Source organism: Danio rerio, chromosome 13 (assembly GCF_049306965.1).
Source record: "Danio rerio strain Tuebingen ecotype United States chromosome 13, GRCz12tu, whole genome shotgun sequence".
Taxonomy (NCBI): domain Eukaryota; kingdom Metazoa; phylum Chordata; class Actinopteri; order Cypriniformes; family Danionidae; genus Danio; species Danio rerio.
In genome coordinates, this window is record NC_133188.1 from 22,714,654 (window position 1) to 22,786,742 (window position 72,089).

A 72,089-nucleotide genomic window follows, 5' to 3' on the forward strand; every position below is an offset into this window, starting at 1 on the left:
TATTACCAGTCTAAAATGATCCACCGCGCAGCTCATTAAACATTACACCTTCCTCTCTGTGTGTCTAATGCTGCGTAATCATTAACATCAGTGGTTTGAGGTGGAACATTCACAGTGACCCTATAGAAAGCGTTTGGACACTTCATTTCACACTTAAACATGTCAGGATGTCACTGAATTAAATAATAAAATAAAAATAAAACTGTAAATCATATATAATGTATTTAACTCATTTTATTTTACTTCTGGAAAAATACAGTAAAAAGGTGTGTGCATTTTGTATCTTATTGTCTAATAATAAATATAAATGAATATAAAATATTAATAATAAAATAACAAATATAAATATTTGGGGAAAACATGGCACCTTTTTGGCACCTTATTTTGACAAGATGTCACTTGTAAACAAACAAACTGTAAATTATATATATTTAACTTATTTTATTATTTAGTTCTGGAAAAAAATATCACGGTAAAAAAAAAGTGTGTGTGTTTTGAATTTTATGGTCTAAAAATAAATGTAAATATTTTGGAAAACATGGCACCTTTTTGGCTTATTTTATGTGAATAATTCTCTAATATATAACAAAATAACATTTTACTCAAGGATACTATCATAAATTCATCTTTTAACTTTTAATAAACTCTTATTTTTTCCCATAGCTTTATTTCCATAACCAAACTAATAAGTAGTAAGAAAAGACAATGAAAAGTATTTTTTAATAGATTTTTATTTCTTAATTTTCTGCCTGTGGAAACAAAAATAATGCTTCTATGTAAAATATTTTCCTTTACAAATCAAATGTAGAAATAACAATAAAATAAAAACAATTGATGAATGGCTTAACAAATTATGATATAACTTACAAGTTTAGCATTTTTTTTTTTTTTTTTTTGATGATGATGATGATGATAAATTGAATAATTGGTGTGAAAATCTAACTTTTTACTGACAGTTCAGGCTCTGATGAACTTTAATGTACCATAACAGATTTCACCCAAAGCAAAGGTCAGCATGTGGAATCATTAAGCAAAAATGGAAACAGATCTCACTTATAAAGCAAGACCCACAAATGACTGACTTTCCATCACTATAGCTGTTGTTCACAGCTACACATTTACAGGTGCTGCATGTTATACTTTATCTAGACAAGACTTAACCTTTCCTTAACCTATTTTAAAACTCAGCAACATTTTACAAATTAAAATGGTATTTGTTTATTTTATTTAATTGTAATGGACTGTGTTTTTTAAACCAGGACACTCCAATAACTATACTCTCAAAAAAATATTTTTTACTTGTTCAAACTACTTATTTAAAATGAGCTGAAACAACACAATTCTTGAGATTTCATTGGGACATATTTTTTTATGATCATTTAAAATAAATTTGTTAGAAGTGTTAAGTTAACTTAATCGATTTGTGTTGGGACAACATGAATGAATTGTGTGGAACCCTGCATTTTTTTAAAGTGTACCATTCTTCATTATTTGATTGATTACATTAAGAACTGCAAACATTGTTGAATCACTTTGTTAAATGTTAAATTCAAATGTACAAATGAGAGGTTATTTCATTAAACATGCTGCTTTGCATTCATTTCTAGCCCAAATTAATCTAAATAAGGGGATTATTGGGTATTTACTTAATAACTTTATAATTCAGAAATTACTGTGAACAGCCAGGTCAATGAATGAATAAAACTAGAAAGTTTGGTTTATGTAAGAGCTTCTGAAGTGGAGATTAATGAAAAATGTACTGTAACTGAAACCTCCAGACACTAATCGATTACATGCAACAAAAGAAATAAATGATTTTTAGATGTTTAATTTACGTCACACCGTATCCTAACTACAGGCACCATTACACAATGAAAGCTATCTTTTCCATGTTAAAAGAAGCTTTTGCCCTAACCATCTGTGACAGCGATGCTCAAACAACAGCATGTACTAATAAGACAATGATCTCCTCAGGTACAAATAATGGCTCTATTTAGTGTTACCAATGTGAGATTCAATACTATTTAGTATTTAGTGCCATACTACTCAAAGCAGCAGTGGATTACTTTCTTAATAAATAAAATACAGTAAGTAGCAGACGGTTTTGAAATTAAAAGCCAGAACTGACTCAGTGAAACCAATAAAATCTGTCAATCAGTAGCTGAGCTGCTGCAACTGAGCTCTTTGGAACGTTACACAAAATGCATCAGTAGTTGCCTCACACTGGTAACACAATGTGAATGGCTCCCTTTGTTCATTTAAATTTAAATAAAAGCAGAAACTATTTTTTTCATATTCACATGTTAAAGAGAAAGCAACAGCGTGACTAAACACTGTTATCTCTTGTATAGGGGTGCTAACATAATTTAAAGTCACAGTACCCTTTTTCATTAAGAGGTCATATGTTACACGGCTCTGGAGGAATTTTATTTGGAGGAAAAAATGACCAAAAGGTAACGTGATGATTGAAATTGATTGGAGGGGAAAGAAATAAATATCTTTCAAATGCCCACACATAACAGAAAAATGAACAATGATTATGCAACAATAATAGTTTATCTGCATTAGTGGCATGGCAGAAATATATATTTTGGACAGGCCTCGTCAAAAGTGAGCGTCCACTTTCACCAATAAAAAATATAGCACTTAAATGATTTCATTTTAAACAATCAATTAAATCACACATAGCGTTTTTATATCAGAAGTGGATGATGATATAAATATACTACATTTTGATGGTAAAATTTAACCATTTAAATGATGACTGTTATTTGTTTTAAGTATTCAAACATTAAGTAATGAATGCATTAGCAACAAGTTCAATAAAAAACGAATATGAAAACACAGCATATTAAAATATAAGGCACATAAAGGGCTATTATATTAGCAAAATGCTGCTTTTTCATATATTCATTCACTTTCTTTTCAGCTTAGTTCTTTTATTAATCTGGGGACACCACAGCAGAATGACCTGCCAACTTATTCAGCATATGTTTTACACAGCAGATGCCCTTTCAGCTGCTTTAGCCTACCCAATTCACCTGTACCGCATGTAGTAGGTGGAAGGTGGAGGTGGCTTTATGTTTTGTTCATATTTGCTAAAATCTAATACAATGGAGCATCTGGGATAAGATCATTCTGATAAGAGAAATAGTTTCATTTTAGACACATTTGTCGACTTGCCACAGCCATGGCTCTAATATTACATTTTTGACTGTAGGCCTACATACAAAACTTTTCACAGAGCTCAGTTAAATGTTCTTTGATATAAACTGTTAAAGTCAAAACGAATGGTAAAATACAGGTTGTAATTCAATTGAATATAGTTTAAATAAATAAATACAACACAACACGCTGTAACTGTTCTTCAGGTGGTCCAGCTGCATACAATTACAAAACAAGCTGGAGACGTCTGAGCTTTGAACTGAGAAGAGTCATTATTTGTCGTTATAGGTTTTATATGTAGTAATTAGATTAAATACCTTTAACATTTCATTGGGGTGCAATGGCTGTGACATATTTAAACATTTCTGTCATGCAGCATCCGAATCTTGTGTCATGTTTTGGTATGACATAATATCAGACTGAAGAAACTGAAAAGCTATAATCTCCAAATTCTGGAGTGTTTTGCCTACAGTCTCACTTAATGGTCTCCCATACATCTCTAAATCATACAAACAAAATGTTACAAAAGAACTAAACCAAATAACCCTCTTCGTTTTAACCACCCTCTATAAATACTGAAGTACAGACAGCAATTGTCTATAGCCCATTGTCTCCAGCTTCCTAAAACAGGCAGTGTCTTATTGAAGAAACTACTGGAAATCCTTGCTATGAGAAGTGTCCCATGTTTCAATAGGAAATCTAGTTAATCTACATCTCATTGCGTTTGCAAAAGGCTCTATTTTGATACAAATGTTGCATATCTGTGTGAAGGATTCTGGGCTGATCTTGTGAATGAAGAGCAAAGATACTGTTCTTCAGAAGGAGGAGATTGTAAACAGCTTGAGTGGCACTTGTATATGCAGTGTTTTTCACAGACGCACACATGCACACACACACTCCTGCTACTCAAAAACAAATGAGGTGAGAAGTTTAACAAGCTACCTTGCAGCTAAAGAGGCCGTTTATTTGTTTGGGTGGCATGAGAATTTCCTTCTCATTACTGGCCCTGAAAGCAGCGGCGTCTGTGTGGTTTGCAGTGTAATGCAAATACAAATCTAATATGGAGAGGTAATTGCTAAAGATCTAATGAATTTTAATTTAGGTCCCGTGACGGGACGGGACATGTCAGATGCTAGAGAGTATTTAATTGGTCAAGATTTGATGAGAAAATGTAATATGAGGTGATGAAAAAAATGTTGATTGATTTAGGCGGAAGTGACAAACTGCAAGGTTTACATGTCTACAGTATATTTGTTTTATATCTTTTAAATGCGGATTTTGTCAATGACTTTGTTTACATTTATATTCGTACTGTATGTACAATAATTCGATTTTAATAGGAATAAAACAATACTCTGATTAAGAGTCTACCATGTAAACAGCAATTTTTGATTACCTGATTACGATTAAGGTCATAATTGAGAAATAGAAACAGAAATCGGATTAAGACATGTGGAGTATGTCGATTTTAGTCGCATGGTTGAAATGCAGCACAAACATGTTAACACTGAAATTAAACTATTACCTTCGTGTAGGATTTTCGCCACATTTTGCGACTGGACAGTCTGTACAAACATGGCTGTTTGACACTATTCTCTGCACCTACCAAGTCAGTGAAGGACCACAGACACCTGCATTGCAAAATGAGGAAGGTTTTTTAAACCATACGGTGTGCGATATGAAATTGCATTAAAACAACACACTTCCAGCAGTTCATACTCACATCCAATATCTTGATTGTCGCTTCAGCATGCATGAAAGGTTCCTGAATGAAAGTGAAAGTGCCAAACTGCAGTGAAACATCAACGGATTTAAAATGAAACTTCTTTAATTACTTGAAACTCCGGAGGAAATGTCGATAGAGCGGTGATGCAATGTCATTAACCGAATAATGTGCTACAACATGTAAAACAGGATCATAAAAGGATCATTCAAAAGGCAACTCATTCAAACACCTCAGTCATATAACTGTCTTATTCAAATTAAGGTAAATAAATCAATTACTGATGTCCATGCGAGCACTATTTTGGTGCTCACTAGCTAATAAACATCCTTAAACCTAACAGACTGAAACTAGCACCTATATCTATATATTAATTAATTTTCACGGAACCTTTAAATACCTAACAGATGTGCATACCAACAACTCACTGTAGTGTAGTGTATTGAAATAAAGGTACACACTAAATCCTTTTGTGGCAAAGAGCAGTATATTAAATAATAGTTGGGTTTATCAGCTTGTACTGTTTTGTGAAAATATGTTTTATGCTTTTCTATTTATATGTAAGGCATACATGACAGGTCATTGAATAACAATGAAAAAAAAAGGTGGTTATATGTTCACAGCATGAATAACAAAGTTAGCAAATCTCAAGACATTCATGAGGTTTTATTTTTTTAAACATTCTTGTGTGCAGTACCGATTTCCGTACATTTTATATAAGTGACTTCAACATTAGTAGCATGGGTTGGTTAAGGTAAGAGGTAGGTTTCAGAGTTATTGGTTAGTTTAGGTTAGGGACAAGCTGAAAGGACTAGTTCATCCAAAAATTAAAGTTTGGTTATTAATTACTCGCCCTCATGTTGTTTTAAACCCCCAAGACATCATTCATCTCAGAAACACAAAGATATTTTAGATGGAATGTAAGAGCTCCCTCATCCTCCATAGATAGCAATGGTCCTGAAACGGTCCCGAAACATTTCACAAGACTTCAGTGGTTCAACACTAATCATAATGTGCGAAGCTCCAAGATCACTTTAACGCACCAACAAAAAAAAATGTAAATATATAAATCTCGGTTGTCATAGAGCATGTTTAAATGGCAGCAGGGCATACCTCTATTACATCAGCTCAACAGCTCAGCAGTTCAAAAGCTTAACTCGGTTTGAAACAACACGGCCATGAGAAATTAACTGAATTTTAATTTTTGGTTGAACTAACCCTTTAATTATATGAGTTGATCCAGGTTAGGGTCAGGTAAGATAGTATAATTGTGTTAGTGTACAGATTAAGTGGTACAGTATATGTGCTGGCTCAGGTTTGAGACAGGTTTAGTGGTAAAGTTTGGGTTATAACTGATCAGCAATGAAGGCTGTAGTGTTATTTTACATTACATTTGATTATTCGATAACTGTCCCTGAATATCTTTGACTCGTTTATTTATGCTTGCATTTTGTTTGATTTACTCCACTATAAAATTATTCCAATCCTAAATTAAAGATTGCACTCCAAGTTGATCTATTCAAGTCATCTGCTGTAATTGTATTCATTTTGCAATATATAAAACAGCAAAATAAGACATAGCAATGGCAGATTTTCCAATATCGTGCAGCCCTACGCCTAACCATCACACAGCACAAATTCCAACATATTTGTTTAGTTAACTTGTCAGTCATCCTGAGCAGTCGCTGAACATTTAAAGATGCCAGAGTTCCTAGACATTGAGCCATTTGTCTTAAGTCAGGCTACTTGAGACAAGATTAAAATGGTTTTATGGTTAGGCTGGTTCAGTTTAAGGACAGGTTTAGGTTGGTTTGATGGTTGTTTAAACAGGTCGACTGTATTAGTAATTAATAACATGCAGGTATTTTTCAAATTAATGTAAAAAAAAAAACATTATGCACATGTATTGCATAAAAATATTCATTTAAATGTACACTACTTGACAAAAGTTTTATCATCAATTCCAGTTGTAAGAGCAACAAATAATAACTTGACTTCTAGTTGATCATTTGAAAAAGTGGCAGAAAGTAGATTTTTCCAATGAATCATCTGTTGAAGTGCACGGCAATCATCACAAATACTGCAGAAGACCTATTGGAACACGCATGGGCTCAAGATTCTAACATAAATCAATCAAGTTCGGTGAAGGAAAAATCATGATTTGGGGGTTACATTCAATATGAGGGTGTGCGAGAGATCTGCAGAGTGGATAGCAACATCAACAGCCTGAGGTATCAAGACATTTGTGGTGTCCATTACTTTAAAACCCACAGGAAAAGGTGAATTCTTTAGCAGGATAGTGCTCCTTCTCATACTTCAGCCTCCACATCAAAGTTTCTGAAGTGTTGCTCATGGCTTGGCCAGCCCAGTCACCAGACATAAACTATATTGAGCATGTCTGAAGTAAGATGAAGGAGGCATTAAAGATGAATCCAAAGAATCTTGATGAACTCTGGGAGTCCTGTAAGAATGCTTTCTTTGCCATTCCAGATGACTTCATTAATAAGTTATTTGAGTCATTGCAGAGATGTATGGATGCAGTCCTCTAAGCTCATGGGAATCATACACAATATACATTATATTAACTTTATATTCTATACTGGACATTATTTCTGTAAAGTGACAAGACTTTTGTCTGAGAAAAATCAGATCAGACCTTACTGTCCAAATGAAATAATTAAAAATCAAGCCATGATCATATTTCAGTTTGGTAAAATAGGCGAAATCTAGAGGCGTTTGCCTTTCATATAAGCCACTTCTGATACCAAATGATCAACTAAGTCAAGTTATTATTTGTTATTCCTAAAACTTGGATTAGATTCAAATTGATTACACATTTTTGACAAAATACCATAATTAATTAATAAAAAATAGGGATACCAACGGAAGCTCAAGTTACTCTCTTAAAAGTGTCCGATAGTCACTAATAGCAAAACTGTATGTTTTAACTGCTTCAAGAGCTTTGCTACTGAGAAATATCAGAGATTTTCAGTTTCAAAACTTTATGTATAAAGTTTTGTCTGAATAGCTCAAGTCTGTCTTTCTCAACAGTGTTTGACAGAAGTCACTAATAGCAAAACGGTAAGTTTAACAACTTCAAGATTTTAAGCTACAAAACAAAGTGACAGGGCAGGGCAATGTTTACATGCATTTCAGTGTTTGTATGCAATCAACACCCTACTAGAACTACTATTACCCCAGTGTTTATCAGCCAATCAGAATCAAGCTTATTCAGCAGCCAAATAATATAACAAAGCAATAAAGGAAACACGCCATGAAGTACAGGAGATTTATTGAAATGGGTGGTACCGTCATTTTCACCCTTTTATATGGTAGTCACATAGACAATACACTCAGCTCTCGCTTCTACACTCATTCATGCTGCATGCCAAGAATGCAAAGACAGACGTGTTGCTTCTGGATGATTCATCAATAACTACATCTACGCAAAAATGTGTAACCACCCTACAGAAACGTGTCTCACTGAGAAAAGTCCTCATCTTAACAATGATCCTTAAAACACCGTAAGCAAATTCCAAGGGTAAAATTCTAAATTCTAAGTAGTGTTATTTACACACCATTAGAAATTCAAGTTCATTTTTAGAGGAAACTTATTACTTTAAAAGGAAGGAATGTATGATACAAAATACTGAAAGCACTAAGATTAATGTATACAAAACTAAACAGAAAATAAATTTTCATTCAAAAAAAATTACTTTTGCTGCTTGTTCAAACTACTTATTTAAAATGAGTTGAAACAGCACAATTAAAAACTTAACTGTTTCATGTTCAAGTTTGTAAAAACGATGAAGTTAACAATTGTTTTGTGTTAGCAAAACATGAAGGAATTACGTGGAACCCAGCATTTTGTACAGTGATTCAATGGTCCAAACGTATTTTATGTTCAATATGATTACAGCACTAAGATTAATGTATACAAAATCAAAAAGAAAATAAATGCTGATACTGTTGCTTCCATGCGTTTTAACTTCTCTATTGTCCAGCTAATATGCTTTATTCAGAAAATGTAATCCATTATTTTTATTTTTCAGATCTTTTTTCATGGTTCAATGAAAGTATGTAAATTCATCTAAACCATCTGTTAGAAAATGCTAAGAAAACAGCAGCATATGAATTACTGTAACACATTACGCATTGAAGAACTATAAACATAGCTAAACAACAACAACAAAAAAAAAAATGAACAGCCACGAGAGGAAAGAAGTAGAAAAAAATAGAAAAGGAAAAAGGTAGGCTAAACATTTACAGTAAACTATTAAACCAATGGATATTACAAAAATACACATAAAAGCTAAATCATATTCATTAAAAACATCAGATGATTATTTGGCTTCTTGATGAATAACCACGACGAAACCATAAACAACGTGCTGACCATTGTTCATATAAATGAAAAGAAAATATCGCGTCAGCTGTGTATTCTGTGATATAATTAGTGCTCGATAAGATCTACACAGGGTGCTCAACACTGTGTTTGTGATTACAGACATTACTGATTGGTCAAAATACATTCAAAGTACCACACGGAATTGCTCTCTAGGGAGATGCATAGCAGTTCCAGTTCAATGAGACAAAACAGAAAGGAGGAAAGTGCTTGGCTGAGTACGATAAAAACACAGCAATACATACTTACAGTTAGTAGTTTTAAATAATATTTGATCAAAAGCTCTTTTGTGTGTGTGTGTGTGTGGGGTGGGGGGGTGGGGGGCATGTAATGAATGCATAGCAGTGCAGATATGAAACAATGAACAGAGAAATAAAACATACTCAAATGGTAAGAGTAAACTGCACTACAGTTAATGTTACTCTGAACTGATTCTTTTTGGCCAGCTACATATAATGCAGAACATTATTTAATATCATGTGTAAGTCAATTGTACAACATGTTTGTAAGATTTTTACAGTAAATAAATCATTTAACACATATGCCTGTATTAAAATGGTACAAAATCTAGCAAGTAAACAGCACTATATGGAAAAACGTAACATTCCAACTTGCACAAAACCAAGTAAAGGTCATATTTCAAAGACTGACATGAAATAAGAGCCATAACGACAGCACTGTGTAACACTGCTCGTGGCACTGAATGATTTTGACGTGAGTTGTCAATTACACACATGTAAACCTCTCCAAATACATACTAAAAGGTAGGTAAATAAACCTTTAAACAAACAAAACATGAATAATTTACATCTAGATTAGAACACAACACTTTCTCATTGTGACCCAATATTAGAGAAGACGTGACTTCCTTTCCTGTAAACTAACCAGCACAGTGTTTCTTTTTACCATGTCATTCAGGAAAAACTACACTTGGAAAGATTTCAGCTGATCTACAGTATATACACTCAAATTATACATTATGTTGTTTTATAAATAAAAAAAAAAATTATGGGTAATTATTGTCTAAAGAACTGCCTGGTATAAAGTTTCATTAAGAGCTAACATATTATACCCTTTAAAGTATAAACTACATCTCCATTACAATCATTCTAGTTTTCTCAAATGCACATTTTTTCAGTGTCTGGTGTGCAAATGCACCGATGTTGTTCAAAAAACACACACACTCCAGTGTAACATTGTTATGTTCGAAAAATAAACATTGAAAAAAAAACGGTTACGATGAAAAATAAATGCTCAGATTACCATAAATGATAGCCAATGTACTTTTCTGAAAAGATATGTACCGTAGGTAACAGGAAATGAGACAAATCCCAGTAATCCCTGTAAGAAGTGTATAAATATTCAAGAGTACTGGCTTGAAATCTAAAATTAATTAATTGAGTCAAAAAAAATCTTCTTTTTTTATTCTAAAAATGCCTGAAAACACATAATAGTTTAGCACAATTGCAAAACATACAGTATATATGAATATATATATATATATATATACACTGTATGTAAACTGATGCTGTGAATTATTTGTTTTAATAAATCTTTTTGTGCAGCTGATGAAAAAGGTTTTAAGTATCTTTGATTGACTTGGTTGGTTTAAAACTTGCATTTTAAAATACAAACATCTTCCCAAGTTTGTAACAGGAATGGTTAATAAATTTGTTGTAAACAAAATAAAAGTATTTCTTTTGGAAATTCTAAGAGATTCATTCTGGTTTTCCAGCAAAAAACAAGTTCACTGTTCATTAAACAAAGTCATAGAAGCGTTGGTCAATTTTGGCAGGTATAAACTATAACGCAAACTGTAAACAATCATTGTTTTTTCTATGTGATTCTGGTGTAGTAAACATGATAAACATAGTAATAAATCCGACTGTCTGAACGTTTCTATAAACGTTTTGAACTAAATGACTACAAAGACCAATTAAATTAACGTATTCACTTTCATTTTAAATTTACTGGCTCCGTTAAAATAAGAAATTGAGTTTCATAACTTGCTGAAAGTAGATTTGCAATACTTCTGTGTTTGACATATTGATTAAATAGCTACATTTTAATAAAATGGTCAAAACTAGGGAAATATATGGATGCCATATCAGTATCTGTAAATAAATGCTTATTTGTAATGTTACTGTTATTGGCCCGTTAGAATGATGTCACAGTGTGGTAGTTTTCCATTGTGTGTGTGTTTTTAACACATTTCCTTGCAGTTTCCTTATTTGCTGTAGATAAGGTTTAAAATAAAATATGTTTGCCCACTGTCTGCCATTTGTTTCTGTAATCAGACAGATTATTTTTATCGGCCTATTTATATATCACTTATCGGCTTCCAAACATAGTGATATCGGATATCAGTAATCAAAATTTCCCCAGTCAAAACAATCAGTCTACAATCTTTGACTGTTCTGTGATAAACGGAATATATTCATAAGCAGAACTTTCCAATTCAACATTCAGATTAAAGTCTTTGGAAACTGGATGCTCATTTCTACACTTCTGCGACACGTTTCTTTTGTTTCTGGGACTTAAAAGTGAACCGTGTCATTCATATATGCCATATGCTCACTGCAATTAAGCTCAAAATAAATATTTAGTAGTGTATTCCGTATCAGCGTATTATTATTTGTTAGATATATACGAGTACCATAAGCTTTCAGTACCAGCATCCTGTAACCAACCAATCAATATGGCACCAAACACAAGTCTCCATCACTTGTTTACACTTATTATTAGAATTACCCTGTCAAACCCAAGAGTGGTCTTCCAGTAAATCAACACCCCCGCTGCTAAAACATCCAGTAAACATGCGTTTCTATGTCCGGTGGTGCCACTAATTTATGTTTCCATTTTTGCATATGACAAATGTGTACCTCAACTGATCGGGAGCAGCTTTTGCAGCGTGAGTTCAGTCACAGCAAATTCAAGGCCTCATATAGATAGTCCACCCCAGTGATAAATGTAAAACACAGTAGTACCAAGACTTTTAAGTGCTGAATTCTGTTATACTGACTGAATTCAAAGTAAAAGTCAACTTAAACACAGTTATTTTCGGTAAAAACACAAGAACGCTGCTCTTAGCTAGGAATGACTGCTCGTGAATATTAAAAAAAATATTCACTCATCATGTATTAATTGACAGCTCAAAGGAATCTTAAAAACAGAAATCTAAATAAAGTCATGGAAAAAATCTAAATAGGGGGGTTTGGCATCTCCACATTTAGTGCCTGGCTTCTGTCACAATGTTCTTGCAAACCTAGAGTAACTTTATCACATGAAATTTGTCTATGTGTGAACAAATAGACCTGTGTTCAATCCCAGGTGACACTCCAGGGTCCTTTATCAAGCAATATATATATTTTGCCAGAAATCTTAAGCTACAATATTCTTCAGTGATTCTTTACTTTTTCGAGATCTTTCCAGCTTTTCTCTTGGGCTCATAGGGTGTTCTCAGGATGCTGGGCGTCTCTTCCATTACCCTGACCAGCAGGTTATCAATGTAGTCCTCCAACTCCCGAATATGAGCATCTTTCTTCTTTACAACATCCTTCTGCTTAATGAGCTCTTGCACAACTTCCTCAAAGGAGAGATTGCTGTAGGCCGCTACACTCGTCTGCAGATGTTCAAGGTCCTATTTATGAAGAAAAACACATGGCATTACATTGTTATTGCATAAAAAAACCTCCTGAAACCACTATTTAATCGCTTGTAGCATGCTGGGAAATTAAACTTCTATTCCAATTAATCACATGCTTCTTTTGGCATTCAACATTTTATGTCCAAACTTCAACTTGCCAATAAGTTCATCTGAAGGCTTTGTGTTAGATTGTAAGTGGACACAAGCAGTAGCTGAACTGATCTAGGACAGCAAAGAGGATCTAAAATATATTGACTTTTTGACCAGATTCACTTCCAGGAAATTTTATTGTTTGCAATATACCATAAAAACTTTCCTCACGATAAAAAGTTATATAACATAACATAACATAATATAATATAATATAATATAATATAATATAATATAATATAATATAATATAATATAATATAATATAATATAGAACCTATAATTGGTTATTACGGTGTGTGATAGTTTTGTGAGCATTGAGTCTGTTTACATTTATATATATATATATATATATATATATATATATATATATATATATAGTATTGATTTTTTTGGTATAGATTTTTGTAAATGTAGTTGGCTTTTCATATTGTTTTTCTTTTCCTAGTTAACTGGCTAATTGGGATAGCTTTTGGTTTCAGGTTTGTTTACAGTCTACAGAAAAAAAACATTCATAGGATGATTTTATTAAAATAATTTCGATTTTTGGATGAAACAGTGTTTGCGATTTACTATACTGTCTACACAATAAAACTAGACTATATAAAAGTTACTTTGCACAGTTTTGATATCACATCTCTGCAAAAATGTCAGAAAATGTATTAAAAACAGTGGTGTAACAGATCAAGATTATTCAAAGTACCCATACTAGTTTCAGTGACTGTTTTCTGGAAATAGCATACATTAGAATAGTGTGATTGACCAATCAGAATCAAGTGTTCATGAGAGCTGCATAAAAATGATGTCTAATGCATCAGCAGTATGATAATTAGATAATATTATTTTAAGTTTCAGTGTGCATGAGCAACTTTAGAAAGAAACAGTTATGAAATAAACATGCCATTTTCAGATATATTCGGATTAATGTAGACACATAAAATAAACATGTTATGAAATGTTTCCATCAATAGAGAGCTTATTGCAAAAACGAGCTTTTATTAACGGTGCTGCTCTAAACGTTCAAGCTTCGCTTCTATTAAGCAGCTCAATAATGTGTTGACACAAGAAGTGTATGTGTCTGACTTCAGCATGATATTGAGGGAACAGCAATTTAGAAACATTTGCTCATCTGCCAACAAGTGTTTGACAAATTCACACTTTCTGCTGTCAAGGTGAAAACATGCACTAAATGCGGTCAGCAGATAAAATCTCTTGAAGAGCTTCTCCACTTCATTTGTGGAAAATATTAATCATTGTCTTTCAGTCAAGTCTAATTACAGACAGTAAGTTAATTACAAGAAAACCGCCACCTAAAATCAACATCAACACAACAGAACACAGACCTGGATTTCATCTCATTATTGGACAACTCAAGAAAATAATCCGCGGAAAATCTATCTTGAAAGCTATCTATGATTTTAATAAAACTGTATTAAATTAATTACATTTAAAAAGTTGCATGATTAAATTAAAAAATGATGTTCAGCTTTTAAATAGGATATTTAAACTTAAAAAACACTGATGTTATTACATATAAATCGTAATTCTGTTTAAATACTAGAGATATTTTAATATCTGTTTTAATAGAGATTCAGTATACATTTATTAATAATGATTTAAACATATATAGTCGTTATTCATTACTTGTTGCTTGTTAGCATTTTAGGAGTGCTCGCTAAATGTTTTTGGTGGTCAAATAATTATTGTAAGATTTTTTTTCACAACATTTGGTTATTTATAAACACTTTTAAAAAAACTAAAAATATATGTAAATTCCCACATTTTTCAACCTCTGCTATCAAGACATTTTACAGCCTTAAATTTATGACATCTGAATATTTGTAAGTCCTATGTGATTCATCAAATAAAAAAGCCATACAAATGATCTCTGTTTATATGTATAACAATAAATGAAAGATTAATAATAACCTGCACATGTTGGGTAATAATCCTTTGCAGAAACAAGCCCAAACACTTTTAACCTGCAGCCTCAGCGTCTGAACTGCTTCTGGGTTTGAACTTGATCCACCATATCGGACAGCTGTTTATACATGTGACACTTTGATTATGATTATCCTCCTTAGATTACGGTAATGAAAACAAAACATTCCTTCTCTTTTTCCCCGAGGAAACAGCAGAGCAAATTTGACTCCATAAAACTGTCATTCTAGGAGCTAAAGTGAAAATACGGTGGCCCTGAGAAGTATTTAGACGCATAAATCACATTTAAAATATGCGAACGTCATCGCATTAGATAGCAAAATAGAAAGCAGAATTTATTTGCAAGAAAAAGTTACGCTTTTCAAGAAAAACATTCGCCGATTGACTCTATTGTTACGAAAAAGAAATAGTGTTCAAAATTAATGCCAAAAACGGATGCTTTATGATGGTGGAATACTTTCCTAATGCAATAATCTAGTCAACTGACTTCATAAATCCACTAAAAATCCTCATCATTTCATAACAGCTTCATAATTTGTTTGCTGACGCCACTTGCATGCAATAAAATTCGTATTTTTAGGTGTCGAGCTAAGTGTCAATAGACAATGCAAGCCAAACAACACTCTCTGGCAAACGCAGAGCAGTGAGCGGCGAATCAAAGGAAGGTTTAGAGAAAGAGATGCTGCATGAATTGCGAAAACCCACCAGGGCACAAGCAAGCGGGGGCAGGAAAAGAGCCCAGGAAATGACCATGAACTGGCAAGCAGCTGATGAGCAGATTTAGGCAATCAGGAGTGTGGGAGAGATAAGACTTCCACTTGGCATTCTTCAGTTGTCTCATTATGGGCACTAATGAGGGCCTTTGCGTTGAAAATCTGAAACTCCAAGTCCTTTGAAATGCCTCGGCCGGCTGGCTCTCCCCGCCGCCCCCCATCCTTTAATTAAGGCCTCAGAGTGCCAGAGACACTATTTCACGGATGTGGTGTTAACATAACCTCAAAAATGGGTGAGGAAAGCCATTTTCAGCAGTGCGTCTCCAGTTTCAACATCACTTCTCACACGGCAGGCAAGCAAACGTTACGTTACCGGACGCGATGACGATCGCAATCAGCATAATTATGACAAAGCGAGAGAGGGCAGCTTTCCACATTTAATGCTGACCGCGCTTTGACCTACGCTGTAAAATTAGACCAGTGACAAACTGAGGATTATTAATGATTAGATTTCCAATTATTGAGTGAGAGAGAACATGCCGTCCGAGATGGCTCGCTAACGAAATGGAAGCGCACTAATAGCATCACACTGCTTCAAATTACATGCAGATCAAAGACGATGACCACCCATTTCAGCTGTTAATTAGATAAATGGCCCTCCATGCAGAGCGACCACCAGTGATACTCAGTCAGAGATCAGCATCATCCTCTTGCATGTGTAATAGGGCTGCAGTAAATGACCAATTAAAACTTCGGCCAAGTTTGGAAAACTTATGAGAAATGTGGTCAAACTGCATCTGGACAGACTGGACGATGACAATGTGAAAATGCACCCTTGTTTAGCAATAATTAAAAATGGAAACTAATGTGCTTGTTTTTATGTGGTCGCATGTTGTACAGTGTGTGACAATATGACAATATGGTCTCGATGATACAAAAAAAAGGATTATTACACAAATTTACAAAAGAACTTTTAAATATGTATGCTAAAACCAGTCCTTTTCCACTCAAATGAACCATGGTGTTACCTTCCACCTGTGTTTTGTGTATATGCATTTGTTTCCTCACTCTCATATCTTTGTATCCCTTTGTAACCCACACATAAGGCTGGTTTATACTTCTGTGTCGAGTGATCGGTGTGACCCATGGTGCTCGCCTTGCACATATGCATTGATAATTCTGCGTTCTGTTTGTGTTGCTCTGTAATAACACTTTCAAAACGCAAGCTGCCAGTAGTTTAAGTTATGTTCCTCTGAAACGAGTTTCTTCGCAAGTGTTTTGTTTTGTCTGAATGCTCCCTTCGTGTACAAGTAGCTAAAATTTGCTCATTCAGAGGTGGGAACTGGCGGATGTGCAACAACTTTCGTCATAAAGGTAAACTCAAAACAACAGTTCTCATCTGGAGCTCCTTCACAGAACTCCACTGATCAATGGACTCGACACTTGTAAACACTCGGTTCGTGGCTCTTAGCATCGCCCACACTCGTCACAGCTACTAAACAAACCAATCACAGAACTTGCAACTTGCACTATGCGTTGTTGTGAGGTGTATTTACATTTTTAGAGAGGTGCCACAACGAGGGCTATGTGACCGCGCAAAGGCTGCTCCGGACCATACGCATGTGCTTGACAAGTATAAATCAGTCTAATTTGTGTTTATTGGTTGAACTCCCCATCAACCACAGTTATGACGCCATAAGCTCTGCCTGTCCCATGCCTAATAGATTGAATGGCCTTCAAATTCATTGTACGGTGTGTGATCTGCCTCGTCATACATTATGCTCCACATAGTCTTTGGTTGTTTGTAAATTACTTTGTGTGTCTGGTGTAACTTATGTTTACTTGTTGAACTGTGATTCTGAGTAAGATTTGTTCTTTGGCTGCTGAGTGACACTAAATTGTACAAAGATTTTCTGTTGGTTTCTTGTTTTTTTTTGTTTTTTTTTCTATTAGCATACTGTAGTTTCTGTTTTGTTAGATTAAGCTTTTGAGTATTTTGACTTTGACTTTTTTTAGTATAATTAGTTTGGTTCGAGTGTTGTATAGAATGAAAATCTCAATTTTATTTTGCCATTTAGGAGTTGGATTTAAGAATTGTTTTGGTTTGTAAATTTCTTTAGGTTTGGTCAACATGTTACTTTTTTTTGTTTGTTTAACATTATTGTAAATATAATTTTGCTAATTATCATCATTGCTAAGTTTCCCATTCTAATAATTGGTGTAAAGAAACTAATCCTCGTATATTGCCTCATCATTAATCCATCCCACACCTAATTCTTTGTCTTACTTAAATGTTATAGCCTCATTTCATTTTAATATCAAAATCTAAAACATGATTTTAATTAAAAGTTAAATAAATAAAATCAAGGTTAGTGTGGATAATCATTGTAGGTGCACTGACAACAATTTTTATTACAAAAAAAATTAATTATGGTTAGTGTATGCAATGACTATCATGGCTGAAGAATAATAGTCATGTGTTTTGCTTTTATTTTTTTAGAAAACTAAACACATATTGCAAAGGTAAATGTACACCACGGCTATTCAATTGGCCGCCAGCAAGCCAAAATTGGACGCAATTTGTTCCGGTCCTCCAAATAGTGTGACCATCAAAAACAAATTTAGTTCAGTGGAAAATCAGCCGCTATAGTTATGAAGTGACGTGCGTCTGTTCAATACAGCACAAGCTGCAGTTGAAGGCTGCACAGCGCGGGAGTAACCTGATATTAAGCAAGTTGCGTGAGCAGGCGAAAACGTTTGGATACTTAACCGTAAAGGCTTCTCAACGCAGTGTTTCTGTTGCACAGAACGAAACTGCACAATACACATGCACACTTGATTAACTGTACCAGCTTTTACATTTACATATCGTGCCTTTTCTGCTCGCAAGTTTGTTATTTCCAATGTAAGAATATATGCCAATATACAGGCACACCCAGTAAAAAAAACGTCTTATGTTGTAGCAGCTAGAGTTGTGCGGGGCTTTCAGTGCAATGTAAACAAAAGATATAGATGAATTATTACTAATTATTAAAATGATTATGTATGTATGAAGGCAGATGATAACAACAGTTCATTTAAATACCTCATATAAAGCTTAAATTTACAGTAGACGTGATAACCCTGAAACCATGATTATTCTTCAGACTATACAATCATACAACCAAAATCTATTGTTTCCCTTCGGGGGGAACTTCAGCACTATAAGTGGATTTGATTTGTAAAATCCACGCATTGGGAGGATTCGGATCAGAAGCCGCTTGTCTGGAGAGTATTGAACGGGCCAATGAATGAAATTAATTGGCAGCGTAAGCTTGCGCAGGTGTGCGACATCTGCAATTATCTCAGCATATAAGCACACCTGAAGCCAGCAGACGCCATCCTTTTCGCTTCAGATCCTTTCTGAGTGAGTCGATGAGGGTTCCTCTTGCTGATCAGCACTTCAGAGCGAACGAGTGTGTCTCCCGGTCCAGAGTGGGTCTTCGCGGTGGCAGACGGTCGAGCTGGGTTACTCCCTTGCCTGCGGTTCTTTGGGTCCGGTCCTCCAGAGCGGTGCGTATAGTTGCAACTTTCCTAAAAGAGCAACACAGTCGTGCAGCACGTCCTTTTCAGGATGGCGCTCCGACTGTGCGTTTCTGGATGCGGGGGTTTCCTGGCTCCGGATGATGGACACGATCACTGCATTGCATGTTTGGGGGTCCAGCATGTTAATGCGGTGCTCGCGGGCGGTTCATGTCGTCATTGCGATGCCATGACCGTTGCACAGCTAAGATCGCGGCTAACTTTCGCAAGAGAGCGAGCCACCCCAGTTGCCTCCTGTTCTAAAAAAGCAGCGGGCGCTCGGGCAGATCTGAGGGTTTCAGCGGGAGATAATCCGCCGCCCACGGGCTCGCGGACCTCTCGCTCCTCACGGCGCTCCATCCAAGCTTCGGGTGGTGAGAGTGATCCGTCTAACCAGATGGTAGCTCTCACACTCGCTGACACCGGAGATCAGATGTCGTCCGCGGCATCGGAGGGTGGGCTTTCACTGTCCGACGAAGATCCGGACCCGCTCGCCCCCTCCGGGCAGGTGAGCGCTGTCAAATCGGATCCTGAAGCGGACATGTTAGCCGTGCTTTCCCGGGCTGCTTCGGCCGTGGGGTTGGAGATGGTTTATCCCCCAGCTCCGCGGCCGGACCGACTAGATGGGTGCTACGTAGAGGACCAGAAGGCGAAGCCTTCGAAGCCTCTCGTCCCCTTCTTCCCGGAAGTGCACAGTAGGCTCATGCAGTCTTGGAGGGCACCTTTCTCTGCCCGTGCTGCGTGTGCCTCCGCCCTCACCGCCCTTGACGGCGGAGCTGCCAGGGGGTATGAGGCGATCCCGTCAGTGGAGCGCGCTATCGCGGTCAATCTTTGTCCGTGCGGCGCCTCTACGTGGCGGGGTTTGCCCCGCCTCCCGTCCAAAGCCTGTAGGTTGTCTGCCTCCCTCGGAGCCAGAGCTTATAAGGCTGCGGGCCAGGCTGCTTCTGCTTTGCACGCGATGGCCACCTACCAGCGCTACCAAGCGCAGGCGCTGGCCGAGCTGCACGAGGGCGGGTCCAACCCAAGCTTATTACATGAGCTGCGCACCGCGACCGACTATGCTCTTCGGACTACTAAGTCCGCCGCGTGTGCGCTGGGGAGGACGATGTCCACACTTGTGGTTCAGGAACGCCACCTCTGGCTAAACCTGGCCGATATGCGCGACGTTGACAAAGTTCGCTTTCTTGACTCGCCCATATCCCAGGCTGGCCTGTTCGGCGACACCGTCGGTGAATTTACCCAGGAATTCAAGGCGGTGAAAGAGCAGTCGGATGCGATGGGCAATGTCATCTATCGGCGTGGCCGTAAGCCCGCTCCGCCCGCCGAGCCATCCACCTCCGCTGTTCCTCGCCGAGGGCGCCCGCCAATGAGTGCTGCCCCGCCCCCGCCTGCGCCTCCGGCCAAGCGGGCGCGGCGTTCACCTCGAAAGCAGGCAGCCCCTCCTGCCCAGGGCGCCGTTAAGTCCGGTAAACGGACCGCGAAGCGTCCCTGAGACAGGCCATCCGGAGAAGAGGAAACTTGCTCTTTCCCCGCTGGAGGGCGGGGCCCCGATAACAACGGTACTTTTCAGTGCCACCAAAACATCAGTAAAAGAGCACTTTTTCCCTTCCCCGGATGTGACTGCACGAGTTCTGCCAGTCCGGGACGCGCTGCCTTCCGGCTCGCAGACTCTACGTGCTTCGCCAATGGCTCACGAGCGCTGGGGGGACGGTCTCCCTTCCCTCAGCCCTCCAGCCCCCTCTCCGGAGTCAGGGTGCGGAGCCAGAGCGAATCGCTCTCCTCCAGCTCTTCCGCGGGACCCTCGTGCTTCCCGGATCAGCACACCCACTCCGCGCTGCCCCACCGCTGGTACGTCAGCGATTGTAGCGATGACTCCATTAGCGAGGGCTCTGCCTGCCTGGTTAGCGCGGGCCAGCCCCTCGCGGTGGCTCATACGCACAATCAGACTCGGTTACGCGATTCAGTTCGCGAAACGGCCCCGCAAGTTTACAGGCGTGTATTTCTATAGGGTCAACCCACTGTCCGCCCTTGTCTTGCGAGAGGAGATTGCTGCCCTCCTGGCGAAGGGTGCAATCGAGCCGGTTCCTCCAGCCGAGATGGAGAGTGGGTTTTACAGCCCATACTTCATCGTACCCAAAAAGAGCGGTGGGTCACGGCCAATCCTAGATCTGCGCGTTTTGAACCGCTGTCTGCACAGGCTGCCGTTCAGAATGCTCACGCAGAGGCGCATTCTCCAATGCGTTCGTCCTCGGGATTGGTTTGCAGCCATAGACCTGAAGGACGCGTATTTCCATGTCTCCATTCTTCCACGCCACCGCCAATTTCTGCGGTTTGCGTTCGAGGGTCGAGCGTGGCAGTACAAGGTCCTCCCCTTCGGGCTCTCTCTGTCTCCGCGGGTCTTCACCAAACTCGCGGAGGGTGCCCTAGCGCCCCTTCGGCTCGCGGGCATTCGCATACTCAATTATCTCGACGACTGGCTGATTTTAGCCCACTCGCGGGAGCAATTGATTATGCACAGGGACAAGGTGCTTCGGCATCTCCGCCTACTGGGGCTTCAGGTCAACCGAGAAAAGAGCAAACTCGCCCCCGTGCAGAGGATTTCTTTTCTCGGGATGGAGCTGGACTCGATCACCATGGTAGCGCACCTCTCCGAGGAACGCGCTCGCCTGTTGCTGAACTGTCTGAGGGAGCTCGACAGCAAACTAGTGGTCCCACTGAAGTTCTTTCAGAGGCTCCTGGGGCATATGGCATCCGCAGCCGCCGTCACGCCGCTCGGGTTGCTCCATATGAGACCACTTCAGCACTGGCTTCACGATCGGGTCCCCAGACGCGCATGGCACGTGGGCACACACCGGGTCTCGGTTACTGCGCTGTGTCGCCGCGCCCTCAGCCCTTGGAACGACCCCTCGTTCCTACAGGCCGGTGTGCCTCTAGGACAGGCGTCCAGCCATGTTGTTGTTTCAACAGACGCTTCCAACACGGGTTGGGGGGCCGTGTGTCGCGGGCATGCGGCTGCGGGCCTCTGGAAGGGTGCCCAGCTGCATTGGCATATCAATCGCCTAGAGCTGTTGGCAGTGTTCCTCGCTCTCCACCGCTTTTTACCGGTGCTGGAGCGGCAACACGTGCTGGTCAGGACGGACAGTATGGCGGCGGCGGCGTATATCAACCGCATGGGGGGTATGCGCTCTCGCCGCATGTCTCAGCTCGCCCGCCGTCTGCTCCTCTGGAGTCACCCGCGGCTGAAATCGCTGCGCGCCATTCACGTCCCAGGCACGCTCAATCGTGCAGCCGATGCGCTCTCACGACAGCTGTTACGTCCTGGAGAATGGAGACTCCACTCCGAGTCTGTTCAGCTGATATGGGCGCGATTCGGGGAGGCCCAGATCGATCTGTTTGCTTCCCCCGAGAACGCTCACTGCCAGTTGTTTTTTTCCCTGACCGAGGGCTCTCTCGGCACGGATGCACTGGCCCACAGCTGGCCTCGGGGCATGCGCAAGTATGCGTTTCCCCCAGTGAGCCTGCTCGCGCAGTTTCTGTGCAAGGTCAGGGAGGACGAGGAACAGGTTCTGCTAGTTGCGCCCCTTTGGCCCAACCGGACCTGGATATCAGAGCTCTCACTCCTCGCGACGGCCCTCCCCTGGCGGATCCCTTTGAGAGAGGACCTACTCTCTCAGGGACAGGGCACCATCTGGCACTCTCGCCCCGATCTTTGGAACCTCCACGTGTGGTCCCTAGACGCGAGGAAGACTTAGGTAACCTACCGACTGCGGTGGTTAATACCATCACTCAGGCTAGAGCCCCCTCCACGAGGCGCGCCTACGCCCTGAAGTGGAGTCTATTCACTGAATGGTGCGTCTCTCGCAGAGAAGACCCCCGAAATTGCCAGATTAGTGTTGTGCTCTCTTTCCTTCAAGAGAAGTTGGACAGCAGGCTGTCGCCCTCCACTCTCAAGGTTTACGTGGCCGCCATCTCCGCTTATCATAGCGCGGTAGCTGGCGGCACCATGGGAAAGCATAACCTGGTCATCCAGTTCCTTAGGGGTGCTAGGCGAATTAATCCATCTCGCCCCCCTCTCAGGCCCTCTTGGGATCTCGCCCTCGTTCTCAAGAGTCTGCGATCCGATCCCTTTGAGCCACTCGAATCAGTATCTCTAAGATTTCTGTCCCTGAAGACAGCTCTGCTGGTTGCGTTGGCCTCCATCAAGAGGGTCGGGGACCTGGAGGCATTTTCGGTCAGTGACTCGTGCCTGGAATTCGGGCCGGATTACTCTCACGTTATCCTGAGACCCCGCCCCGGTTATGTGCCCAAGGTTCCTACCACCCCCTTTAGAGATCAGGTAGTGAACCTGCAAGCGCTGCCCCCGGAGGAGGCAGACCCAGCCCTTTCTTTACTTTGTCCAGTTCGCGCTCTGCGTATTTATGTGGACCGTACTCAGAATTTTAGATCATCTGAGCAGCTCTTTGTCTGTTATGGCGGTCGGCAGCAGGGAAGTGCCGTATCGAAACAAAGATTATCCCACTGGATTGTGGATGCCATTTCACTCGCTTATTCGAGTCGAGGTCAGCCGTGTCCCCCGGGAGTTCGTGCACACTCCACTCGGAGCGTTGCATCCTCTTGGGCGCGTGCACGCGGCGCCTCTCTAACAGACATCTGTAGAGCTGCGGGCTGGGCGACACCCAACACATTTGCAAGGTTTTACAATCTGCGAGTGGAGCCGGTTTCCTCAAGGGTATTAGGTAACCCTTTGGTTATTGAGGAGACAACTCGGTAGGGTGTTGAAACACGCTTGCTGCGCCATTCTCCCTAACACGGAGGTACGTGCGCCTTTTTTATCTGTCAGTAAAGTTCCCCGTCAGGTGAGCCCTGCAGATTCCTCCGTGGCCCCCAGCACTGACTCAGCGGAGGAGTCACTTGCTGGCCCACTACGTTGTAGGTCTGCCCGCTGGTCAGCCCGCGTTTTGGGTATAGGTGCCTGCTATGCGTGATCCCCACTAGGCGATCCCATATGCTTATTCCGCAACGGTTAAGTCCCCCCCCTGGGCGGACCCGTGTCTTCCCTCTTCGCTAACCACTCTTTTGCTATGCGTACTCCCCCTTTTTAGGGCTAGTCCATATGTAAATTCTGCCATCTATCCCCCCCTTGGGTAACGGATGGCCTCCGCAGCGTCCTCCCTATCGGGATTGCACGCTTCCCAACGTACTGTCGTATTTCCTAGAATTATCTAGATGCTCACGACTCCCAAAAAATATATCTAATCCGTAAAACTTCTGTTGAAGTAGGATAAATTAGGGCCAGGGACACGTTGGAGGACCGCGCCCCCCATGATGTGGGTGCGTCACGCTTGCTTGACTATCTCCTCATCGGGGGTGTTGGTAAGGTGCAGTCATTATGGCGCTTTCAATGGGCTCCCAATGCGTGGATTTTACAAATCAAATCCACTTATAGTGCTGAAGTTCCCCCCGAAGGGAAACGTTCGAGGTTACTAAAGTAACCCTTCGTTCCCCGAGGAGGGGAACGGAAGCACTATACTCCGTCGCCATAATGACTGTCCCTTAGCTGTTTGAAAGTCTCTTCAGCTTAAAAGGATGGCGTCTGCTGGCTTCAGGTGTGCTTATATGCTGAGATAATTGCAGATGTCGCACACCTGCGCAAGCTTACGCTGCCAATTAATTTCATTCATTGGCCCGTTCAATACTCTCCAGACAAGCGGCTTCTGATCCGAATCCTCCCAATGCGTGGATTTTACAAATCAAATCCACTTATAGTGCTTCCGTTCCCCTCCTCGGGGAACGAAGGGTTACTTTAGTAACCTCGAACGTTATGCAATTCAAAACATAACATATGAATGAGCTTAATTTGGCTTCTTCTACATTCGGACAATACACTGCTTTTGTTGAGCTTTGAAATACAACATTTAAACGTTTGTATAAAAAATATATATAATAATAATAATAATAATAATAATAAAAAAACTATTTTACAATGCACTGATATTGTGTAGTTTCAAAATACAATATATCAACATTTTAATGTAGACAAATCCAACGTTGGTGTCTTAAGGAGCAAAAATACAACATATGGGCTCTTATATTCTGTTGTGTCATCCCTCATATTGCAAGTTATATCTCTCCAGCCCCCTTTATTTGGGATGCTTTTTATGAACTGGCCCCCATCACAAGCGAATTGAATAGCCCTGATGTACGTACCATAGGTCTGGTTTACACCTGGATGTGTTTTGGTCAAATTAAATGAAAGTAACAGTTCCAAAAGTGTTTTTGACTAATTCTGAAAATGTTTGAAAGTGAAAAAGCTCAAACTGTTTTAGACTTTAAGTTTTATTAATGTTATCATCGCTTCAACAAATGTCAAATCTTCAAACCAGAAGTAAACTGAGCATGAATATGGTATGCAACATAGATTCTAAACCTTTGCACAATATGTTTTGATTGAACTTACATGTTCTCTTGCATTTTTCATGACCTGTTTCTTTTCAGGAGAGGCTTTGAATCTCTGTGTAAGGTCCTCATTACTGGTGGGGTTTTTCATGTTGTCACTGCTAGAGAAAGAGAGAGAAAGAAAAGACAAAACTGTCAAAAAGGTTGCCTTTAATAAAGACATCAAATACCCTTTTATTTTACATGTAAAGTGACAGAACCTTCACAGGAACTGCTGCTTGCACGCAACAGTTCAATGTAATATTTGGTGTTGACCTTTAGTGATGTGAAAAACAGAGGGTCAGGAAATGGTTTGACGCCTCCTTGCATGCAAAGAGCAAGTCGACTCTTTATTTCCTAACAGTTGGTCACTGACCACAACAAAGACATTACAGCCAGTTACGGGTTCTCAGTAGGGGTGGGCGGTATGACCAAAATCTCAAATCGCATTATGAGCAATTTTAAACCACAACAACAGTGTGTATACATGCATGTATGGATATATCTTTCTTGATATATACATTTAAAAGCATGTGGTTGCTATGAATATTTTTTTAATTCTTAAGAAAACGTCTCTCACCAGGTCTGATTTATTTTATCCAAAACATGAAATTTTATTACAATTTAAAATTAATATTTATTTAATTAAAATTTAATGTAATTTATTAATGCGATTCAAAGCAAAATTTTCTGCATAATTACTCAAGTCTTTGCTCAAGAATAATTTCTTATTATCAGTTAAAAACATTGTTAAAGCTTAATATTTTTTTAAACGGGAATACATTTGTTTATAGGATTCTCTGATGAATAATAAACTGCATTAAATCCTATTTAATTTAAAATAAAATTAGAACTTTAATAAACATTTAATTTAAGCATATTACATGCATTTTTTTAAAAATATGAAACATTATAATAGTCATTTTACTATAGTAATGTTAACAAGCACCAAATCTTAAAACATATCAACTATATAATGCAGAAATACATACAAACTGAACAGTGCCATCCACATGGAAAATACCTGTCTGCAACACTTTACAGATTAGACCATAATCTGCATTTTTTTTTTTTTTAATCATAACAGGAAATTAGGAAATTCAACTGCCTGACACATTTCTTCCACCCATACCACAACCATCAAACAGCACTGCCACTGCGACAGGAAAACATGCTTACATGGATGTACTGTTATGAGTGGTCTGATCATTTAATGATAAACTGGATGGATGAAACCTATTAAGGACGCTAGTTGTCAAAAGTGAGTCTATGAAACAAACAGACAACATTAAACTGGTATGTTAAATGTCTTTTTAGCTAACCTGTGACCCCTACAAGACCTGTGATCTAAGATGAGAAAGTAATCGGAGAGGAAGAGCGGCCAGATAGGCTCCGGGCAGATAAATTGTTAATTGAACGGTCTATCACTCATTCAGATCTCATTACTGTGACTTGGTCAGGCCCCTGTAGCCTGGATTGGGCCTAATGACATCGATAAGGTCTTCCTAATGACAGACTTTCTCTGATAAACTTTAAGCTCTTAACTGTCCTCACCTAGGACAGAGCAGCGGTTGGGAATGACAAGCAGCAGATGTACTGTAACTCAAGATGCAGTTCTAAGCAATTATTTTATTAGAATATTATTTATATATGATATGTAAGGGATAATGTATATCCAGACAGTTCTTCTCACTGAATAAGGCCCAGCAGATGTAATGTTGTATAATGTTAAGGTTGTATTAGTTTTAAGGGCTTTATTACGCAAGAAATGTTTTCCTGCTTAACAAGCAGACACAAAACTTGTAGAAAGAAATATTGTTCTAAACAAATGGCTTCACTGATCTACTTACTATTATTATTAATTTGTGAAATATATGCGCGTATGAGCCAGGTGTAAAGGGCACCTATGGTAAAAATCTACTTTTTAAACTGTTTGGATATACATGTGTGTAAGTATAGTGTATATCCTGTCATATTGGGGTGAAATTAACACACTCAGTCAAATTCAAATTTAACAACATAAAAACGGTGGACCAATTGGAGCGGTTTTCAGATCGACTGCAACTTTACGTAGGAGTGCAGTCCCCCCGCACACCATTATTGATTGACAGCTGCGCGCATTAACATGTCTCCGTAGTAATGCATAAAATCATATCGACAAGACAGGACGAGTGCAAAGCAACCGGGAAAAAAAGGTCTGTTCAGTTTGCTAGGATCATCAATCATCATCAGACGTGATCAAGAGTGAGTTTTACAAGTTTAACATGTTTAAAACGTGTGCACGTGTGTAATGAAGTACAGCAATTCACTTCATCAGCACAGCCTCGTGTCTCTCTCACTGTCTGTGTGTGTGTGTGTGTGTGTGTGTGTGTTTGCGCTATGTATGTGTGTGTGTGTGTCTACGCTATGTATGTGTGTGTGTGTGTCTGCGCTACTTGTCTGTGTGTGTGTGTGTCTGGCTGCGTGTCTACGCTATGTATGTGCGTGTGTGTCTTGCTAAGTGTCTGTGCTATTTGTGTGTGTGTGTGTCTTCGCTGTGTGTGCGTGAACTCATTGTTGCAACTCCACAAAAAATGCATCAAATACTTGGTAAATTGGTAAATTGGTAAAGTTCTTACTGTAGTATTTCTCACAAACGTTACATGAGATCTGCTTTCTGAGGCAGCTGAGGGCATGTTGAGGCATGTTGCTGACAGGCACGTGGGAACGGTGGGCGGGGATGACTTGCCTTAAAGGCCCAGTGCAAAAAAAAAGCAACAACCTTTTCCCAGCTATAATACAGACACTTCAAACAGCTATAATAAATACTCTGATGGGTGCTTTGAGCTGAAACTTCACAGACACATTCTGGGGACACAAAAGACTTATAATTAATATGAAAAAAGGGGTAACCTATGTGCCCTTTAATACCTGGGAATATTAGGGTTAGAGTCAAAATTAATTGTTTTTCGATGCACAACGACGAAGACGTGATAATAATCATAACATAAGTTATTATGTACTGACGTGTTTAATCACATAAGCATTATATGGTGGTAGCTTATTATCTTGAGGGAGAAGACCGCAAGTAATTAAAATGCTCCAACTACATAAAAAGCAGATAACTGTGCACAATCCACTGCTTGTGAGTTTGCTGGACAGTCTTTTGCTGTCAGGGAAGAACATCAGAACCCAGCTATGAAAAAAATGAAAGCTGTAGTTCTCTCTCTTTTACTCTGTGGCCCTGTTATATAAGACTAATTTGACCTCAATCAAGTGTAGTAAAAGCCCAATTAATCCAGCTAAAAACAAACTTAAAATGGATAAAAGCAGATCAAAATAATAAAAGAAAAACCTGGATCTGTAGTGTGAGAGGAAGGGGTTGGTTTCGCTAGTGGATTCACTGGTAAAAGGGTTTGGCGAACGCAGGTCTCCAGAGCTTCCTATTCGTGCTCCAGTTTTCTTTCCGTCTTTCTTCCCAGTCACTCTGCCCAAAAGACCGACCTTCTCCTTCTTCTCTTTCTTGTCTGCACCCCACAGCGTCCCCTGATCTCCCTCAAAGGGATTGCGGTTACGTGGAAGAGTGGCGAATTTCTGGGGCATGTTGTCTCCGATGTCGGAAAAGGGGTCGCATTGAACGTCGCTGGCTGGGCACCCATATCCATCACTCTGAGAGTGACGGTGAGATGAAGCACCCCCTAAAGATGACAAAGACACGTCATTTTTAGATATATTTAAATAGGGTTGGCATATTTTTGTAGCACAAAACCCAAAAACAACTTGGGTTGGGATTCTTGGGTTTTATGCTGGAAATCAAGTCTGTGGTTAACACAAACTCATATTACTCATACCTACAAGTACATTTTACTCATACATAATCTACTATGTTTAATAGATCAAATATATTTATGCAGTTGAAGTCAGAATTATTTGCCCCCCTTCGAATTATTTTTTATATTTCCCAAACAGTGTTTAACAGAGCAAGGACATTTTCACAGTATGTCTGATAATATTTTTTTCTTCTGGAGAAAGTCTTATTTGTTTTATTTCGGCTAGAACAAAAGCAGTTTTTATTTTTTTTTTAACTCATTCAAGGACAATATTATTAGCCCCTTTAAGCTATATATTTTTTTCGACAGAACAAACCATCACAATAACTTGGCTAGTTCCCCTAACCTGCCTAGTTAACCTAATTAAGCTAGTTAACCCTTTAAATGTCACTTTAAGCTGGATAGAAGTGTCTTGAAAAATATCTAGTAAAATATTATTTACTGTTACCATGGTAAAGAGAAAATAAATATATTATTAGAGACAGGTTATTAAAACTGTTATGTTTAGAAATGTGTTGAAAAAAATCTTCTCTCTGTTAAACAGAAAATGGGGGAAAATATAAACATGAGGGCTAATAATTCTGACATCAACTGTTATTATATATAAGTGCTGTCAATCGATAAAAAAAATTAACTAACTAATCACAATTTTTTTTTTTTTTTAATCGCGATTAATCACATTTAAAAGACAGGAACTTGTAATTTTGGCTATTCAAATGTAAAATTAAACGGAAGACAAAAACCATTTAAATTCAAAATATAATTGTTTATTAGAATTTTTGTTTTCCTTGTAACACAGATTTCTTCATGTAAACAACATACCCACAATAAACCATCAAGATCCTGGCTTGACAGCCATATTTATTACAGAAATAAAAACACAGGCATGTTAAAGCCATTTGAATTTCAAAACATTTAATACCAATAAAGAAAAAAAAAATATTTCCAAGTTGGATTCTAAGTGGACTGCAAAAAAATGCCAAAATACAGGCATTGCAAATATGGAAAATTTTTATAAAAATAAAGAATTGAATACAAACAATTGTACTCATTGCAAAAGTGTACTGCTGTAAGTTGAGAACATTAATTAATAAGTAGAAACAATTTTACTTAGTCCTCTTTTACATTCAGCCAGTTGCTAAAACAGTCCAGTTTGTTGACATTATTGGGGGACAATGTGGACCTTTTCTTTTGAATGATGTGAGCTGAGAGTGCAACGCAATCTCATGGCAATTCATAACTTTTTGATTTAGTGACTACGGACAACGACGTGTAGGCAGTTTTATGCAGGTTTGTTGCTAAGAAAAACGTGCACACACACACGCACACGCACACGCGCACACGCACACACACACACACACACACACACACACACACACACACATATATATATATATATATATATATATATATATATATATATATATATATATATACATATATATATATATATATATACATATATATATATATATATATATATATATATATATATATATATATATATACAYATATATATATATATATATATATATATATATATATATATATATATATATATATATATATATATATATATATATATATATAAAATCAAAATTAATCAAATAAGTGAAAAATAATCATGAAAAAAATACAATAAAATAAAATAAAATAAATATAAAAACTGCACACTGTTCTAACATAATTTCACGTCCTCACCTTTCTCCTCAATGGAGTTCATGGAGTCGAGTTTGTTCCTGAAGTGAGTTCCTATCAGATCAGACATGGAGTGAGCAGCAGAGAGTTTCTGCGTGCCCGTGAGCAGCGAGCGTTTTGGCTTGGGTTCAGTGGGGGCCTGTGGGTGCGAATGCGGGTGCTGGTCTGCCAGAGAATCAGTCTCACTCTGCCCTGAGCGTGGAAGGATGGCGGAAGATGTGTCTGAAAAGGCACCGTCGTGTTTGCGACCCTTCATCTTCTCCTTCAGCTTGGAGAATGGCGATCGGGGCTTGTCTCGCATAGACAAATCAAACATGCTGGCGGTCATGTTGTTCCGCATGAACTGGATGCTAACTTGAATCTTCCCTCTGTCTTTTCTCTTCTTACCAGGCCGTGAGTCTAGAGTGTACCAGCTGATGAGAAAGGGACAGAAGAATATGATTTAACATGTGAAAAACAAATAAAAGAATGGTATAGATCAAGGTTGCACAGTTTACCGGTACTATGGTAGTATCGTGATACTATGGCTCCAAAATACTGTCGGTGCCACTGTAGTTTGTAAATAATAGTATCGCCATAAACGGTCTATCTACAATACATAATGTTGCATGTGGAAATGTTACTAAAATGCACACACATTTGTCCAACAATAGACCATGTTTTTAATAGTCTGTGCCACAATCTCTTAAAAAGAGCGACTCACAAAATGAAATTTTCAATTACTTAAAATTCTTACCTGATAAGACTGAAAAAACAAAAACAAAAAAATAAATACAGGAAACATAAAAAAATTACCACTTCATAAAGCATAATTTGGTTGGAAAAAGGTTCTTTTTGTAACAAAATTGATTTGGTATAATTTGTATGTTTATTTTAATGTATTGTTTAGTAGGTTTGGTCAGTTATCTACAAAATACACTAAAAGAACGAATACATTTTAGGTGAAGTGACATGCAAATGCTTGTTCAATAATAAGGAAATCATTAATTCAATTTAAAGTGAGCCTGTTATAACTAAATATATACTGACAATTTTCTAATTTGAGTTATGAATTACAGTATCGCAATACAACTTAGTATCACGATACTTCAGCTGGTATGGTATCGTAAAATGAATTAATGGTTTCACGACAACCCTAGTACAGATCAGAGTATATAAAATAATGCTTCACCTATTTTAATAGAATTTAAATATTTTACATTTAAATTATTAAAATTCTATTTATATTGTTATTATATGTTATAATCCATATGTCAAAATGACAAAGTAGTGTTGGAAACTATGACAAAATCTGAATCACTATGTTTTATTGGCTTATTCTATTTAGAGGCTATTTTACTGTCAAGAGCACAAAAATGATACAAATTTACCATCAAAATGTTTATGTTAAAATTTATAAATAATTTATATTCAAATCATGTATTTCAACTTTTTCAAATGTTGTCAAATAAAAATGATAAAAACAATAATGACAATAATGTTAATGTTCATAATAATAATAAAAAATAATAACGTCTTAAGCATATGGTTTAGATTTAAAAAGTGTGATAATTCTTCAAAATGCAATATACATTATGACATTTTATTCACAATTTCTTCAAAGTAGACCATTATTACTTTTGGAAAAATAAAATTGTTTTATTTTATTATATTATATATTTGATATAAATACTTTATATGCACAATAAGCATTTATCAGCTTTTAAAATTCAGTCAATTTTCCAGTTAATGCAAACTCTACATAACTCTAGAACTTAAAAAACTTGATTAGTGTATACCTGTTACATCTATCTATCTATATCTATATCTATCTATCTATCTATCTATCTATCTATCTATCTATCTATCTATCTGTCTATCTGTCTATCTGTCTATCTGTCTGTCTCTCTGTCTGTCTGTCTGTCTGTCTGTCTGTCTGTCTGTCTGTCTGTCTGTCTGTCTGTCTGTCTGTCTGTCTGTCTGTCTGTCTGTCTATCTATCTATCTATCTATCTATCTATCTATCTATCTATCTTTCTGTCTGTCTGTCTGTCTGTCTGTCTGTCTGTCTGTCTGTCTGTCTGTCTGTCTGTCTGTCTGCCTGTCTGCCTGCCTGTCTGTCTGTCTGTCTGTCTGTCTATCTATCTATCTATCTATCTACCCTTTTTTGATAACTTGAGTAAAACCCTCTTGAAAAAGTTTGGGAAATCAAAGTGTACTTCAATCAAGAGCACAGCCGCTCTGGTTCATCTTGGGGTGTGGTTTGGCGAGCACGCCTGGCCTCTTAGGTGTTATTAAAAACAGCCAGGCAAGCACCAGCAATTTGCAGATGTTCCAGTGTACTTTCACAGCTTGATAAAAAACAAACAGAAGAAAACCGCACACTCTTTCAATTCCCCTTTTCTGCGAAACCCCCCTAGTGGGAAGACTCTCTTTCAGGCTTTGCTCTGTATGTATAATTCATACAAAAACGACATGGGGGCAATGTGTTTGTCTGGCCAGAAACCCAATTTCACTTCACACAAATCCAGAGCATAGTCCATTTAGTCCATTTGAAAGCATTCCCCCTTCCTGAGAACGCATATTATAGTAGGGATAAACATAATTCCCTGGTAACTGCAAAGGTTTGGGCCACATAAAGAATGTGAAGTAATACGCCTCCATCTAGGCCTTTCCCCGGCTCCTGTTTATTTAACCTCTTGCTCTTTTTTTCAGCTGGAAGTAATGTGATTCATGCTGTAACTGTGTGAAAAGGAGGTGGCATTTGCACAAATCTGCCCTTTGTTCATTGATGCTCATACCGGTATTTGGAGATTATGAAATGGACAATATTTCAGCACAGCCGCATGAATCTCTGGAGTGGCTGAATATTGATGCTCCTGCGATTTAAGACACGCGGAGCAGGATCATTCATTTAATAATGATCACCACAAACTGTTAAGGTATAGGTACAGTACTTGACAGAGACTTAAACTCAATAGAGAGCCAGGATCTTCAATGAGCAGATGCCATATTTAATCTTGCACAGTCCAGAAATTAAATAAAAGGAAATGAAATAGTGCATCCGATTTTTTAAAGATTTTTGCTTCTAACTAATGCATATAAATATATAATAATAAAAAAAAATAAATTACACAAAATTTTCAACAAGAAGATAATGTGGAGTGCTAAATAATAATGAGTGTACAAAGTCCTGATGCGAGATTTGATTATAATATAAAACTACACCAAATAAACTTACTTACTCCCAGGGCTGTTTATATCGAAGTTGATATTTAGCCGCACCCTGTTGGCATTTCATCTAATTCGTACGGGGTGGGTCCTAAGCCCAGTGTTCAAGCCCCAACCTGAAGGACCAGGACATACACACATACACTACGGATAATTTTAGCGCACCCAATTCACCTATAGTGCATGTTTTTTGGGGAAACTAGAGCACCCTGAGGAAACTTAGTGATTATGGGGAGAACATGCAGACTCCACACAAAAATGCACAATACATATAAAAAATATTATATTGCATTTGTGGACAGTATAAACAATGTAAGAAAAACAAAATGTAAAAACAAAACATCTACTATAGTCTAATATTTAGGGGTGTGATGAAACGCTTACTCCACGAGACGAGACACGATGTTGGCTTTACGATAAGAGACAAAATTAAATTTTTACAAAATTTTTAACAACTCTTCAATGATGAAATATATAAATGAAAAATAGTCTTTTATTGAACTGAAAAAAAAAAATCACAAATTGCAAAACTATTTAGGTGCTTTTTAAAATCAACTTGTTATAAATGTTATTTTATTTCTATTTTAATGAATCCTATACAAAAAGGACATGTAAACACTAGTCTATGTAAATGGAAAAAAAGTCTTTAATATATAATTTCTGATATTAGCAAAATATTTGCTAATATATGAATGGAAACTAATTTTTATTCAACTGAAAAACAAAAAAACAAAATGCAAAACAATGCAGGTGTTTTTTTTAAATTGCATTCTTTAAAGGATGTCTATGTTTTAAAGGACATGCAAACAATGTTTAGCTATAAACTCTACTGAATGGCTTATCTCCTGTACAGTTTCACATGAGAAATTGAACTCCTTTCCACAAATTGAACTTAAAAACAACTGTAATTTGAAGTAAGGACTGATAGCAAAGAGTTGTTTTTATGTATTTGATTCCATACGCCGAATGAAAAAGACAAAAAAAAAAGAAAAAAAAAAGAACAGCATAAACATGTTTCTCCAGCAATGTGTAGGTGTGTGTGTGTGTGTGTGTGTGTGTGTGTGTTAATAGTTTGATTCAGGTGTTTAAATGTCTGTACTCTGTACTTCAGTAATGCGACTAAAATAGGAATACTCCACGTCTTATTTCCATTTGTGTTTACGAGGATCATGACTTTAAGCATATCTGAAGTGCTATTTCATTGCATGGATATGAACCCTAATGTGTATGGCTGCAGTTGTAGCCTCTGTTGGACGTGGCAGCCGCTGAACTCCTGTGACAAAAGCAGTTACGACAGCCTGGGTTGCCAGGTGTGTCCAAAGAACCTGATTTATGGTTCAAATCCAATCCTGCTTCCAATCTTCAATGCTAATTTAACCCTCACGCTCCATCATATCAGCACAACTCACGAGACAACTTTTCACCGATTTAATCTCACGAGATCTCGACATTTGAGATTTTGTCACATCCCTGCTAATAATTTTTTTCCCACCCTGTACTCTATAATGGTGTGAAGTCTAAATACACTTGTAGGGTTTCATTTCTTTAAGTATTTTGTGGAGTTTGTTTTGATGTATTGTAGAATTTTAATACTGGCAGCACAGCACTAAAATCCTTAAAACTAGATTCTTAGACATAAAGGTGCCATAAAAGAACTGTTTTAGTTTTCTTAAAGAAGCTTTTAGTGAACAGTTCCTAAAAGAAACATTTTGTTCTTCATTTGCTGATTATTTAAATGGTCTAAAAACCTTTTTCCTCTTAAAAAATGTCACAGAACCATTAGTGCTAAAAAAACAATGCTTGTTTTTAATAGTGCATTCCAATAAATCCTGATTCATTTTTAAAAATGAAAAACATTTCCTGAGTCTTTCCTTGACCTCATCACTGATTATAAAGACACTGTGTATGCTCATGAACCAGCCATGCAGAAATGCAGCTCAACACTTCCGACCGAAACACAGTTCCTCCATGCAAACACTACTGTAAACACTGCTTCAGTATCGGTACACGGTTCCCTCTGGGGTCTTCACAGGCTGCCATCTTGCTGAGTGCTCTTCTTCCATCATGGCACAGCTAGTGAATGGTGATTATGTTTCTTTCCAAGACCATCCACACACTGGGGAGCTTGTAGATCCGAGGCAAGAGGGTTTACCTGGTCTCAGGCCCAGTGAGGGAGCTCTGATCTGGGCATGTGGAGAGCCAGCCAGACCCTGTTCTTCACATGGGAGTCAAGGCCAAGATAAATCTTCCACTGCCTGGAACCACAATACTCCCACTCTGCGAGGGCCGCTGGGAACCAGCGTACAATCAACAAACACAGGTGTGCGATAATTAGGGCCTGTCGACTCCAATGTCGAAACGGACTCTTGTACCCTTGCGTCAGTTGCAGGAAACCCTTGCATGAACAGAGTCAAGAGGGACTGCTAACCCTGAGAGTCCTTGCAGAGGATGCAAGAAGCATGGTACAGTGATTTGTGTGATGAGTGTCAACGGCAAAGTCAGCATACAGCACATAACTTCCCCTCAAGGGTGTGAAATCACAGGATTACTGACCAAATAATACCTTGCATTGACTGTGAAACATAGACAATGATTAGGAAATGAGAGGTGTACGGATGCATTAATTTTACAGTAAAGCGGTCATCAAATGCATCTTCACTTTTTTGTTTCTTAAGGTTGTTTTATTATAGCACCAAAAAACATCTAGTGTTTGTTTCCCTTGTTATTATTCACTCTCTCCCGAAAACATTTAATTTAAATGGCTGTTACATGTGCTGGAAACAGAAGTAAATTGAAAAACTTCACTGCACTTCATCCACACCATCTTTTCCAGCTCGACGTTTGCTGTGATCCATACAGAGCCATGTGTGAGTTGGGTGAGGCAGAAAAAAAACAGAGAGCACAACCCCAATAACTTCAATAATGTGTTTTGGGGTACCAATTGTTTTTGTTGGTTAAATTTGTGTAAAAGAACTATTTTTTTAGACAAGTATGATTTTTCACTTATTACCTAAGATGCTGCATCTTATTCAACTGCCAATGATAAAACCTTTGCTTTAGCTTGCAACACCAAATACTAAATAAAAACTTGAACATACAGATATTTTAATAAATGTTATTTTAATATCTCCACAATGTTAAGTCTGTTATAATATGTTAATTAGTGATATGGATCAATGTATTGCGCATTATGAGAAAGGTAATTGAACAATTGCATTAACATTTACATGTTCCCAAATACCCTAATATCTGTTTATTGAATGATGATTATGATCTAAACCTAAACACTTCCCAACGCAGGATATTTCATACTGCACTAACTGCAGCCAAGAAAGTTATATTTAAAATATGGCATGAACCCTCATTCCCAGCGGATAAAATGTGGCTTATTGAACTAAAAAAATATTGCACTGTTAGAACGTTCCACTGCAAGAATTAACAGAGCTAAACCCCATACAAACAAAGCATGGTCCGATTTTATTGAGAAAATTTTTAGTTAATTAAATAGTTAACTAGTTAATTCTCACCCCAGAGCTTTTCTTTTTCTGTGTATTGTTATTCATTTATTATTTTATTGTCTTTATTTTACTATTATTATTTTTTGTAATTTCTTTATGTATTTTCATTTAATGCAAACCCTGGCTTGTATAAAGTTGTTGCTAGCTATGTATGCTGGCTTTGTTCTGCAATAAATAAATAATCATAAAAAAGAACATTTACATGAACTTACATGATTAACTGAACAATTAAGACAACAAATAAATCTTGGATTTTTTTTATAACGATCATTTAAAAAACAGTGTTTCTACCTGGATTAGGTCTGTTATATAGTCCCTCAGGTTTTCGCAAGTCCTATGGTTCTCAAGTTCAAAAAAAAAAAAAAAAAATCACTAAAGACCGTGTTTTGACACCTATTATGCTGTGCTTCTATTTTAGGTGTGACTTTTTAACATTCTGTAAGGAGTCTACAGATAAAAAATAGCCATTCTTGGCTAATTGTGGCACATTTTACAGTAATGTTTATTAATGTGCATTGACCCTGTAAACAAATAAACTAAACTAAAATTTGACCATTAAAGCGCACATTAAGATGACTTTAGATGTGTGTGCTCTGCTCATCTCTGACGCCAAGTGCACAGTTTGCGAATGAGACCAAATGCTGACAGCATGTACACACACACAGCAGCATGCAGTCTCATTTGCGCTTTTAAAAACATGAATTCCAATGTTCATCAATGAACAATGCGCATCTCGTGCTGCAAAATTACATTACAGTACATGCTTTTAGTCATTTTTTATGTGAAACTGAGCTTTGCAGAGCAACAAATGTGTACAACTGGAAAAGGGCAGTATTTGATGCAATAATCGTTTATCTCCATTATTGGTTTTTCATAATCGTTAGTAGCCAAAATCAAAATCGAAACCGAATTTTCGATTAATCACTCAGCCCTAATGTATTGTTCTTTAAACTACTGTATAAAAAATCTAAATCTAAATTGTGATTGCGCTTGTGCACAGACGATACAGTGTAACACCTCTTTTGCTTTTATGATTTTACTTGAATATATCATATTTAATAAACTCATATAAGGATTTTTTTCTGTTCACAATACTTGTATTAGAGGCTCATTCAATACATTCATGCTACCTCACATAGTTAATGCTTTTGTTCCACTAAGATGAGTTCTGTTAGACACCGGCACTGCCTTTTCTACTTCAACCAGCCATACAAGTTTCTGTCCTAATACTCTAATAAAACACTGCTAGTCTGTACATGCATGCCAAAAAAGAGAAATATTAAATATTAAGACTTATGAAACACCCTATATACATAGGTTTTGACAGCCTACTGTATATCACATCTAACAAAACAAGGAAGTCAGTCACATGGATTAAAAAACCCAACAGTTAGTCATCAGGCCCTAAATAGCAAAGAGGAAAGTAATAGCATGCATGATAATCGTCATCCTCACTAGACCAGTTCATCCACCATGGGACTGTGACTCAAACTGAAGTTAAATGGAGCCTTTATCTCACACAAGAATAAAAGCAACCTGCATAAGACTGTTATAGTAATGCACAGCAATAGCATGTTCATAACTTAAAACTCAATGACAACAATGAGAGTCAAAAACAAAGATCAGAGATTACGTCAGAGGACTAGGTAAAACATTATCTGAATGTTAAAAGAAAACTGCATCACTGAGTGTTACAAGAGCTAAAAATAGCAAAGTCACTTCAAAGCCATTTATTCTGCTATTACTGGAGTATTATTGACTGACCTGGCTTCAATGTGCTGACACGCATTACCTACTAAGGTCTCTGTAGATATCAGAGTGAGACTTTGAGGTCTGTTCTCATAAAGGTAATCAGCAAAATCTAACAAGAGAGATACAGACAATCCAAAACTATCAGTAAGAACTGTGATTTTACAACAATTTTATGAATTGTGTAGATAAAGTAATAACTGCTATCACAGGGCTGGCCGATTAATCATAATGAAATTGCATATGCAATTTAGATTGTCATGTACATTCAAGTGGCAACCTCCCCCTGTCCCTCGTGAAGCAAATACGGAAGTAACAGAAACTGCAATTCATCGAAATCCTGCTAGTTTATTCCACTATTGTGGAGCCACAAAAGAGCAGATTTCTATTGAGCCCAATGTTAAAATGGCCAAATTTACAGCAGAAAAAAAAGGTGTTTACAGCCTGGTACAAAGAAAGATTTTGGTTCATATAGCTAATATCACCCTTCATGACAACTGTGAGGGGGTAATTTTTTTAAAGCTCATTCTTTTTGTTCATATTAAATTATATTAAGTGAAGTCTGCAAAATTAAGGGCGGGGCCACTTGAGTGACAACTAGGTCTCGCTGGTCACCTTAGCTGATTCCAGCTGATTAGCATCTGAACTCGTCATATACATCATATTTTTGTTTTGTTTTGTTTTATGTAGCTTTACACAGTCATTTGCATTTTGGAATTATTTCTTACAATTATCAGATGATATGGCATGCTGTGTGCACTAAATTGTGCTCACAAAGCCTCCATTATATACTTGTATACCATCTCTATAAATGTATTTGCTTTATTTAAGATGGTCCGCTCATGCTCCGCCTCGTTGCCATTGTTTGGTATCCCCTGGTCGGTGCGATGACGCACAAACAAAAAGGCAATGGTTGGCCACGCCTACTTGTAGCTTCTTTTGCTTTCTTCAAAAACCTATGGTTGACGTCACGAATACTATGTTCATATCTTTTACAGCTTATGTGTACATCTTCTCCATGGTTGTGTGATCAGTAGCAAATATAAAAAAAACTCATAAACCCAGGAAATCCACATAGCATTGCACTGTTAATAGAAAACTAAACTGCTTTGAATCAGTCTAATACTGATTTTAGTCTTTGATGCTGCCTTATAAACCACACGACTACGGAATCATCTCACAGAAGGATTTATTTCAAACACTCGACTGATGATCGCTGTTATGTAGCAGGTTTGGAGTAAAAACATAAATTATTACGGTATTATTAGTATTTATAACACAAAAGCAGACGTCATTTTCACAGAACGATTATAATGATGTCAGTGTCATTATCATCCACCTAAATTGATTTTAGCTTTGAATGTTATTATACGCTGTCAGTGTTATACGGCTCTGTATTAAATGCTGCTCCATCTAAAAGCATGTGCTGGAGGTTTAAATCTAAATTTGCATGAAAATGACCTTCGATTAATCGCCCTGCCCTATAATACCATAAAAACGTCACTTACTTCACTGTTACCATGAAATGTACCAAAAACCAACACAGACATGGAGTATCATATTCCTCTTTTAAGCTATACTTCTGCTTATTTAAAGGTATGTTACAGTTGGGTGTTTCTACAAGACTTTTGTCTGTAGACTATTAAAGGAAATGGATATAATGAAAAATTAAACTACTTACTCAGTTTTTCGCCGCTCCTTGTTGTCGAATATCTCATTTAAGTTAATGAGTTTTTGGCCCAGAAATTTGTCCAGTCCCACTAAGGACCTGTGCATGACTGTGAGGCAGAGCTCATAAACCTCTGGATTGCTCTCCATTAGCAGCCCTGGAAGCTCAAATGAAGCCTCTTCCCTCCACGCTGGGTTCAGGGTCTTCTCTGCCACCGATGTGGAGTATTTTTCTTTGCCCAGCTGGATGATTGTGTAGGCATCATTGGTTCCATTCTTGCCCTTTGGTTGCAGGTCTGTGGCTTGGAGAACAGTGGCTTGGACATGGGTTGGAAACCACTTTTGCGACTGTTCGCCCAATGACATGATGAATTCAAGTGTAAAATTATGGACTTTGGTGTGAAGTGATGAAGTGTAGAACTTTAGTTTGGCCTTTCCATTTTTCCTTTAGCTTCCAATCAACAAGAAATGAGCGACTGAGAGGTAATACAAACGAAAGTTGTTCAAGGGCAAGTGAAGAGCATATTTAGCATTACAGTCACATCTATTAATGGAGCAGGTAATGATTTTGTTACACTCCGCAAACACTCCACATTCACCCCGCTTCAACTTAGGTCACCTATAAACAAAGACAAAAGACAGAAAACAGTGTGAAAAAAACAATAGTGCATTTGACTTATATTTTTCAATATAATGTTAATTCATGATAAAATAAATATTACTTTATTTATATTTCTACAACTATATTGTACAATTAGTATTGGATTCATGTTAAGTAAACCATTTACAATGTAGAGATTGCATTAAGGTAAAACAGAAAGAGAGAGACAAAAAAACACCAAAATAAATCAACAGAAAATAAATAAAAGTACAATGATATTATATTGAATTAAGATAGAATTTATGTCAATAACAATGATAATCTCTGGGGGTTTTTTTACTCTATATCGACCTAAGAGCCAATCACACAGCAGAAATGTGCAACAATAGAGCTCAGGCAATAAACAATATCATATCTAATCATGATAAAATGTATGTCAATAACAATAATAAGCTCTGGAAATTTTTACTCAATATTGATCAATGCAAAGAGCCAGTCACACAGCTAGGCATGGGATGATAATCATTTTCAAGGTATACTGCGGTTTGAAAAAGTCAAGGTTTTAAAACTGGCAACATTTTTTGTATTACCATTCTTAGGTATGTGTAAGATTTTTACTTTACATTTTTTGTTTTGTTTTTTAGGACAACAGTTTCTCCAGCAGTTAAAAATGTCCATTAAATTTTGCTGTTTTAAATTGTAAAGAAATCTGTGTTTTTGAAACTAATGAAGACAGCAGAAGTCAATGATTCATTTAAATTATTTACCCTGACAGTTTACTGCTCTGAAACATTTTTAAAACAAAAGTATATATTGTGTTCAAAAGGAGAAAAAAGTTCTAGTTTTTTTTTTTTTTTTTTTTTTTTTTTTTACCCAGACAGTTAAAAAGAATAAATTTTAGAGCAGTGAGCACAACACCATGATACCCTGATATATCCAAGGTTATCATACCATCAGAATCTTATACCGGCTCATGCCTACAGCACACATATGCAACAACAGGAATCTGTAATTGTGTTGATATTAGGGAAATGCAACCTCACTCAGTATTGTTTATCGAGCTTGATTAACTTTCCCACTAGCAGTATTAGCTCTTAAACTGTTGCTTATTTTAATGATGTATATTTTTACAATTTCAATTAAGTAAAACATTTATTTAAAAAAAAAAAAAATCTGTAATTGTTCATTTTTAGAAAATGCAATAAGTATCTTTGTTTGTGTACTCTATGTCAACGACAGTTCTTCAAAATATTATATTTCACATTGTATATCATAAGTATATTATACAACATTGGAATCTCCAAAAAAAATTGCATAATGTGTCAACTGTTTTTGTTAATTAATAATACTTTAAAATATAATTTAATGAAGCGTCTAATCTTTGTGGCTTCAGTCATTGTTGGGATACTCTTTAAAACAGGAAGCATTAACAACTTATATCAAAATATATATCGTTATTAGTCAATATGAAAAATATTTGAGATTGCAATATTGACATATCGCTCAGCCCTATACAACGAGAATCTAAAGTGTGCTCATGTTGGAGATGTATTGAATTTTCAGTAGCTGAAAATATGTAATTTCATTTAATGCATTTTAGGAATGTTGGGCTGAAATTGCTTAGGGCCCCCAAATTAATAAAACCCCTGACAAGTAAACAAATAAATAAAACACAAGAATAACATAAGAAAAAGCAGAGTACTTCTAACAAACAAGTGAGACATAATAGGCAACACAACATACGTAAATCTGAGACTATATAGCAATTAATAAATCAAATAAAATTTATTTCCCCACAGTGTGCACATAAATTTGTAAAAATCAAATAGACTTAAATTATGTTGCCACATACAGTATACACACAGAAGTATATACTAGTAAAACATATATAGCATATAGTAAAAATATTAAGTAAAAAATACATAATTTCAGAAAAATAACGCTAAATGTGTGACAGCCATCTGTAAACAACTATTAGTAACGTAGCTTAGTAGTGCAAGTTTTTTTAGTGTCTGTAATATAACATTTAAAGAACTGGCAAATTATAACAGCTACATAATTTATTTACTTTTATGTCACTTTTATACTAAGGATTTTTTTTTTACCACCACATGAAGATGATGATCATCATCATCATCATCTTCTTCATGGTTCCCTCCATGCGGTCTCCTCTTATTTAATTGATCGGATATGATAGAAAAGCACCAGTGATGCTCGGCTAGCTGCATTGCCCAGTCTCAGTGGTGCTGTCAAACACCCATTCAGCACAATGCTCTGATATTTACCTGTGAAGCATCTTTCTCGAGCACAGCGAGCGACACCACAGCACGTGTGAAGAGCGCTACAGTGAAACCCTTTCAGTTCTCCACATCTGCGGTAAATGTAAATTAATAACTTACTCTAATCGACACTAATTCATCTTAAACAAATGTGTGGTATTCCACATCAGCCCTGCTCTCGACTTCCTGCTTCCTCATTTCCGCCGATGCGGTCATGGGTCGAAGTGTAGACTCCTCCTCTGTTGCCATGGATTTGATCAGCGCTGTTCCCGGGATTCCGGTGACTGGGCTGAGGAGCATTATTTTCAGCAGTGCGCTTTTGCTTTTGCTTTCAACCAGGTCAAGAATTTAAAAAAGGACAAATGTTGTAATGCATTGTATAATATTGCCAGTCAAATGTTTAGGAAAATTGAAAATACTAAAATGGTCCTTTATATTTTTATTAATATGTATATATATATATATATATATATATATATATATATATATATATATATATATATATATATATATATATATATATATATATATATATATATATATATATATATATATATTATTATTATTATTATTATTATTTTATGTTTTGAGCTCTCTTCTGCTCACCAAGTCTGCATTTAGGCTACTCCAAAATATAACAAAACGAAAACACTGAAGTATCATTATGTTGGAACATTTTCTTTTAAATGTTCCATTTTATGTTTTTCATGGTACTTTTATAAATACAATGTTTAAAATAACAGTGATAATTTCATATACAATATTTTGAAACATTACAGTATATAGGTTTAATGGCAATTTTGATTTATTTAATGTGCCCTTGATTATTAAAATATTTTGAGAAATTATAATAATGTGACATTGGGGTGTTGATATTCATCTCTGAATCACATGAATTAATTACATTTATTCTAAAATGACAATTTATCTTAATTAAAAAAAAAATTTCATTCATTCAATAATTTTCCTTCGGCTTGGTCCCTTTATTCATCAGGGGTCACCACAGCGAAATGAACCGCTGACTTATCCAGCATATGTTTTAAACAGCGGATGCCCTGCAACCCAGTACTGAGAAACACCCATACACACTCAGATACACTAATACACTACAGCCAATTTAGTTTATTCAATCCACCTATAGCGTGTGGCTTTAGACTGTGGGGGAAACTGGAGCAGCAGGAGGAATCTCACACGAACATGGGGAGAACATGCAAACTCCACACAAAATCGACAACTGGACAGCCGGGACTCGAACCAGCGACCTTCTTGTCATGAGGTGACAGTGCTAAACACTGAGCCACCGTGTCACCCCAGGAAAGAAAAAAAAGAAAAAAAAAATACAATATTACAATTAATTTATTGTGTTTTTGATCAACTAACTGCAGACTTTAATTATTTTCCAAATTACTTTAGTAACAACTAAATGGCAAAATATGGATGAAATTTTCCATCATTATAATGTTAAAACTACTTAAAACGGGGGAGCTCAAACTTTTTCCTTATAAAGGGATGAAAAGCCAAACTTGATTGAGGATAGTGGGCCGAAGGTCAATATTAGTTGCTTTAGGTAACTTCCTAATTTATTTTATAATATTTTAAAATAACTAGAAAACTTTGCTCTTTATTAACTATAACTAATACCGCATGTTTTACATTTTATAATGAACTTATTAAAGTAAAAACAAAATCAATCTTGTGTATAACAGAATGGAGTTACACTAGTTTTTGCCTTGATTTGCTCACCGATGTCTTCTGCATATTCCTCTATTTATCAAGTGAAATTAATTACATAATAAAAAATCTAATACATGTACAACAAATAATCAAAACATTTTTTGGTAGCTCAGAAATAAAACAAACAAACAAGAAAATGGTACTGTCAAATTAAAAATTACCATCTCATTTAAAGGCATTCACCCCAAACCTCTTCATCAGTCTCACTCTCTTCTCAGATGGGACGATGGGCCAAATCAAAAGTTACAATGCACCATATTCGGCTTGCGGGCCCTACTTTGGGCATCTCTGACTTAAAATAACTCTTTTAATGTCATGAAATGATTTTATGCCTAAAAAGATTTTTTGATGTACTCTTAAGTAAATCTAAATGAAGTTGTAGTGGACACTGTCTGTAAACCGAAAGATAATCATTTTTTTATCTAACTTACAGAGAACATTTATGTTGCATTTGATTAAGCTTGAAAACCGGATTTCCAGTTATTAGCATTATCAAAGATTAGAAAAAAAATCAAATGATAAGAATTACCTCTGAATATTTCTTCTGTCCCATCCTCAGCCTATCTGAGATTCATACAATGTCTACTCTTGTAGACAGTAAAGTCAATACATGTCTGTTGGGGTCTCTTAACAAAACTAAACAGACCAAACATGTTAACATAATGCCTGCCAATGTTCTTGAGTGGAGACATTGAAGTACTGATAAGGGATACATTTAAATACAGACGTGTGTGTGTGTGTGTGTGTGTGTGTGTGTGTGTGTGTGTGTGTGTGTGTGTGTGTGTGTGTGTGTGTGTGTGTGTGTGTGTGTGTGTCACCCACTTGACAGGTAGAACCTAACCAAACACACCTGCTCTTTCATTTTATTCATTTTCTGTCTCCTTATCCCCATCATCCTGCCATAACCGCAGAGTGTTGTGTACATACCAGAGTCAGAGGCATGAGTCTGGCACATTCGTCACACATAGATTATAACTCTTATCTGCAGTGTATCTCAGGATGAAAATGGGCCTGGTGTGGTGAAATATTAGGTCATATAAAATGCATTTAAGACAGCTTAAACTGAGGAGAGGCCCTTGCCTGTGCCATTTCCAGTTAAGCCTCATTGCAAACACCAGGAAGCAGCTGAGGAATCAGAGCGGAAGATTGTCTCGTCTTGCATGCAATACTTGAAGGTGCTTTCACAGTCAAAAGGAGCCATGTTTATTGTCCATGTGTATAGCCGTTTCTTGTTTGTATCACTCATTTGATTATTTTATACATCACTGAGAGAATATCTGTGTATTTCCTGTGGAGATGTTTTCAGTCACTCTTTATTTATTAACCCTTAAAAGAGAAATGCTAATTCATCAAGGAACTAAAGAAGAGATTCCTGTGGCTTTTTTAAAAGTTGTTTACTACTGTATATGTACATTTGGTTTCACACATAAATCTGGACACACTGCTCAGGCTAACACTAGTATGGAATTAGCCCTATTCAGATACAGAGTGTGTTTGCATGAAATTCATTAAGAAATGCAAAAAACTGAATTACTCACTGAATAATTTAATCAAACATGGCTATGTATAGTAACTAAGTATACTGATATACTAGAAACTATACAAATGGACTGCAGAGTGTTTTAAAGCAAGTAACGGAATTATCCACTTAAAGGTGCAGTTATTATTTTTTTTTTGTTGTTGTTGTTATGTTATGTATTATTATGTTGTTTTTGTTATTCCAATAATAATGTTTAAATTAAATGATCAAAATTTATTTATATGTATTTTTATATTCTTGGTAAGGCATAAGACTAAAAAATGTTCATCCAATTAAAAATTGTCAAGCCGATAATTCCCATAATTCTGATAAGAAGCCTAAACTAACTGTCAGCAAATGTAGATTTGTACAACTGCGCACCCGTTCATGCAAATCTGCCGATGTGTGTTCATGCGCCGTGGACACGAGTGAAAGCGGTAAAAACAAATGTTGAATTAAAACTTTTTAAAATCCTGAATTAATATTGGAGTTACTTTTGCACGCTGCAGGAAGGATGAAAATGTTAAGCCACTTAAAACTTCAATTTCAATTTCTTACGCAAACTTTTACAGCATCAATAATGTCATTTTTTATTTAGTTTCACAACAAAAGTAAGTAAATTGCGATATTCCACCTAGCCTGCTTTACTGAGCTGAGGTTTTATATTCACATCGGTTCATTTTTGAACAATGATGACACGGCCTCTTTATTGCTTACCATACTACTTTGAATATTCGATTATAAGTATAATTCATTAATAAAAATAACGTTATAAGTATAATTCCTGCACCCTGCTGGCCAACCACTGAGCATACAGTAGTCGCTTTAGGAGAAAGTGCATAAAATATTGCACATTACGTCAAGTTTTGCTTGCTAACTACACAACTGAAATCATGCTAGATATAATACAGTATTTCATTCAGAACTGTAGTATTATAAAGAACTATAAAGTTTGCTAACTGGCAAATGACATGATCTAGTGAGTCTCCGGCATCTTTAATGTACGCGTTCGCGATTTTAAGAAGTGTTGCTTTGGACGGCAGGTGAATGTATTTGAAAGATATTATGCTAACCGGTTAGCATTTAGACAGATCACCAACTGCACCTTTAACCTATTCATTCAAACAAGCAGGTTCATTCTAAAGTTAAAGAAGTGACAAAGTATTTGAATCATTTACTCAAACTCAGCTCACAACTTGCTTTTTCTTACACTAAAAATGCCTACAATTAGTTTTTTTTTCGAATCATCTTAACTTTTTAGCCATCTCTCAATCTCAACGTGAATCAAACAAACAAAAAAATTTAGAACTGTATGTGTAACAAAAAAAAAAAAATAATAATAATTTAAAGTAACGTACACTCATTTGTTGTCATGACTTTTTGTCATATTCTTTTTTACATTGTGTATTGTATGAGTAGCATGATCTTCTCACAGCAAGAATGTCGCTGAGCCCCGGCTGGGGTCAGTTGGTATTTCTGTGTGGAGTTTGCATGTTCTCCCTGTGTTCGTATGGGTTTCCTCCGGATGCTCCGGTTTGCCCACAGTCCAAAGACATGCGGTATAGATGAATTGGGTAAACTAAATTGTCTGTAGTGAATTAGTGTGAATGAGGGCGTTCACTGCATAAAACATATGCTTGAGTTACCGATTTATTCCGTTGTGGCAACCCCAGATCAATTAAAGGGGCTGAGCCAAAAAAAAAAAATGAATAAATGGTTGAATATGAAAGTAGACATGTTCAGATAAGTTACTGAATTATTCACTCAACCTGTTCATTTAAAAAAAAGTATGGAAGTAGGATTATTAATGTGCAGAGTGTTTACATGTAACCTACATTATCTTCACTTAATCTCCAAACATCATCTTTGCAATCCACTTTGTAACAATTCTTTATAATAAAAGAGAGAATAATATTAGTATAAAAACATCACTATTACGTGTTGCAACAGTTCTGCTGTGGCTTTTTTAATCTATTTTTGTTGGCGGAGCAAAAACAGACAAAGCATAGACAGATAGAAAAGATGTTTTTTTTTTTTTTTTTTTCAACTCTGTACCATAAATTCAGTTCTCAATTTTACACTCTTCACTTTTACAGAATCTCATGGGGTGGAAGAGGCTCACGGCTGTAAAGAGACACCACCAGGGGTCATGACACCAATCCTTAATTTGACAATTTGTTAGACACTTTCATGTATTACCTTCTAAGACCATAATACGCCTGTGCGCCTCTGGAGTGGGATAAAAACATGAAAGGCTCTTACATTCCAACCTCACCTGCTTCCTTTTATTGTTCTCCTCTGATAGAGTATATAAAGGAAAAAAATCCATCAAGTCATAAATTAGCCCAGAGTAACGTATGGCCTCAGTCCACTTTTCCAGAGGAATGATGTTGTAGCCCATAAACTGTCCAATATTCAACAGGACCCTGTATTGCATATCAGCAAAGGCCCACGTGTTGGCCTGTATTAGGCATCATCTTTATGGGCCCGAATCCTCTGTAAGGTCTCTCGCCACGGTCAGACAGCTGGTTCTGCTTTAGAGCCCTTTCTTCAACACTATATAGGTTGTTTTACATTTATTAAACACGTTTAAGCATCTCTGGCTGCAAGATTGCACATCTGTTAGCGCACGACAATATATATGCGAAGGGAGCACCAGAAGGTGAAGGGATGCCATTGTAACATCATAATGCGCTTCAGGTTTACGCTCGGGTTGCGAGATTGATTTAAAAGGCTCTGCTTTTAAGAGAGGACATTCAGATTACAGATGAAAATTTAATAATAAGAATGAAAAAAAGCAGGAGAGAAGAGCACAAATCACTGCCGGCGCTTCGCTCTGTGGAATGTTAGGGTGTGCGATGCGCCCTTGATATATAGATCTGCAGATGTGCATGTAGCCTGTGACGGTATTTTGGGGCTTGCAGCTGCCGAAAAGTCCATTGTGTGGAACAATACTTCAAGAGTGTTTATTTGAGTATCACTAAAGGCTATCACCTCTCACCCCTTTTCATAGCCGCGTTAAGTTAGGAAGTTGCACTTTGAGCACTGAGAAAACCTCTGAGGCCGAATCATGAATATGATGGGTTTGAAAAAAATGGATTAACGTTGTCAAAGGTAACATTAAGATATTTTATGAGAGCACATTAATCTTATCTTATCTTGTGTCAGCACAAATTCTCTTCATGATGCAACTAACTGAAAGTATTTTGTGCATGTTCATATTCTGTCTGAGGGATGAGGATGTTGAGGTTAGTGTATATTTGTATGACTCCAAACAAATGACTGTATGTAAAACAACAAATAAAAACTTTAAGTAACATATTTTTTTCTGTTTCATGGGTTTAGAGAAGTGAAAAATGATTTTGGGCTATTTCACCAAAATGTTTTTTGTCATCATGTACTGTACTCACCATTTAAACCCGTTTGACTTTCTTCTTTTGAAAACAAAAGAAGATATTTTGAAGAAAGCTAGAAACCAGTAACCATTCATTTCCATTCCAACAGGCACCTTGATGCCAAAATGACCCAAAAAACACATTAAAAATGTCAAAACCTTGACGTTCATTTAAGTCTTATATTATACCATAAGTTTCATTCAGCTGAAAGCTTTAATTAAAAAGTAAACTGGATTTTGTATCCCTTCAATGCATGTAAACTACCTTAATGTTAAAATGACATCAAATTGATGACATTGATTCTTGAAGCACTTGATGGCAATTTTAGATGTCAATTTGATGTCGTTTCGATATCAAGGCAGTTGACTGACACTAAATTGATAAGCAATTTTTTTCTTTTTGTGTGTGTGTGTGTGTGTTTTGATGTTATTTTGATATCAAGGCAGTCAATTGACATCAAATCGATTAGCATTTTTATTAGCATTTTTAACTTTTTGTGTGTGTTTTGATGTTATTTTGATATCAATGCATCAATTGACATCAAATCGATTAGCATTTTTTACTTTTTTTGTGTTTATGTGTGTGTGTTGATGTAATTTTGATATCAATGCAGTCAATTAACATTAAATTGATTAGCATTTTTGACTGTTTTTTTTTTTTTTTTTTGTATGTGTTTTCTGAAGTTGTTTCAACAAAAAGGTGCCTGCTAGTATTTGGTTTTCTATAACTTACAGTCATCTTGACTATGGAAGTCAGTGGTTACTGGCTTTTCAGACCCGTAGCTAGCCCTGTAAAAGGGGTTGTTCTTTATTTCTCAAAAGTGGACCTTTTTGGGGTTATTCACCTCATTTTCTATAAAATTTTGAGATTTAAATTCTAGTGACATTTTAAGCACCATTTTTAGTTGGGTTAGCTTGTCGGGTGATCATTGTAACCACATGTTTTGATGTACCAAAAACACTTTCTAAAGATTTAAAACAGATTTCTAAATCTTATTAAAGTATTTAGAATACTTTTTTTTTTAACATACAAATATATTACATCATATTACATTATACTACATCATTAGAAAAATAGGAATTTTGTTTTAACAGCTGTAGCCTTTTGTCATTTATTAGGCAAATAACAAACTGGCCAGCACATTCAACTTTCCTCAGTCAGAAATCGGCCACTTTATATGTATTTATGTAGAAAAATACATGTAAATATTCATGGATAGCAACATTCCCCAAATTAGAGTTTAAATTTGTTTTAATGTGGGCTACTTTTGCTGCTTCACCCCTCTTTTGTTTCAGGAATAATGTTTAAGATTTAAAATAAAAGTTACTTGTAAAACATTTTCTTTATTTGCAAACAATACAGTTAGTCAGTAGTGAAAGATGATTACTTACGTCAGATTTGTATACTTTCTTGCACAGCTGCATGTTTAAATCATGAAAAATAATTGTTTGCATTAATCACAACTGATTAGCTGAAGTCACACCAATGTGACGGCCAACAGAAGATTTGGCTTGGTCTTAAAGCTTTTTTTGATGGGTTGTTTTCACAATTAACGATGGCATAGCAGTCAAAATATAACAAATGAGCGAATGTATGGGACAAATCTCGGACCTTTCTTAGTGAGGGGTAAGTCTTTCGAACCAACCGAACTTCACCTGGCTATGGGCCTGCTTTTGGCTTTCTTCAAAATATCTTCTTTTGTATACCGAAAAAAATGGTGAGCTATATGATGAGTTATTTTCAATAGGTGAACTATCCATTTAACTGGAAAAAATACATTAGTGACATCCTGAACTAAAACTTGTTAATAATAATAGAACATATCAACCAGCAAGAGCTTGTACAATCACAATCATTTGAAAAACACATGAATAAATGTGTATTTTTACCAAAACTCATCAAAATAATAAAATCTAAATGTTGTGCTTATTTAGAAAAGAGCAATTTAGCATTTAGCATTCAATACTGAGTATTGCCAACTAGCAAGCAAGTCATTCACAAAGGTAAACAAACTGTTGGTATGCTGTGAGATAAATGCTATGAAATAAACAAGTTATAGTGCATTCTCTCTGCATTCTAGCGCATGAATAGAGAGCTGCTTTTGAACACTGTTCTGTATGCATGAGAGGTTGTGCAAACCAGGGATATGACAAACAAATTAAACAAATGAGAGTGATTAAAACAGCTGGATCCACAAATGGCATGACCAATTCAGGGAATTACGGAGGCAAATGCATGCAATTATAGCAAATGAGGTACACCCACTTTGCGCGACTCAGATGTTGCATTAATTTAAATGGCCTGTTTCTGCTGTGCAATTCATATTACATTAAATTAGCAATAGAATCCCCTGTGTCCTGCTGTAATTTAGATGAAGTCTTCATAATGCTCTTCTCTCCAAAGCAAATCGTTTGCAGTCAGAGTGCTTCATTTTGAAATCCTTAAATGTACTGCATTTCATAATATTGTTGGGAAATTTAGAAAGAACACGTTGGAAAGGTTGGTTTTTAGTTGTTATGATGTTCTTATCTTTTGTCAAAGCTAATTTTGGCTTTCTGAGAAGTGATTTTGTAATTATTGGGAGTTTGATTTATAGGTTTATTTGATTTATTACCTTTTTAAAGATCAAGTGAGGGTAAGAAGGAAATAGGAATAGATTCAAAAATAGCAAATAATATGGGATGAAAAATGCAACAGAACTAAAAGAGAAATGTGAAAGCCTGCAGGTTACCTCAAGGATAATCACTAATTTGCCAAGTCTTTGTGATCATTTTTTCTTAAATAAATAAAACTATTAAATACTAAATGATTAAATGCATTGCTACATTTTTACTTAAACTTTTACTAAATAAATATATTAATCTCAAATTTACAGTTTATTTATTTAAAGGACCAAATCAAAGTGAGTCTTTATTTAATGATTCATTTATTCAAATGATAAAATATAATTCATTGAATCAAATGATTTAGTCAGATCGAGTCTTCATTTAATTATTCACTGATACAAATGATTCAGTCATTGTATGATCAGCAAGTCTGACTGAGAATGAGCAAAGAAAGATACAACTGTGCAAAATTAAGTTATACTGACAAAATATTTTTTTTATTGAAAATGATATTTACTTTCGGTTATGACTATCAGCTGTTTGTGAATAAACACTTTTGTAAAAACCAAGTAATTCAACCTACTGTATGTTTATATGTCATTTCTCAAGTTATGTTGACATGTTGATATTAATGTATTATGTCACAAATTTAGATTTAGATTAGATTAGATTTTTTTTTTGTTTATTTTGTTTATTTAAAAACTAAACATACTGCAAGCATTTATTTTTAAAATGTCCTAAAAACACATTTTATTGTAGGCCTGGGTTCCATCTGTTTACAGATGTCATTTTTTTTTTTTTTTTTTGAGTAACTTTTATATACCAAAATATATTTTGCTACCACTTGTTCGCACACTTGAGTTTTCATTAATTACTAGTAGTTATCAGTGTCTGACCAGTTTTAAGTGCCTTTAATAGTAATTAATGAAATAAAACATTTAGTAAAATAAACAATTATCCATCAGTACTTTTATTTTATAAATCAAGTATATTTAACACTGAAAACATTTCTGTTAATTGGCAGTTTTTATATTTAGTGACAAGTTTTTTACATTTATTTATGGTTGTGAATTGCATTATGTGACACTGATTTCTGCTGTTGACTTTTGATGTTGAAAACTAAACTCTAGTTTAACAGTGACTTTTATTGACATTTTAGTAGTTTGAGATATTGTATAATGTATAAGAAATAATACATAAAGCTTCATTCATTTTCTTTTCGGCTTAGCCTCTTTATTAATCAGGGGTCGCCACTGCAGAATGAACCACCAACTAATTTTTTTTTACGCAGCTGATGCCCTTCCAGCCACAACCCATTACTGGAAAACATCCATACACACGTTCACACACACTCATACACTATGGTCAATTTTAGCATACCCAATTCACCTGTACTGCATGTCTTTGGATTGTAGGGGAAACTGGAGCACCCGGAGGAAACCCATGCGAACGCAGGGAGAACATGCAAACTCCACACAGAATTTCCAACTAACCCAGCCAAGGCTCGAACCAGCAATCTTTTTGCTGTAAAGCGAATGTGCTACCCACTCCGCCACCGCATCGCCCCAGACAACATATCACTTTAAGCAATTTAAAATGTTAATAAATGTCATTTTTTTGAACATTTCAGAAAGATCACGGTCCCATAATGCAACCCAAAAGCATAAATAAATAAGGAAAAATTAAATCATGAATCACAAAATACAGAAAACTGATAATTAACATTTTTTAAAAGCACACTGTACACTTTGAATGTTGAGTTGAGACAGGAAATGGCACCTGCTGTGTAAAACAATTGCCAGTTAAATTGGCGGCTCATTCCACTGTGGCCTTATACATTGCAAAACATGATGAAATAATAATAATAATAATTCCTTACATTTATATAACACTTTTTTCTGGACACTCAAAGTGCTTTACACTTCAGGGAGAATCTCCTCATCCACCACCAGTGTACATCATCCACCTGGATGACACAACAGCAACCATATTGCACCAGACCGCACACCACACACCAGCTGACTGGTGAAGAGTTGACAGAGTGATGAAACCAATTATGATATGGAGATTGTTAGTAGGCCTTGATGGACAAAGGCCAGTGGACAAATTTGGCCAGGATGCCGGGGTTAAACCCCTACTCTTTTTTGATGGCCACCTGGGGATTTTTAACAACCACAGAGAGTGTTGACATTGGTTTAACGTCTCATTCAAAAGATGGCGCTCACTGAGCAGTATAAAGTCCCCTTCACTATACTGGGGCTTTAGGACCCATGCAGACTGCATGTTGAGCACCCCCTGCTGGCCCCACTAACACCATTTCTGGCAGTGACCTAGCTATCCCATGTGGTCTCGCATCCAGGTACTGACCTGCTGTGGTGGAAAGAGTACTGAAAAAGCAAACTTAAGTAAAAGTGCCATTACTTGCCTAAAAATGTAGTGTGAGTAGAGTAAAAGTACCTGTTGTAAATATAACTCAAAGTAGGAGTAAAAAGTAACCCTTTCAAAAGTACTCATGAGTAGTGAGTAGTGAGTATTATGTGAGTATTATGGTGTTTAAAGTTTATGTATTTACATGTAATTTGTGGATGTATGTGTGTAAACGTTAAATTCTATAGTGCACTTAGTTATTGCCCAGCAGGCACACAATGTCATAAGATTAATATTAGGTTAGATTTAGGCTGTGATGTTAGGTGACCAAAATTCAATGTCTATCCAGCATCTAAGGACAACATTATTTTGATATCCAATAATGACATCAAATGACTTTGAAATTTTGTTGATTTTCAATAGTTAGAAAGTGACTAAAATCCAATGTCGAGCCAACATCTTAAACCAACATCCTACTGATGTCACTGACATTTATTTATCAGGTATGGGAAGCAAAATTAAACGTCTGATTGATGTCATAGTGGTAACATCAACACAACGTCAAGCTTTAACATCACTAGATGTTGATATTTGGTTGGTTTTAGGTTAGATGTTGGACATTGACATCGGGCTGACGTTGAGTTCTGATGTGAACCCGATTTTCATTTCCAAACAAAATGCAGCGTCTCCACGACGTTAGGGTACAATTTCAATCTGACGGCATGTTGACGTCTTGTGTTTAAGGCCATTTCGGTCATCATACTGTAAATATACATCATTGTCTCATCAGTGACATGCATCTAAACCAGGGGTGCCCATACTCGGTCCTGGAGGGCCGGTGTCCTGCAAAGTTTAGATCCAATCCCAATTAGACAAACCTGGGCTAGCTAATCAATCTCATACTAGGCTTTCTAGAAAAATCATGTTGAGGCAAGTTGGAGCTAAAATCTGCAGGACATCGGCCATCCAGGACTGTGTTTGGGCATCCCTGATCTAAACATTCTCTGGGTCAATGTGTGATTTTGAACATCTTCTTGGACACTTTTAGTGCTTCCAAACAATTTGCTGCAATGTAAAGTGCACATGTCTTGAGGTAGTTCACCATGATGCAATTTACCTTCTATGTGTGATTTAATTGGACAGGAATTACAGGACTGATTTTTCTAATTCCCATAAACAAGAAAAAATAAAGTAGTGACTGCAGGTGGAATGAAAGTAGTAGAGTAAAAGTAACGATACTGCACTAAACATGTACTCAAGGAAAAGTAAAAGTTCACATTTTTAAAACTAATTAGTAAATTACAATTTCTGAGAAAAACTATTCAATTACTATACTTTGAGTATTTGTAATTAGTTACTTTACACCACTGCTGACCGGGCACAGCCCTGCTTAGTTTCAGTGGGCAACCATGTGAGAGTTGCAGAGAGTTAGCTGCTGGCAAACGTCAGCAAAATTTGCGATGTCTGCAAAATTGTTGCAAACTATTTATAAGTGTTGAATTTCAACAATTATAATAAATTTATTAATGTTCCACTTTGTTTAAATTCAGCCCAAATAAATTGTTTACAACCACTTAATGGCAAGAAACCATCTTTGAATCTTTTTTTTTTTCAGTGAAGAATAAACCGAAGGAAAATTAAAGAGTGAATGAGTGAGTACTTTTATACTTATACTTAATATTTATACTTCCACTTCAGTTTGAAAATGTTCAAATTGAAAATGACTACTTAATTACAGGAGTAATATTTTATCTGCATATCTGTGCTTCTTTTATATTAATTAGCATCCTCCATCCACTATTGGGATTACAGTATGTTTTCGATTGTAAAATCAAGTCTAAACGTCTCTGTTTTTCCCCCCAGTCTTTCCATTCTAAATGAGTAAGTGAATGGTTCACCTCTGCCATGTGTTCAGCAGCCAGGATGCTGAGAGATTGACAGAGCAATACTGAGCTCATGTCTTCAGGGGGCAAAAGAACAGGTGTCCCTCCTGCTGGAGTTTAAGAGAAGTCCCCTGTGCCCCAATGGTGAGAAAGAGAGAGAGAGAGAGAGAGAGAGAGAGAAAAGACCCACATGTGTGTGCCCCGCGGCTCCTTCTCCCCCCTTGTGTATGTATATATTAGAGTGATGGGGAGGTATGCAGTGCCATAGTTCAGACACATGCTAATGCGCTTCTACAAATAAGTTGGGAAATAGATGAAGGAGAAAAGCTTTGAAGGTGTTCTGTTGAAGTATGCAGGGACTTTCTGAAAGTAACAACAAAAAATAGAGATATGTCCATATAATTATAGGTTATATTGACAGCTATTTTTAAAATAACAAGCATCTGTCTTTGTAAAGAGTGGTTTAGCAGTATTCGTATTTGAAGAACATTATATTTATCATCTATCATGCTTTTAATGAAACTAGTGTAGGATTTATGCTATACATTTTTTACAATTTGCTAGTAAATGTACAGATAATGAAAAAGAAAGTGACAATGAATTTAACACCTAAAACTTTGAAGTAGTAAGGCCAAAGTAATATAATCAAATATTGTTTATTTACTTTATAAAATTAAAAGAACAATATGTAATTTTAGTCACTAGAGAGCGCGTATTCACAACAAACAAAGACGAGATTGATGACACTGTGAATGAGTGTGGTATCATGGCAGTTGTGGTTTTCATTATGGGACTACTGCAGAAATCATGTTCATGGGTGAGCAAAAGTATTTAAAACATTATGAAGCAAAGTAAGGCTGAAAGCTGTCGAAGAGAGAGTGCTTAAGCACTTGCTGATGAGATACAAATGTGAAATGACACAAAAGAGTCTATCTATCTAAAATCTGAGTCTAAGAGTCTAAAATCATCTATCTATCTATCTATCTATCTATCTATCTATCTATCTATCTATCTATCTATCTATCTATCTATCTATCTATCTATCTATCTATCTATCTATCTATCTATCTATCTATCTATCTATCTATCTATCTATCTATCTATCTATCTATCTGTAGTAAGTTATTACAGTAAGTAACTGTAAAATCCTCAAACCCATCAACACGACTGATGATAGCAGACATGTTCGGTCTATGTCAAAGATATCTCTGTCAACAGAAGAGCAATGATGTGAGTTTATCTCCCTGTAAAATCTCTCTGTTGCTGTTTAGGATGTCAGTATTTCAGACATTTGATGACACACGCTGGGCAACTTTAGATCAGACAGAAACTGACTGAGACGTTTTCACAAACCATAAATTCTGCTGAAATTGTACAATGCATCATCTCTGCCTTCATAATGTAGGAGATTTTAAGATAGCATGTGGTTGTTTTTCATATTTTTTGAATATACACATGATAAGCAAAAACCTCCAAGTGCCATCTTAAATTTTCTTGTAAACTGAGCATTTTTCTCAGGCTCCTGTGTGTAGGGTTAGTAATTTCACTTTTATGGAGAAAATGTATTCTTTTCATTGCCTTTAAAGTGAAATAACTGAAAATTTAGATGAGCATTTTAGGCACTCAGAGATTTATGCATTTGAACTTTTTGAATTTTTTTATTTTTTTTTATTAGGCTATAACTATACCCAGACAGCATACAAATGTGGGCCACTTTAGGCAGTTATGCGGCACTGGTGGTCTTCCTTCGGCCCGAAAAAAAGGAATGTGAGCCTAAACTGGCCCACCTGTACAATGCCAAAAGAGGGCCAAAAATTCAAATTCATTTATGGGCCATTTAAGGCAAAGATAAATTTGGCCCAAATGATGGAAGACAAATGTGGGTCACAGTTGGCAAAAATGTGGCATAGTCATTTAAGGGTAATCTGGGTCTAAACCTAAAGTGGCTCACACATGTAAGTGCAAATGTGGCCCAGTTATCTTAAGATATATGTATGCCACTTTTGGCAAATATTTGGCACAGTAAGCTCTGGCTATTGCGGCTGTGAGCCTATAGTGGCCCAAAGAAGATATGGCAAATGTGGCCCAGTTATCCTAAAACAAATGTGGGCCACTTTTGGCAAATATTCAGCACAGTTAGTTCTGGCTAACGTGGCTGTAAGCCTAAAGTGGCCAAGAGAAGATATGGCAAATGTGGCCCAGTTATCTTAAAACATATGTGGACCACATAGACTAAAGTCACCATTATGGAGAAAAGAGTTTGCTTTAGTTGGGCTCATAGCCCTGAACCTCTTAATATAACAATTATGTTGGGCTGCTGTAACTTTTAAAAAACTTTGCTTGAAAAGTTTATTCATTACAGCAAACAAGCCAAGTAAAAAACGCACAAACATCACAAAAAGGATATTAAAAGTGAAAAAATCAACAACATCAACATAAACAGCAGAATCAAAAGCAAATACTGGAAACTGGAGCATCAATAGTTATAGAATGTATTCAAACTGCGATGCATGCTGGGATTTTTGTACTTTGCCACACTCAACAAGTGTAAGGTGTAGGCCAGGCAAACACTAGCGGACTGCCCAAGTGCCATCATTCCATGCAGTATGTGGGCCTGATGTAATTTTTACATATTTTTATATAATATAATTTTTTTAATATAATTTTTTTTTTTTTTTTTTCAAGAACCTTAAGCATAACTCAAAAAATTGCCATTATATGTTACTCTGGAAAACTTGTCTTTCAGTCTGAATAAATAAGCTTTCCATGGTTTGTTAGCATAGAAATATTTGATACAATCAGGCAGATAAATAATATTGAGAAAATCATCTTTAAAGCAGAAATTTGGTTTTAATGTTTTACTTTATATGTTCATGATTTTTCATGAAATAAAAGTAAAATGTATCATTTTGACCAATATCATTTGTGCAATTTAAGACTTGTTTTTGTAGTCTATAGGGTCACAAACAGTACTCTATTTGTATATGTTCATTCATTCATATTTTCTTTTTGGCTAAGTCCCTTTATTAATCTAAAAGTCACCACAGCGGAATGAACCGCCAACAAATCCAGCATATGTTTTACGCAGTGAAACCCATTCCAGCTGCAATCCCTCACTGGGAAGCATCCATACACACTCATTCACATACATACACTACGGACAATTTTAGCTTACCCAATTCACCTATACCACATGTTTTTGGACTTGTGGGGGAAATCGGAGCATACGCGGGGAGAACATCCAAACTCCACACAGAAATGCCAACTGACCCAGCTGAGGCTTGAACTAGTGACCCTCTTGCTGTGAAGCGACAGCACTACCTATTGTGCCACTACGTCACCCCTATTTATAAGTAATGCATTTATCATACTTTCCATTAGACTGTTGGTTCTAAATCTAAGACATGTCTACAATTGGTACATTTCTCCCAGATGAATCTTGACATTTTCTAATAAAGGTGTATGTCAAAGGAGATTGTCCTATGTTTACATTTCTAGTTTTTTTTTTTTTTTTTTTTTCTGTGTGCTTTGCAGTGCTGTCATTTCCTTTCTGCAATGACATGATCTGTCAACAAATTACCGTAAGAGCATAGTTTACATCAGAACACCCCTCCAGAGTACAGTTGACAACATGACTAAGTAATTTGACTGTCTTATCCACACACAATGACACAAAGACTTTTCATTCTGATGGCACTGACACATTTATTGACCCTGAAATTTAGTTTTGAGAAATGCACTTACTGCTTTGCAAATTTCAATTCTGATCTGAGAAATATAAAAAGCAACTGTAAATACTGCTCTGCTTTTTGAGTTCATACTTGAAAACGATTATTGATATGTACATATTATATCATTTGTCAAGATGCTGTAAGTTCAGGTTTAGTTTTTAATATACTGTAAACGTCTTGCCAGATGTTTATGTTAAAATAAAGTTAATGTTTAAAGAAGTTTACATTCGTTACCCAAAATCCTCACTGTACTGAAGACATACAGCATTTAGAAAAAAATAACTGGTTGTAGGGGATTTGAATAAATGCTCATGGTTAAATGTAAAATGCTATTTTTTTATTTATCGATGAAACAGTCTGATAACATTTTTACCTAACATTTCTGCTTCTTTTCTATTCAAATTAAAATATTGAAACTCTGATATTTCTTATAGCATAAATTGGTCAAATAGCATATTATTTCACAAAAATGTTCATTCTAAACTCTTCTGAAGGTTAAAACATTGTTATTTTGTTGTCTAAAAATGAACATAAAGAAGCATGGCTCTTTTATTATTTTGACCAAATGCCAATCAGTGCTCTAAATAGGAACATATTTTAAATTTAGAAGAAATGCCATCAATTGTATGCAGAACAATAAAACATGACTTTTCACCAAAAAAAACCCAAAAAAAAAACAACCATGAATCATAAATCCAGAGAAACTGACAATTTGCAAGTTGTTTCTTTATTTTCCCACATCCTTTTTTGAAAATTTTGTTAAAGGATAAGCAAAACACACAGCTGCCAATGCTGAGGAAGGCATTCAAACATTTTTCGCTCTCAGAATTTGAAATTATTATTCCACAGTTCTTCTCCATATAGCCTGAAGTAGGAGAAATGGAGAAAAGAAGCCGTTGCAGCATTGCATTTTTCCATGTAGGAGTATAAGAGCCTGTGTTATTTGCATACCAGGGACATATTTAAGCTGTATTACATGCAGGAGAAGTGTTACGGGAAAAGAGGCTATACATCTAAAGTAATGATGAGTTCAAAAAATGTGTGAGAAACAGCTTTATACCCTGCATGGAAATACAGTCGGTGGGATCATTAAGTCTTCCCGGCTTCAAAGTGCTAAAGCGCTCAAAAAAAAAAAAAAAAAAAAAAAAAAAGCCTATTAGCAGTCACTGGGAAGCTCAACTCTGCACTAAACGGCGTGCTGTTTTCATGTCTTCCCTCACTGATAAAGCCTTATCTATTTAAGATGCTTGAAAATAGCTCATATTGAGCAGCATATTAGAATAAATTAAATAAACACATTGCACATATATAAATCAAACTCCATGCGGTTAATCACACGCACAAAGCAAAAACACCCACATTGAAAAGCCTCGCCGAATAAGCAAAAAATGCAGCACAAGACCAGGCTTTTCTCAATCTGGTTAAACAAATCAATCAAACTCCTGGAGATATTTGTGGAAATGTCTGCAGTTATTTATTACTGAATGCACATGGACAGGATTCTTTCAATAGTGCTATTAAAGCCATTTTATTTCAGACAACTATTAAACACAATGCAGTTACGGTAATCAGTAAACATGGTAATTGAGAAAGCATTTGTACATCAATTCACTGAACAATACACTAGGTTTTGGGCACATTGTGGTGTTTAAATCAATACATACAGAAACATGTATGATTTATTTTTGTTAAGGATTAATAATAATCCCTCCTTCTGAGATTTGCATATCAATTGCATCATGTTTGCATATTTTGCTTATTAATATAATATTATTCAATAAGAAGGAGAAGCACACACACACACACACACACACACACACACACACACACACACACACACACACACACACACACACACACACACACACAATAATATACACACATATAATAATAATAATAATAATAATTATTATTATTATTATTATTATTATTATTATTATTCATTTATTTATTTAAACAAAAGAAGAAGTCAGACACATGGGATATTGTTTACATTTCTTTATTGTTCAGTCATCATATTTGGTAAATAATGCTTTTTCAAATGAGTGTTATAACTTGTAAAATGACACAACTGATTGTCAATGTATTGTTCCCCGTATAAATGTTTCTAGAGCAGATTAGACCATTGCTAAAATGTGGAGTTTGGCAACATGTATAAAGCTCAGTAAAGTTTCTCAGGTTTGAACTTGCAATATCTCAATATGTGTATAAATGTCTAATTCCCTGACTTAAATACTACAAGTATTTCGTATAGATTTTAACAGATCTTCCATTTATATACAATATTTTGAAAAATCATTCATTCATCCATTTTCTTTTCAGCTTAGTTCCTTTATTAATCTGGGGTCGCCACAGCGGAATGAACCGCAATCTTATCCAGCATATGTTTTACAAAGCGGATGCCCTTCCAGCCGCAACCCATCTCCGGGAAACATCCATACACACTCATTCACACTCATACACTACAAATAATTTAGCCCACCCAATTCACCTGTACCGCATGTTTTTGGACTTGTAGGGGAAAACAAGAGCACCCGAAGGAAACCCACGCAAACACGGGGAGAACATGCAAACTCCACACAGAAACGCCAACTGACCCAGCCGAGACTAAAACCAGCAAACTTCTTTTTCACGACCTACTGTGCCACCGTGTTGACATTTTGAGAAAAAAAAGTATTTCATTTAAATGTACTTTTACCAGTATTTCCATTCCTAATTCATACAGTTGTCAAATATTTTAAAACAAACATTTACAATAATTTACCCAAATGTGATTTTCTCATTCTAAAGGTTGCAGCATATTCCCAGAGACCATGTTGACTTACAACAGGTGACATTTTATTAAACATCTCTTTTTGTATGTTTACAGTAGAGAAATATTTAAGAAAATGTTTTTACAAATGTTTCCAAACTTTTAACTTTTAAACAAAACACATAAATGCCAAATTTTCTTCTTCTAAAAGTTACATCACAATCCCAGAGAAAGTCAGACTTACTACAGTTGAGATTTTACCAAATATATCTTGCCATATGCATACAGTAAACTAATATTTAATCAGCAGTAAACAAATCATTTTGAAAGATTTCAGTAAATTTCAAAGATTTAGTGATTACTGGGGTCTTGATTGTGCACATTGATAAATCTGTTTTGGCTTTATTTTTTTCTTTTCTTCATAGAATGACTCCATGCAATGCGGGGCATTTGGTGTTGATAAATTAAGTGGAGCTGCAAGTTTCACAACAACCAATCAGCCAGTTGTCATAAGACACTAAAAGCTGATGCAAGTAATGATTAGTAGGTAGATAAGATTTGGTGTACATGATGTGTTTATGTCTTTCAGATTTAGTGTTTTAGATTTCGTAATGTAAAGAAAGAAATTGAAAGATTTTTTTATTGTTTGCCATTTTTTTATACAGCACACAGATTCTGAAGAAGCTGAACAGGAGGGATGACTCCTGGAAATCAGAAACTGTTGATGAACACTGGAGCAGATATCTGCAGTGCACAACAACACTCACTTAAAAAATACATTGAAAGAAAAGATTTTACGATTTCTGGTGACGTTATGGTGTCATTTTTTTCCAAGAGTCTATGTTAGTTGTGTATTTTAGAGATTTCCAGTTGTTTTTTTCTCTTGTTGAGATCAATTTCACTTTACAATTGATTTGTAAAAAAACGTTATAAGAAAAATACATTGTAAAGACAATGTGTAAATACTTTGTGTGATTGCTAAATAAAGAGTAAAAATCTTTAATAAAATTGTGTATTGCATTTTGTGGTTTGTTCTGTTTCTAATTGAGAAAATCTCCTAGATTAAATTCAGTGAATTTGAAAATGTAAGTTAATGTATTTAAACTAAACTTGGCACGGTCTGCTAATTTGATAATGTAAGTTTATCTATTAAAACTAAAATTTGCAAGTCCAGTTAACTTGAAATATGATGTTGGGTCAATTATTTGTCTCTGTCAACTAAACATTTTAAGTTGAGAAAACTTAGTGAATTAAGTCAAGACAACTCTACTGAGTCAGTGCAACAAGATGACTTAACTAATTTAAGTTGAGTGAACAAATCATTTTACAGTGTACATATATGTTATACATTTATAATTTCACATAATTTACATATAAAAAGTCTGAAAACAAATAACAATTTCAAAATGTCATCAGATTCTTCTTCAACTTATTGTATAATATAATATTATTAAGCAAAATGTGCAAACTTGATGTAATTGATGTGTAAATCTGAGAAGTGGATTAATCTCAAAAGGGACTAAGCCAAAGGAAATTAATGAATTATTATTATTATTATTATTATTATTATTATTATTATTATTATTATTATTATTATTATTATTATTATTGTTGTTGTTGTTGTTGTTGTTGTTATTATTGCTATTATTGTTGTTGTTGTTGTTATTATTATTATTATTATTATTATTATTATTATTATTATTATTATTATTATTATTATTATTATTATTGTTGTTGTTGTTGTTGTTGTTATTATTGCTATTATTGTTGTTGTTGTTGTTATTATTATTATTATTATTATTATTATTATTATTATTATTATTATTATTATTATTATTATTATTATTATTGTTGTTGTTGTTGTTGTTGTTATTATTGCTGTTATTATTATTGTTGTTGTTGTTGTTGCTATTATTGTTGTTGGTATTATTATTATTATTATTATTATTATTATTATTATTGTTGATGTTGTTGCTATTATTATTATTATTATTATTATTATTATTATTAAATGTTCATTGCAAAAAACCTTCAGCAATTTGTGCTTTAAATAAACATACAAACATAATTATAGTTTATCCAGCACATAAAACTGTGAAAGTATATAAAACCTTTTACACACAGCCTTCATTTGTTGATCTGTGCATGTAAAACTGAATGATAACTTTCCGCTGAATATTATCTAAGCTGCTAATGTCATTGCAGTGCTCTTTTGTAAGAATGTGAGATAACTAGATGCATCTGGCTTTATTGGTAACATTTAGCTAAATTGATGCCCTTTGTGTGCACAGGTGCCAAAGGTCAAGACTGAGGCGAAGGTCTTCTTTCTCCCAGAGGATCTGTTCGGCCGATAAAGGTTGTGTTGACCTGCGCCGCACATCAGCGATACACCACGACTGGTGTGTTCATGCACCCCACCACACAACTGAATCAGTACTGTTTTCATCTCTTTTATAGTCTTGTAGATTTGTGTGTTTTGAAAGCAACTATTATAGAGAATATGATGAGAAAAATATAAGGGTGGATCAAACAATAAAAGTATGAAGAAAGCTATCTTGGAAAGTAGCACTCTCTGTTTGAATCATGAATAAATATTTTTAAGCATTAAAATAGTAAAAATGTCAAATAACAATTTTTTTCTGAACAAAAATGATTTTATTGATAAAATTTTTTTTCAGTGATTAAATACCATTAAAATGTCCTTTGGGGTAACAATAGTTTATAAAGTATATACCAAAATTATTTAAAGCAGGAATCGTTTGATGACGTATTATTTATTTATTTTTTTTAAAGTATTACTTTTTAAAGTATGATGACCCATTTGTCAGCCTGATGTTTTCAATCATGCATAGTATACTTATATTATATATCTATTGTGTGTTATAGCACAGTAACACATAGCTTATATAGTTGTGGTGTGTTTAATTGCATTATTAAAACAACAAAATGATTTATGCTTTGTTATTGTTTAGCTTTGACAAATTGAAGCAGGTTTCCATTTTGAGATTTTTCATATCAACTGCGAATTGTTTGCATATTATACATATGATATTTTGTGTAATAATAATGATTTGTGATTTTTAATAATGATTACACTGAACAAAAAAAATAAATAAATAAATGCTGGGTTCCACACATTTCCTTCATGTTGTCTTAACACAAACCAATTAAGTTAACTTCAAATATATCTTGGTTAAATATAAAACAATTTAGACGTCAAAGAAAATAAATAAATAAATAAATAAATAAATAAATAAATAAATAAATAAATAAATAAATAAATAAATAAATAAATAAATAAATAATAATAAGTTGTTTGAACTAGCTGCAACATTTTTTGTGTATATTCTCAACATGCATTTATAAAAAGTAAACAGTGCAGTAAACAATAGCACAATTAATTCTGAATGCTTGCATATCCGTACACTACTTGCATTTATTATGTTGTATATAAGTATAAAATTATTACAAATAAAAACAAACAACATACTTCTATATTAAATTATGCATCATTCTCTTGACATATAAATTTTAACTTTAATACATTTAAATAAAATTAAATTTAAGAAAAAGAAAAAAGAAAGAAACACATTTTGTCTGGGCTATAATTTCTTTCCATAAGTACAAATAGATTATATATTTGTGAAATTTGCTTCAGATTTATCTAATATGAAAATACGCTTTCAACATTTTACTTTTTAAGTTATCAAGTCATTTAATTTACGCTGTCAAAATTTTATAACTCTAAAATATATTTTAATCATTTACATAGATAGGAATTACTTAATATATATACGAATAGTCTTTTATATGTTAATGCTACTTCAACAAAAAGATGATCAGAAGCCTCAAAAACTAACAATGAATAAACCATGACATACACACACATTAATTCATGTTGTGTTTATTAATATATTATTGTTATTCAATAAAAGTCAGGCTAACACACAGCTTTGAGAAAGGCATGTCACAATTTTTGTTCTCAATATCTAAAATCATTATTCCACAGTTTTCCCCTTATAGCCTGTAGCACAAGATAACATGCGATTACAACAATAAGTAAAACAAATGCATTTGTGTATCCAATATTTTCATGGTTACCTTGTTCAGTCAGAAGTAAGAGAGCAGACAGCAGTGTTGTTGACTAGTTCTCCTTCAGCTAAACCAGCATACACTCATTTAATCCCAGACCGCAGCACTAAACTACTGTACACACACACACACACACACACATGCACTCGCTGCAGCTGTGATGAAGTCATCTAGAGGTCTCGACACGCTTTCGTCTAGAAATCATCTTCAAATGTTTGTAGACTGGTGTCCGCAATACAGTTACAAGACTAGTACTGTACAAAGCCTCTGGCGGAGTCACAGCTATTTATGGTTGCTTAATACCACAAATGGTGTTGCAAGTACCTGCAAAAGCCATGTACTCATAAATCAGGTTCTGTGGATCCATCTGGTGTGTGCATGTGCGTGGAAAAGGAAACAAAAGAAGAGAAAAGAAAAGAGAATAAAGGAGAAAAGAAAAGGCTATTTATTTCTCTGCATTTAAAAAAACTTTTTTTTTAATCCCACATTTTTGGAATGCAATAGTTTATGTTTTGCCATTCTGAAGAAAACTGTTTGCTTATTAAATAATTTATTTAAATTATTTGGTGGAATCAAACAAATATTTATTTATTTATTTATTTATTTATTTTAAATAAGTGACTAAATACTAATTACATCATTAAAATTGTATTTTTATTTTGTACTTATGCAAATTGTATACAAGAAACAATCACTCATTTTCTTTTCGGCTTAGTCCCTTTATCAATCTGGGGTTGCCACAGTGGAATGAACTGCCAACTTATCCAGCATATGTTTTACGCAGCAGATGCCCTTCCAGCTGCAACAGAACATAATCAATAAATGTATATTTAAATTACTTTTTAATTATTTTGTCTGAAAGTTATTCTGCATATTTATGTGTATACAAATATGCAGGAAAGGAAAATAGGATTCCCTATTTTCCTTTCACTCTTGTTTACTCAACTTTAGAAAACATCAGCTGCACTGAGCTAAAATTATTTGACAGCAATACAAAAAACATTTAGTTGGGCTAACATAAGATTATTAGTTTTATGGAGAGGTGAACTTCTCTTAACAAAACTGTTGTGCCAATTGAACTTTTTTTTTCTGCAGAACTAGAATGCCTGAAGTTGAGTGAAAAAAAAAATATATATATTCTTATTTCTTTTCTCAACATTTTTTCCCTAACCTTTAATTAATAGGACGGTAAAGAGTATAGACAGGAAAGCTGGGTAGTGAAAGGAAGGAGAAGGATCGACATGATACTTCAAGGTGGGAATCGAACTCGAGTCACAAAGATCACCGGAGCACCATGTGTCTACACACTAACCACTACACTATTTTTGATGTCGTGTACTCAACTTTTGAAAACATCTGTTGCACTGTCCCAAAATGTCTGAAGTTGAGTGAACAAAAAAAAAAAATTCTTGTGGAAATACTAAGAATTAATACATAATCACAACAAACAAACATAGCTCAATTAAAAAAAGAAACAGGAAAGCATGCTTCACATGTGAAACACTACAAAGCATTTTTCCCTGTTTGTCCTGCCATGTTTTGATCCTTGTCTTGTTTACCGTTATTGTTGTTTTACTTCCTGTCCTGTTTCTAATACTGTCTAACAAGTGTTTTGTTAACGTTTGTCTCTGTTTTATTTGATTATTTTTTTATTGAACAATGTTTGTTTGTGTAAAAAAAAGTTACAAATATTTAAAATGACTCTGCTTCTCTGAACTTATTTAAACAGAACTGTTGAATTTATGCACAGTATTTTAGGTATGTATATTTTAAGTTGTAAATAAATTACCTAAAAAGGAAAACTTATCATTTGATTTACTTTTTTCAGCAGAAAAGTTTTAAAATAAAAACACAGTACCTCACAGTTTCAGTTTTTATATAATTGTAAATCTGCATTAGCATTTCATGGCTTATAATTTCCTTTTGCAATTACCTTTACATTTATTTTTTCCTAGCAGAGGTGAAAAACAAAAAAGGATTTGCAATTTTGTCATTTTTCTCAGAGTTTACATTTTGTTTCACAAAAAAAAAAAAGAAAAAAAAAGTTTGCATTCTGCTATTCCAGAACTCATATGCAATTTGGGAAAAAACATTACAATTAAACTTTTTATTGTTGTTCCATCGCCGAAACAGGGAAAAAAAAAGTTTTAACTAAACATTTTTATATTGCATTTACTCTTGAAATACTATCTTGCAATTGTGAGGTATCTGAAAATCTAATCAAATTGTTATGATGTATGCAAATATTAGAAAGGTCTCACAAAAGTAGTCACTTTATTGCTACTGTGCGTTTCTGTATACTGAGCATTTTATGAGTCTTCACTAAGACACTAAACGCACTGTAAGCTGAAGTGAAAGTGTCTAGATCTTTCCGTGTTTTTAATATAATGATTATTGTTAAAAGTGTTCTCAGGTGTCCCAGGAGTGCAGGCACCGGCGGGTCAGAGAGTCGCAGCACTGCTTTACTGTCACCATCACTCTTCATCCCGCAGGACGTGTTAGTGACCTTACCAAAAAATCACTTCTATATCACCACACCGCTAATGCACTCTCCAGATGTTGCGCTTTCAACTGCATGTTTGATGTTTTTTTGTGCACTTACTATTCTTAATCTTATCCTGAGCGTAGCCTACAAGTCATCTTTTTAATATATATATTTTTTATATATATCAAAGTGGAGTTGCATATAATATCATTAATTTTAAAGGCAAGACAACTGGACTTAAGAGAAAGTGAAAGTTAATATGCAATGTTCTTTACAATAACAATTTGAAAATGAAGTATAATTCCAATCATAATTTTCATGTTAGTGACATTAGCTAAGCTAATGTTAGATTTAATCTAAATATTTTTATTAGAATTTCTTCTATTAATTCTCAGTGGGTAAGAACAGTGGTAGATGTTACTTGTTCAGGCCACATCTTCTGGTGAAAAGTCTTGATTTGATAACCCATGTAAAATGATAATTATGCAAATTAATTGCATTTGCATGTTTCAAACAAAGCTAAGTTTGCATCAAATTTAATTAAATGCAAAAACATATAGTATGCAAATAAAGCTTCCTGATAAACTTAACCATCATATAAATAATAAAACTTATAATTTCTAAAAAACTGAGGCACCACTTCATGTCTTTTTCCCACTGTAGAAAGTTGCACTTCAGAGTTGAAGAGAACACACTCACACACACACACACACACACACAGTAACAAACATTGTCATGCTATCTTGCGTTTGGTGCTTGAGTGTTTTGTAAGTAACTACACAAAATAATTCTAAAGATGGACGTTTGCTCTAATGTTTGCAGAATTATTAGAGCAGCACTATGTAACTTTTTTGCCTTCATTTTCATCACTTGTTGAAGTTTTGTTTCTCGTCACTGTTGCCACTTGCTTGCTATTTGTGGAGCTGTACATCGATGGATTTGCTCTTCAGTGTTTAGACTTTTAGCAGTAAAAAAACACACTAAACTGAACTAAACTGAACTTCCTCTCTGAAAACTGGACTGACACAGCTTCAATTTACTAGAACTTAAACTGCTTTGACACAATCTACATTGTAAAAGTGCTATAGAAATAAAGATGAAGGGCTCCCCTTGTGGTTGATAAGCACAGTTACCGGCTACCAGTGCCTTGATTCTTAAGGAATTTTTAAATTGGGTAATAAATCAGACATCCTGTTCAACACTCCCTTCCAGATGATGGCGGTAAAGCACCAGAAGTTATTTGCCATAGACCAATA

General features: G+C 35.8%; 1 protein-coding gene across 2 annotated transcripts; it reads right to left on the reverse strand.

Annotated features, from left to right (window-relative positions):
* Positions 1-8,163: 8,163 nt before the first annotated feature.
* On the reverse strand, positions 8,164-44,471 carry rab11fip2 (RAB11 family interacting protein 2 (class I)). Of its 2 annotated transcripts, none has more exons than XM_009307270.5 (6): positions 44,276-44,471; positions 41,403-42,008; positions 31,249-31,658; positions 29,073-29,415; positions 25,761-25,857; positions 8,164-12,933 (listed from the first exon to the last, which is right to left on the reverse strand). In XM_009307270.5, exons 2-6 carry the CDS (start codon positions 41,753-41,755, stop codon positions 12,703-12,705), a joined length of 1,434 nt encoding a protein of 477 aa, XP_009305545.1. In that variant the 5' UTR covers positions 41,756-42,008; positions 44,276-44,471; the 3' UTR covers positions 8,164-12,702. The 2 variants fall into 2 exon arrangements, with proteins under 2 accessions (XP_009305545.1, XP_009305544.1); XM_009307269.5 differs by having other exon boundaries at positions 25,761-25,860.
* Between the last annotated feature and the right edge of the window lie 27,618 nt (positions 44,472-72,089).

Coding starts and splice junctions, on each gene's coding strand:
- rab11fip2 (XM_009307269.5), bottom strand. CDS start 41,755: ATGTCATTGGGCGAACAGTCGCAAAAGTGGTTTCCAACCCATGTCCAA. Junction 31,659..41,402: donor AAGGAGCGGCGAAAAACTGA/GTAAGTAGTTTA, acceptor CTTTCTCATCAG/CTGGTACACTCTAGACTCAC. Junction 25,861..29,072: donor CTCTCACACTACAGATCCAG/GTTTTTCTTTTA, acceptor CTCTTTCTCTAG/CAGTGACAACATGAAAAACC.